This window comes from Cupressus sempervirens, chromosome 1 (genome assembly GCF_028749045.1).
Source record: "Cupressus sempervirens isolate cs-2001-9-10 chromosome 1, ASM2874904v1, whole genome shotgun sequence".
Taxonomy (NCBI): Eukaryota; Viridiplantae; Streptophyta; class Pinopsida; order Cupressales; family Cupressaceae; genus Cupressus; species Cupressus sempervirens.
In genome coordinates, this window is record NC_143118.1 from 264,367,133 (window position 1) to 264,439,221 (window position 72,089).

At 36.7% G+C, this 72,089-nt stretch overlaps 1 protein-coding gene across 11 annotated transcripts; it reads left to right on the forward strand.

Annotated features, from left to right (window-relative positions):
* Positions 1 to 9,357: 9,357 nt before the first annotated feature.
* On the forward strand, positions 9,358 to 39,234 carry LOC149577133 (uncharacterized). 11 transcript variants are annotated; one of them, XM_089822339.1, is made up of 4 exons: positions 9,358 to 9,892; positions 9,993 to 10,534; positions 10,630 to 11,549; positions 38,765 to 39,234. In XM_089822339.1, the coding sequence occupies exons 3-4, from the start codon at positions 10,713 to 10,715 to the stop codon at positions 38,867 to 38,869; spliced, it is 942 nt and encodes a 313-aa protein (XP_089678465.1). In that variant the 5' UTR covers positions 9,358 to 9,892; positions 9,993 to 10,534; positions 10,630 to 10,712; the 3' UTR covers positions 38,870 to 39,234. The 11 variants fall into 11 exon arrangements, with proteins under 11 accessions (XP_089678465.1, XP_089678408.1, XP_089678425.1 ...); XM_089822282.1 differs by having other exon boundaries at positions 10,704 to 11,549; XM_089822299.1 differs by having other exon boundaries at positions 9,358 to 9,826; positions 9,951 to 10,534; positions 10,704 to 11,549.
* Positions 39,235 to 72,089: the final 32,855 nt, after the last annotated feature.

The following is a 72,089-nucleotide window of genomic DNA, read 5'->3' on the forward strand; positions in this document are numbered from 1 at the left end:
GGGCCATCTTTAATGATAATTTCAAGATGGTAGGTGTTTTTAATATGTATGCTTCGAATGATTATAGGGAAAGAGTTGTGCTTTGGGATTGGTTGGTGGTGAATCTACTTGAGGCAAACTAAATCTTTGTTGGAGACTTCAATATGATTGATAATAAGAAGGATAAAGTTGGCGGGGTCAAACATGAATGAAAAAGGAATGAACTCTACTTTTGGTCCAAATTCAAAAGAAGATTTTAGATTAAAGGCCCTATGTAGAACAATAAACAAGATTTTGAAGGTATTTGGTATACTTGGTGCAATAATTAAGCATACAATAAGAGGATTTATTGTAGACTTGATAGAATCTACTTTAATCATTTCATCTTTGAAATCAACACTTTTCTTGGAAGAACTCTTGTTGAGGTCTTCCCTACTAGTATGTTGGATCACTCTCCTATTCATGTGTGCATTAGCCTATTCTCTGCCTCCAATATGGACCCACCTATTAGGAAGAAATACTTCAATCTAATACTTCTTTGCTTTAAGATGATGACATTGTGAATACTTTGAAAATGATAGCATGTCTCACCAAGATGTGTAGTAATAATTCTTATGCTAAAGTAAATTGGGGGAATATGGTGGAGAATTGGAGAAAGATATTCCAAATTTGGTTGCAAAGAATGTTAAGATAAACCATAGACATAAATGCAAATATAACCAATAATAGGAAATAATAAATCACAAAGAAGAGAACACAAAACACAAAGATTTAACGTGGTTCACCCAATCCTTGGGCTACATCCACCAACAACAAGTCCAATATTATTATTATCTAGTGATTACAATCTGCAATCCCTTACAGCTCAATATTGCCACAAGAAGCTATAACCTCATCATACATAATGAAATCCATAACCCTAAGCCATTTTTATACAAGTTTTTTATTGCTTACAAAATTAGGGCTAGAATAAGTTGTTCAATAGAAAAATAGAAGTCGACACCTTTTACAATAATAGAGTTATTTTTGGCTTGGGGCATTGCCCTAGGACCTTGCAAGGGGTGCATCCCCCAAACCTCCATAGTAATAATCTGGGGGGGGGTCAAACCATGTCAAACTCTGAGTCTAATAAGGCTCCACATCACAACAATATCTAATTTGGAGACTGATCATATTACTGCTAAACTTGCAGGTCCCACTGGAATATATAACCACCCTAGACTCTACTATTCTTTTATCCTTTTCAGTCTAGAATACCAACAGAAGCTGAAGAGGATTTCACCTTCTCCCTTGTCACTTCCCTGATAAACATATCTTCTAGATTATCATCTATATGTATCTTCTCCATCTTTAATTGTCCATCATCCACAACCGGCCAAATGAAATAGTACCGCAATTGTATGTGTTTTGTCTTTGACTGTAGAGCATAATTATTCACAAGATGAATGACACTCTGACTATCTGTGAACAAATAATTATCCCTCTGTGTGTGTCCCAATTCTTCCATGAAGAACTAGAGCCATATTATCTCCTTGGTTGCCTTTGTAGTAGCAACATACTCTACCTCTATAGTGGATAATGCATTGTCCTTTTGCAACCGAGAAATCCAACTCATTGCTATCCCACTAATAGTAAATACATAACCTATAGTACTATGTCTAGTATCAATATCCCCTGCCAAATTTGAGTCAACATAGCCCTGTAAATCACTAGTAGACCCCCAAAACATAAACACTTCCTATATGTTCCTCTCAAATATTTAGAATTCATTTGACTGCATGCCAATGCTTGATCCATAGATGACTCATATACCTGCTAACAACTCCCACTGCATGTGCAATATTTGGCCTAGTACATACCACAACATACATTAAACTTCTTATAGTTAAAGCATAAGGTACTGTGGAGATTTTAGCTTCCTCTTCTTGTATTTTTAGACACATCTCCTTAGTCAATTTTAAATGACCATGTAAAGGTGTGATGATAGTTTTAACATTCTCCATAGAGAAACATTGCAAGACCTCCTCAATATAATCAACCTACGAAAATTTCAATTTTTTGTTCTTTCTATCTCTGCAAATTTTCATACCAAGGATTTTCTTTGTTGTCCCCAAATCCTTCATAGCAAATGAATGTTCTGAGTGTTCTTTTAACCCCTTAATGTGATCCATGTTAGACCCAACTACATGCATATCATCAACATATAAACATAAAATAATGTAGCTTTGATCATCTAACCTCTTCAAATAAACACAATGGTCAAAATGACACTGAGGATAACCATGCTCATTCATAAAACAGTCAAATTAAAGATACCATTGCTGAGTTGCTTACATCAAGCCATATAAACTTTTCTTCAATCTACACACTAGATTCTCCTTACCTTTGACCTCAAATTCCTATGGTTGGACCATATATATTTCTTCATCGAAATCACCATGAAGAAAAGTTTTTTTAACATCAAGCTGCTCTAAATGCAAATCTTTAGTAGCCAAAATACTTAAAACAATACAAATAGTAGTCATTTTAAAAATAGGAGAACTCTTCAAAATCAATGCTCTTTTTCCACGCAAATCCTTTTACAACTAACTTGGATTTAAATCTCTTCTTACCCCCATCCTCTTCTTTCAATCTGTAAACCCATTTATTCTGTAAAGCCCTTTTACTTGCATAAATCTCATATCTGCTTTTTCAACAAGGAGGCAATTTCTTCTTTCATTGTAAATTCCCACTGAATCTTTGTATCCACTTGCATAACTTCATCATAACATTCAAGTTCACTAGCATATGTTAATAAAATAGAATAAAAAGATGGAGAAAATCTATCTGGAGGTTTACTAAGCCTTGTTGACCATCTAACATTCACTGGGGTGTGTGGTATTTGTTGTTGGAGTTGTTGGAAAACATGAGGGACTACTAGAACATCATCTTTTGGAGTATCATCAAACACTAGATAATCATTTTGTTTCTTCTCATGCTACTGCAACAAATATTTGTACAATAATTTCACATTGAATATGGCATCCCTACTTCTTATAATTTTACAATTTTCACAATCCCAAAGCCTATAACCAAATTCATCAGTACCATATCCAACAAATACATATTTCTTTGACTTAGCTTCCAACTTGGCTTAATTTTCAGAGTCTATATGTGAAAATGTTTCACAACCAAAGGTTTTGAGAAAAAAATAAATCACCTTCTTGTCAGTCCATGCTTCCTCTAGAATACCACAACCCAAAGGAGTAAAGGGACCTTTATTGATCAAATATACAACAATATTGACAACCTCAACCCACATGTTTAAGGGCAACCCAACATGAAACCTCATGCTCCTTGCACGTTCCATTATTGTCATGTTCATGTGTTCAACCACTCCATTTTCCCATGGAGTCCTTGGAATAATTGTCTATCTACAAATACCATTAGAGGAACAATAATCTTCAAATTCATTGCTACAATACTCACCAACATTATTAGATTTGAGATATTTTAATCTTTTACAAGTCTCATTTTCAACCAAGCATTTTTATTTCTGAAAAGTTATAAATACATGAAATTTTTGTCTAAGGAAATAAACCCATACTTTTCTAGTTGCATCATTCAATGAATGCAATATAATAATGACAGCCACCAAGGGAAGATACCTGAGTTGGTCCCCATACATCTATATGCACAAGCTCTAATTTCTCATTTTTCTTTTCCTTCCCACTCTTCACAAAGCTAACTCTCTTTTATTTTCCATACACACAACTTTTATAGAGATCCATATTAATACATTTTAGACTTGGTAAAACTTTCTTTGAATTAAGTACTTTCATACATTTTTCACTCATGTGCCCAAGTCTATTGTGCCATAACGTTGTATTAGAATTTACAACAACTATTCATTCTCCCTGCTCAACTACAACAACTATTACTTAACATTCATTTTTCTCTGAAAAAATTAAAGTAGAAAGAATAATATGACTTGTACAAAGATATAAGATGCCTACTTTCACACCTTTTCCTACTACAAGGGAACCTTTTGAAACCTTCCAATTTTTATCATTAAAAGTAACTATGCAACCCTCATCACCCAGGTACCCTGCTAAAATTAAATTCCTACTTAGCCTTGGAACATGTCTTACCTCTTGTAGTAGCTAACAATTTCCATTCTACAACTTAATATTAATTTTCCCCTTTCCAACAATTTGACAGGGTTTATTATCCTTGAAATAAATTAGCCCAAAATCTCCTTGGACATAATCAATAAAATAACCTCTATGAGGAGTAGCATGAAATAAAGCCCCTGCATCTAAAACCCATGAATATTTATGAATTTCACAAATCAAATTAATATAGGTAGGAATCAATGTTTTAACACTCATTCACAAGGAAAACAAAGAGAGATATGTTTAACAAATGCAAATATAAAATTTGATATAATTCACTTTATGTAACATTAAGACACATAATGAGAGATCAAATTGTATCCTATAAAGTTAGTACCCATAATATGATATTCTATTAGGCCCCTTTTTTGGTGATTTCATGATCTAATGTTTGTTATGCTCGATCCTAGAAAGTTGATTCCTTTTTCCTAAGACTTTTGTACCATCCTGGCACCCAATTCAAAATTGGGTTAAATATCTTAGGTATTGAATGTTTAAATGTTTTGTGCTTAGGAAAAGAATGTTTTAAACATTTTGTTCCCCACTTTTTGGCCCAACATCATATATTGGGTATTAGTGGGAAATTAGATCTTGTGGTTAGATCGACTTAATTTAAACCCCAAAATCATGGATGAAGTATATAAATACCCCACCTCTCTTGATTTTGATACACATTACCATATTCAAGCATTTATGATCAAGAAGCATTTAAGTTTTTAAGAGAAATTGATAATTCAAGCAATTAGATTAAAGATTTGAAGGTAAACATTCAAGATCTAATTTCTCCATTCATTCAAGTCAATCACAACTAAATCTTCTCCATTAAAGCATGTTTGTATCTCACAATATCATAGTAGAGAAACTCCAAAACAAGCAAGAATATCCTTCCTTCTATCTGCATTCATTTCTCCTTCATTGTAAGTGATTATCAAGCATATCCACATTAAAGATATACGAGTGGCATTCATAGATTCGTGCATTTGCAAGAGAATCCTTGATTTCTATTTTACACGTCAAGGTAAAATCCTTGATTCCAAGCAAATTTAAACACTTTCATGAGTGTGAAGATTCCTACATCCATCCATGATGGTTTATGCAAGGTGAATAATTTTTTTTCCTTTTTACATACTTTCTTTTATGTATTTTCCTTTCATTTTCAAGGTTGATCCCTAAACAAGGACTTGACCAAGACAAACCCATTTTATCTAACCTTTTCCCCAATTTTTGTGTGCAAGCATATGTTACAAAGCTTCCAAAAGTTTTTTGGGAAGACAGGGAACAATCTGAGGGTCCCCAAAAGTTTCAGTCAAAATTGTTAGGTAGATAATTTTTGAAACATTCTATAACCAAGTATAGAATGTATTTTGTATCTTAAAAATTCAACCCAAATTGAAACCACATGCCAATACAATAATTTGGACCCTGATTCAACTCATTTCTAATTTTTGGCTTCTAATTATCAATATGTTGTTTCCAAGTTTGTCTCTATTTATCTATTTCATCATCTACATTAATAATTTGTCTTTTTCATTTTCAAATTATATATTTAGCAAAGTATCACTACCCCATTCAGTGCTTGGATCCTCACTTAAACCTACTATGAGCATCTTCCTTCCAACTGTGAAAATTTGAAAAGGAGGATTAGTCAACCCCTTTACCTTTCCTCCCCATTTCACTACATGCATCTTTGGTGAACCTGACTTACGAAATTTCCTCTTCTAATTTTGGTGGTTAGATATCCTTTGTGTACATGTCGTGCCTCTAAGTTTACTATTTACTATACTATACACATTAGATCTCCATTTTTTTTTTATGGTTAGATATGCTTTTCATTAAATGTGCGATTGTGCTTAGTTGATTTGTACATCTATTTTAAAGTTCATATTTACATTAGATCTATCTATCTTTAATTTTTTTATGCATGAGTTTTATTATATTGAGTCCCAACTATAACTTTTCAATTAGGAGAAGTCGTAGACTTATGTGTTCCTTTGATCTTAAGTCCTTTATGATTCCTATGGATCTTGATGAGACCAACATTCTTACTAAATACATTCCTCCTATTGTTGAGAATAACTCATACCACCCTTCTCATAATGAAGATGACACTGTAAGAGTTCCTCCTACATAAGTCCTAAAGATTTCCCATGACTTTGAAATAAATGAACAATGATCAAGATAAAAAAAAGCTCCAATCTTGAGATCATCTCTTTATTAGAGGGCTTGAGAAAGAAATAAGAAATGAGTAAAATATGGTAAATGGATAACTCATGTGCATGAAATTAATAAATAAAATATATTTTTACTTATTTTAGAAGAGGCTAATTTTTGAAAAAGTGAATAATTAAATAAATTAAAAAACTCATGTAATTATATAAGATAATTAATTTTTCTAATGAACTAAGCTTAACCACTAATAAAAAATGATTATTACATAATTCAAAAAATAAGTGTTTAGAGGATATAAGACCACTACCCAAGAAAGTCAAACAAGTTGTGCTCGGATCCTAGAAAATAATATAAACATGGACAAAGTCTAGAAGCGAAAATACATTGAGCAATTAATGTAGTATCAACTAATGGAGGTAGATTCAATCATCTATCTATCCTCATACATTAACTGAGTTGGGATTGGATTCTAGAATATGCCAACCATCAACTACCTCCTGTTCCTCATTTATATCCTTCCTGAATGGAGAACTCTATAAGAAAATCCAAGGAAACCAATTTTAAGAGGAAGGTCAACCATAATTATTGCTGATATCAACCCAACTTGTACTAGCTAGAGAAGAAGGAACACTGCCATTAGAGGCCCATATAAAGGTAGGACCACCAAGAGGTAGTAAAGCTGACAACCAATGAAAGAAATCTCAATATTCATTAGAACACTTCCAAGGAGCTTACAAATGTGGTGGGTGGAAAACCTAATAGAGGAATTGTGACCATGACAATGACCACAATATGGTGAAAAATTGCCCAAAACAAAATTGTCCAATAAGACTTTGACAACTGTACAAGGGGCATTACCCCAACGTTGCAAAAGCTCTTGCAATTGAGCCAAATCGAGAGACTTTTTATCTTCTTGTATTTGAATATGTAACATCACATTTTTGTAAATACATGCTTAAGGAAAAGTATAAATAACCATAAAAAAAGGAAAAAGAAAAAAAGAAATAAAAGTATCAATACACGAGTGAGCAAATATAACCACATTCTTGTCCTTCTAAAGATCAAATAATTTTTTTTTTCCCTAGAAGTATGCTAGATGTAAAGGAATTAAAAGGTAAATCTAGAAGATTCACTCAATAAAACCATTTGCAAAGTAAATAATTTTGGTTAAAAGGGACTAAACTAATCATGAATCTAAACCTAGTATTGTTGTGCCCTTCTACAAAATCAGAAAATATGAAGGAAAGCTTTAGTTTGATCACAAAAAAGACAATGAGGATATGGTATACCCAAATGGTGAAGACAAGGACCCAAATGCAAGCCTTGGAAAATAACACAAGGCAAAATGAGCAATTTGGGCTTTGTAACAACAAACCGATTAGTAAAAAACATCCTTTTCCAAGCAACATGAGAGGACAAACTTAATTAATTAATTCCTTAAAGAGGAGGAAATCGACTAATTTGATAATTAGGCTAATTAATTAACATTAAGAAAAAATGAAATAAGTAAAAAGATATTTAACTATGAGATAAGATAGAAATGTTGAATTTTGAATTTGAATTAGAAGAATGACACTAAATTAATTAAATACTTAAAATTATTCAATCAATTAAGAAGAAAGAAAAATAATTACTTGCATTCTTTGAAAAAATTACGTTAACTAGTGTCACCGTAGCATGTGTTTGTATAATTGAGAATTAATCTTCTCTGTAATTTTTCTCTTAACAAGAGTCTCCACGCAAATCTGGGGTTTCATTATGCATGTTAGTACTTGGTTTTCACATGTTCATTTCATGTTACAATTACTATTTAATTAAGGATTAAGATACATTTTTGTGGATATGATTTCTGAGAAAACTTATAGGTTTTATGGATAGCTGATTCACCCCCCTAGTTGCCTTGTGCATTTAATAATACCTTTCTTCTTCATCCTCTCTCCCTATTGTAAACATAACATGAATTTGTTGGTAATGAAATCTACTTACCTTCTTGATTTAGAGGTTTTTATTTATTCATGTTTGGATCATTGTAAGGGGATACATAGTTTATTTGAATCTATTACTTCTTGGATACATAGTTTATTTGAATCTATTACTTCTTGGATACATAGTTTATTTGAATCTATCATTTCTTGGATACATAGTTTATTTGAATCTATCGCTTCTCCATTGCATCCTTTATTGTATAAGCATTATTTACTAAATGACCTACCAATTCATTTTACATGCTCAACAAATACGTAGTTTATTTGAATCTATTACATCTTGGATACAAAGTTTATTTGAATCTATCATTTCTTGGATACATAGTTTATTTGAAACTATTGCTTTTCCATTGCATTCTTTATTGTATAAGCATTATTTACTGAATGACCTACATGTTCAACAAATACATTTTTAAAATAAAAAATTTGTCCAAACAAATGTTTCTTTTAGAAATCCATTTGAAATTAAAGTGTAATTGCTAATTTTAGAAAAACAACGCCTGACACTTTATTCATGTGTTCGAAAAATTGTGGTAATATTTGTTTGATAGACTATGACTTGAAGTGTAAAATCTCCCTATTCATTTTTGTAATTGCTAATTTTAGAAAAACAACACCTGACACTTTATTCATGTGTTCGAAAAATTGTGGCAATATTTGTTTGATAGACTATGACTTGAAGTGTAAAATCTCCCTATTCGTTTTTCCAACAAGAAGTTCGTATCGTCTCTCGTTTTGAAAGAAATTATTCAATGTTTGAGTTATTAATATGGAGTGGAATCAGATCATGTTTGCTATAAAAATGGAAACCCAAAACACCTCTCCATCGATGGAGTTGCATCAAGAGTAGCTTTCTCATTCTTGAAAGGGCATTCCATCCTTTCGGAGAAATAGACCGCAAATACTCTCTCCCTACCCCACGAAGACAGCCCATACTAACTATAAATCTTATCTACGAAAGAAAGTTTGCCACGGTTGTCCCCACACAACTGGCGCTGTAGAATGTCTCCTTCACTCCAACCTAATTTTACATTTTAATAAGAAACCAAGTCAATAAGCAAGATTTCCTCATCCCATTTTCCTTACCTATTTGGTTGACAGAGGAGAAGAAACGTTGCAGGGGATTCCACTGGTTTTGCTGATACGGTATTGCGAAACCAGGTGGGTCTTCGGAAATCATTATTTTCATTTGTCTTTTGCGTTTACTATTTATGTGGTAGACAATATTCATTATAGACTGGTTGGATGGACTATTGAATCTACCTTTGTAGTCTTTGCAAAGCGGCTGTAAATCTGCTTGACTGTAATTGAATTCATTCATTACAAGGGACCAAGATCTCAAAGTTTGAATGAAAACATGATTTTTTGATAAAATTAATGCCAATGCTTTATTGCATTGCCTTACATTGGTTAGTTTTGGGGAAACTGGGGCCTATGCGTAATTGGGGTTTTATATTTTGCTTCTGAGAGGTCACTAGTTCGATCCCCATTAAGTTATATCAATAAGATGAGATACGACGATTTGTAACGGCCAAAACGGTCTGTACATGATATCAGTTTGTGTTTTTAATTGCCTGGAGACTGTTTATATAAGTGCTAGATTCTGTAAGCGCTGCTTGATTATCTTGAATTAACAATTTTTTGTTCTTGGGTATCATGGCAGATTTCTATGTAATTCTCTCTTGTATGATTATATGATGGGCAGGTTAAGAGGAATGTGTTAGGCTAATTGAGCAAAACCTCTTTATCAGTTAGCCCAAGTGGTTCTTCATCTGGACCATGAACGTGCTGATGTTTTTGCCTTGCTCTGTTCTGAAGCATAGCTGTACTGATGGTTGTCTTCAGATGGGATTCCACTACAAGATTTGTTGTTGTGAACGTAGGTTGTTGTAGAACTTGCAGTTTAATATTGATTCTCAGATGGTGACCTGAAAATTGGGTTATTGGAAGGGCACAAGTATTGAAGAGAATGAAGAACCTTTATGGCAATAGACTGGAAACAGGGTATAGACTTTCAACCGAGTATTCTGTGAGAGAGTGTCAATCAGCGGTTATGTTGTGTCCTCTTTGGGGAATCTGGGAATGTGTGGTTCGAAAGACAAGGTATTTTTACAAGCCCGAGTGGTTGTAGGTAGGTCCGTATTACAAACTATGTTCTGCTGAAGTTAGATTTAGGAGAAACTTCTCGGTTTATTTGTTGGTCTTCAGAGCTGTGGCCTCAGGAAGGTGCTAAAAGGATATATGAAGGTTAGTACCACAGATTTATTTTGTATGCCTATTTCGTATGCTGGTATTTGAATCCAAGCGAAATCAAATTTACTGATTAGAGATGGGATTTGCAGAGAAAAGGACTAACGAAAACAAAGCAATTTCTTGAAAGACAAGAGCAAGATTAAAGGAACTTTTTTTGTGTCAGGGAAGAAAAATGGATCACCATGGAGCTGTTCATACTTCTTTACCATCAATTTCAGGACCTAGGAAGGAGAAGAAAAAACAGGTAAAAGATGAACTGGATCGGCACCGCCAAGCAGAGAAGAAAAGGCGGCGTCTTGAAAAGGCTCTAGCAACATCTGCTGCTATCTGCTCTGAAATACGAAAGAAGAAGCAAAAAGAGAAAGAGGAGCAGCAACGGCTTGATGAAGAGGTAGCTGCAATTGCAGAGGCTGTAGCACTTCATGTTCTTGCGGATGAAGATTCTGAGGAGGCATCAGAAGTTGTTTTACATACAAATGAAAAGACTGGCCTTTTGCAGAATCCGTATGTAGGGTATTTTCCAGAGACTGTGATGGCAGCTGATGGTAATATTCAGTTTTATATGGGAAGGCAGAATAATGACTTACTTTACCAGAATACTCTAAAATGTTGTGGAGACAAAAGTTGTAGAGGTTTTGAGAGGAGGGAGGAAATTTTGGGTTCAAAGGCAACACAGTGGCAGCTTACTGATTGGAACATGCCTCATCATAGACCAGTTGATAGAGGAAATAAGAGTACGGAATGGAATAAAAGAGAATTTGTGGCTGCACATAGATGGAGTCAATTAGAAAATATTTGCTTGGTCAATCAGACAAGAATAGAATGTGATGAGAAAGAAAGAACTGCAGAAGTGTCAACAGATTTGGCTGCCCCTCAAGCGGTTGCGACCCTTCCTATTGCCAAGGAGGCACATGCTGAAGCTAAGGTTGTGAGAATGGCAGCAGAAGCAGCTATTTCCAGTATTCTGGATAGAAATTGCTTAGCGCAAAAATCTGATATACCTGACAAGGTTTGTTACCTTTGCTTCAATAATTTCCCTTCTGTTAATTTACAAAAGTCATATGAAATTCATCGTTTATTATGTGTGATAAATATTTTGTGATATCCCTGGTTATTTTCCCTACTAATCTTCCTGCTGTATTTGAGAAATGTGTTTTAGCTGGATCTGCTTGATAGTTTATGTTTGTGTGTTGGTAGGCAGAACTACAGGCTTACACAAACTGAAATGTGTTATTAGCAGATTTCAAACAATTCTCATTTTTACTGCCCTGCACAGATATGTATTTTTGAACCAAACTCTTGGTCAGCGCTCCAGGGAAAATAGACAGCAATCACCACCTTCAGCAATGATGATCTGAAATGTGTTGATAGCAGATTTCAGATAATTCTCATATTTAAATGTCCATATTCAGGTTTGAACAGCATATAGGTCCAAAATGACATTCAATCTCAGACTGGTAACACATCAATCATAAATTTTTAGGTAAGTTGCACACAGAAATTGACTATCTGGGCAGTATATCTGCTGTCTCAGATCATACATTTATAAGAGTTGTCCACAACTACAAGCGAATTTATACTGTCTCGTGATCTCTCGTTTGTGAAACAAATTAAATCTTAATTGAACATTACAACTCAGATTACTGCCCGCCACAGATATATATTCTTGAACCAAAATCTCAGTTAGCGTTCCAGGCCAAATAGACGGCAATCACCACCTTCAGCAATGTGGCAATCACTTTTGATGTTGCCTTGACTTGACCAACTGGGGTGAATATCATTTAAGTCTCTGCTGGTTCTAATGCAGTAGATCCTGTTGATTATGCGATGATTCCCTTAAGGTTGTTAGGTCCAACATCTTTCTTCTCCCAGCTCACAGACAAGTATGGATTTGCTCTACACATTACAATGGAAGATGAGAAATATTGCTCTTGGTCAAGTAATCAAACAGCCTAGCCCCCTCTTGAATAAATGGTTTTCAATAATTTCTTGCAAATCTTGGGCAATGAAACCTGAATTTCAATCAATATTATCGTTTAGTGCATCTGCAACCCTTGTGTACTATTTGCCAAATTGAGGTGAGGGTTTTCGTCTTAGCCTCAGATATTACAGTTAAGGGGTTTCATTCTCAATTGCATGAACGCTAGATTCAAATCAATAGGTGAATATAATCAAAAGGATCAACTGCAGTTGCAATCATAGCTTCCTTGGTTAGGACTCATGGGCCCAATTTTCGGTGCCTAAGTTTGAAATTGCTTCTAGTATTATTTTAATATTTATTTATTTGTTATGTATGTATAGGTGTATAATGTATTTATATATTTGATCAGTATTTATTTGTTATATTCTAGTGAGTGTTAAGAAAGACTTTTCAATATTAATTGCTGTTGGAAAAAGGGGAAATGACATACATTTAAATTTTATCACTTAGGGGGCAACATTGGGACTGGTTATTGTATGCTTTACTAGTCTAGTCTAGAAATATATTTGACATCCTTAATTTAGACTTCAAATGTTGAAAAATGTCTTGTTAGAATATGTCTAAGTTACTGGTTCGTTGACAAGGGGCCCCAGGTACAAGTCTCGTGTGAACTTGGTTTGGATTCACACTCGGTTTGGTCGTGGGGTCAGTTAGGGCACACAAAACACCAGTGGGTTCATCCAGAATGAACTTGGATGAACACAATGAATCTCGATTGGTTATCTTTGATATTGCCATGGACTCGGGGATTTTTTTACTTTCTTCATTACATTTTGTTGGGAAATGGACATAGCTTGTGATTTGAGTGATTGCAAAATCGCCAATACTCCAAATTAGAGATTGAGACCTTACCTTCCCACTGCTCAACAACTCTGTTCTAACAATGGGTAGGGCATTTATTATTGATGAAATTTATTACAATATATATTAGTAAATTTAACTTCAATTTTTTTTTAGTTTAAAACTTTAATATGGTCATGATGTTAATATGGTGAATTAGTTATGTGTTTAAAACAACTCTTAATAACTTTATCAAATCTGAAACATGTAATCAGAATATGCAACAACCATAGAAAGATAACCTTGCACAATAACACCAGATATGCTAACTAGAGAAATCCTTCATCAAAGGGAAAATTCCGGTGGGAATGATGCCCACAAGATGATGTACTATTGTAGAAAGTTCCTTGTGAAAGGTGTTAGGAGTCAAATAAAACACAATCAGTACATATGAGTCCCTGTTGGGAGACTTTGAATCCCTTGTAGGAGATTCCAACCCTATTAGGAGTTGTGCCAACCCTTGAAAGGAGGACAACTAAACCCACTGTTCAAATAGCCTCAGACTGTCTTCACTAAACAATCTTTAGGATAACATATCCAAGTTCTTGAACTGACTAAACAACAACTCCTTTGCCAATATAGTTCCTTTGAAGTTCACAATACATCAACAACATCAATCTCTGCTCTGATCATACATAATTCAGATCCAAAGCTCGCATAAGATAATAACCATTCACACTGGATCACATGGACATTTTACCACAAGGAAACAAACTTTCCTTTATACCAAGTCTTAATAATTAATTGAGTCAGCCTTGAGGCTTTCTAAATTTACAATGAATAACATAGGACCACATTAAGATATTACATTTACTCATTATGTTACAAATAACAATTCCCATAACGATATTAGCAAATGTCGGCTTCTTGGGAACAATATGCTGAATAAACTTCACAACTCATTACAGAATGAACATTTGATTCCGCCATGTTAACCAAAGCATCCTAAACATGTGTTTTACCATATTCCAAGCCCGCTGAACGATCTTCAACCTCAGTGAAAAGATACAACACAAATACTAGAAACTCGTTCTAAGAGCAGTCTCCACAAAATCTTTTGTAACTCTCGCAAATCTTCATATCTCTTTCTGCGAACATAGACATAGCATTAGAACACATTCCTGAATACTCTTCTAAGTGTGCATAACATAAATCTCTGACCAGAACCTTGCTAAATGAACCTTCCTCAACAACATTGGTTGAACTGTCCAAAAAATTGATACGTTGACATCAATGACAAACACTCTCATGAATGCAACTTATAAGTACTCAATCATCTCTCTAACATACTGACAAACTCCCCCATATAGCAACATCAAGCATTCATGCTTAACAAAATGCCGATGGTTGGAAGCCAGATAGTAAATAGCTTCTGCAAAACTAAAAGTAAATACATCATAACAATTACATCTTCCTCTTCCCACTCTATTGAGAAAGAAGGGAGAGGTAGAACTAGAGGGTCTGGTCCTAGAAGCTTATGTTGGGTGTGGCTGTGCCTCCTTGCTCGATATCTTTGATGATACACGTAGCTCGTCCTCCGTCCTAGATGTACGTCCTCTTGGTACTAGCAATGACTCCTTATCCTCCACAATGGCATCTAATGTGAAACCAAATCTAGCCCCCTCCTCCTCCATAGCTTGTATCTCCAAATCAGTGATGTCATCCTCTGTATACAATCAAGGATGGACCTGTGACGTCCAATCACAGTAAGGATCTATATTGTCCAAATTAATTGGATCAATTGCTGCTTGTTATGTGTTTCTTATGTGCAATTGAAGATTATATCGCACAAATACAAGGTCATTTAAGCATTTCTGGGCTAATTGTTTTCTCTTCTTTGTGTGGATAGCCTCAAATAAGCTCCAATTGTACTCATAATGGGATGAACTTACAAGGCTGGCATAATATTTTGAGGTCAAATTTATTTCGATGCGGCTTATTTTCACCCCAACTTTGCCACCAAGCATCTACAAAATAAAATATTGAAAAGTAAGAAAGCAAAGAGAAGAGAAAACATTATTTATCAATTACTTTAGCCCTCAAAATGCAAATGGCAAATGTCTTACGTGGGGTTTAAGTACCTCTTCCTCTCTTTTCTAGCTTTGAAGAGAATAATTTACCCTTTGCTTCCACATAGTTTTGGAGTTCAACCACAACAAGGTCTTTCTCCTCAACCTCAGGTATCGTTCTCTGTATGCATATAGTGAGGCCCTCCATGACCTCTCCATTTCGATTTAGATAAGAATCATTAAACCTAAAATAGGGGTTGAGGAAGTACCCTATTGAATAAATGGGTTGGTGGAGTTGATTGATCCACCTATCAATAATTCTTCAAATGAGATCAAATTTAAGTCTATCTCTTGTGTAGTAATTTTTTATAGCTCCTTGGCCCTATCCATGGCCTCATAAAGATACCCCATTGGGTTTGATCTCCATCTACCAAGCATAGAAATTTAACCAGGGGCTTAGATACCTACAATTGAAAAATACAAATTACAAAAAGATTAATTAATGAAGTTTGTAAGTTACAAATTAATAATGAGAGACTCGAATCAAGAATAATTAGAAATTCATGTTTTGGAGTTACCTTCACAATCTCTGCAACCCTTTATGCAAAATGGTTGTCGAAGACTATGGTCATGACAACTTCTCCTTTAACTTTTTTTGAACAAGGTGAGTCTAGCCATGGTTGACTCACAAATTTTTGTTTTAAAGAAGCCAATGCTCCAATAATGCTTTGCATTATCAAGAAAATCATTGAAAACTTTGTGACATCAAATCTCTCCGAATCTTTGTCATGAGTGTGCTCTCTCATCAAATTTAGAACCCAAGGGTGAGTGTAGATATATATTTGTTATTTGCCTTGCATCTTCAACAAATGGAGTCACCCACCAAGATTTCCTATGTTTTCCAAAAGAAGGTCAAGGACATGTGCTGCACAAGGTGTCCAAAAACGTGGGATGCCTTTCTTGGAGGATTCTACTTGCTGGTACATATCATGTTCCATTATCTGTGATGATTTGCACCGCATTCTCTCTCACTTCCATGATAAGGTTTTCCAACATTAATACCAATGTTTTTGCATTTAACACCTTATTGGAGGCATCAACCAATTTCAAAAACACCACATTGTCCTTGCAAGCAACCATACTTAAATAATGATGTGGTCTTTTTCCATCTGTCCACCCATTAGAATGAATGGTGCAGCCAAATTGTCTCCATTCTTTTTTTGGGTCCTCCACCACGTCTTTTGCTTTGGTCCTTCATAGGCATACCTCCATGTCTCATCTCTAACACCTTTAGGACATGTGCCTATAAATCTAGATGGGCATGTTTCTAGTGGCCAATCTTTCACTGAATCTGCCATGCTGAATGAATAGTTAATTGCTGACCTACACATAGTAAGTGAAAAGATCAAATAAGTATTTAGTTAAACATTAGGCAAACTAATTTAGATTAGTTTCAATATTTTTGGACATCATACAAAGTTTAAAAAATAAAAAAGTACTAATAGGTTTTGATTTAAAAGAAAAAACAGAGATTCTTAAAAAAATAGTGAAAGATTGAATAGAACTTGTCAAAAATTGTGTTAAAAGTCGTTCCAATGATTCAAAATCATTTATGACTATTTCAGAATGATTTTGTATTCATTTAGATACAACAAAAAATAAATAGAATGTTTTAAAAAACCATAGAAAAAAATAGAAAAACCTACACGGGAATGTGATTTTTCTTCAAAAACCTATTGAGCTAATTGATTACAATTAGGTATCAAGGGCTTGGAAGCCTATGTTCTCCCCTCATAGCCAAGTAGCCAAACTAAGAACAAAAAAGTAAAATTGAGATTGCCTTTTTTTTACTTTATCAGTTTATGCTTAGCCACGACCGAGTCTTTCATATAGACTTGTTGAGTTTTCCAGGAAAACTTGACAATTACTCGGCGAGTTAAAGTTTGAAAAATTGGCAGAGCAAAAATACATAGTTTTTAAAACTCGGGTACTTTGTGAGTCTGCCAACTAGGGTTTCTAACCAAATAAGTTACAATTGTGGAACTTACTTTCTTGGTTCCCAATTAGTTGCTTGTGTTAGAAATAGGGAATATTGAGAGTGGGGGGATGAATCAATATTCTACAAACTTTAGCCCAAAACTGGATATTATTAATTGCCTAATTACTTGCATATGAAAGCAAACTAATTATACTGAATAGTAAACATAACCATGCAATAAGAGAACTCATAACACCATATTTTGTTAACTAGGGAAACCTTGGCCAAGGGAAAACTCCAGTGGGGATGGTACCCACAAAATGATCTACTAATCAAAAGTATCTGGTTAAAGATATTGATCCTGTTAGGAGTCTATTACATGCATATAGTGTCTCGGTCCTTGTTAGAAGCCTCAACCCTATTAGGAGTTGGTACATATACATATACAAAATGATGTACAAGTTGAGCCCACTGCCTAAACATGTAACTTAAAATGCAGTTCCTTGATACAAAAAAATAGATACAATAACCTCTTGCTTGCTGCTGATATCTTCAATATCTGATATGTCATTTTCTGTTCTTCACAAGACTTGCTATCCTCTGATCAAACATCATAATTCGCATCACATAAAGTTTGCATAGTCTTCGTTAGAAACGCACTTTATTTCGCATATTGTAATCTGCCTTTATACCTTTGTAATTCACAAAACATTGTCCAGTCGGTCTTCAAGCTTTCACATGCTTGGCTAAATACAAAATTAACTCTTGCTCTTTTAGGGTTAACATCTAGGATGTCGTCCCTAATTAATCAAGTAATTATTTTGTAAACAAAATAATTCCTCAACTCATAATTATTCATTTTTTGTTATGCTCTGTTACTGTCTGTATACTGCAATTGGTAAAACTGTCATATCTTCTTCTGTACTGACTGTACTGACTCGCGCACTTACACACGTCATCTTAATCCTCTGTATAGTTTGTACCTAACTGCGCACCTGCCAATAATGCTTTTGTCATCCATACATATCAAATCTGTATCTGCTCTGCTAGATAACTTAACTGACACTTCGACAATTTTCAAGTTTAATTGTAGAATCTTCATCTTCAAGATCTTCCTTCTTAATACTAGATATATGTTGCCATAAATGACAACTCCAACTTATCTACTTAGACAAATTGCCAACAACTTGGTCAAGCAAGAAGCAGGATTCTACAACTTTCTCAATTGCTGAATCAGAATCTATTGTAGCATCCGCATGTTGTACTTTGGTATTATGAATGAAACAAACCTTGACAGATATAGGTGCTGCTTTTGATGAGCCAATTTTGATCATGTGTGATAATACCAACACTATAAGCATGTCCAAGAATTCAGTACGACATTGCAAAACAAACATTTTTTATTGAATGCCATTTTATTAGAAGAAAAGGTAATTGACGGTGAAGTGAAGCTTGAATATGTGACTATAAAGGAGAAGATGGTAGACATATTCACAAAACCTTTGTGCAAGGATAATTTTGAGTATTCTAGGGGGAAGCTGGCTACTCTGCCCCTTCTTAGTGTTTACTAAATGTACTAGTTGTGTGCATTGGTCTGGTTATTTGTGCGCTTATTTCTCTCTAGATTAGTGCTTGACAACTTCCTCTCAAGCGGAGCAGAGTGAGTTAGTAGGGGAGTATTTGGTCCTTTTTCATTGTTGTCGAAGGGGGAGAAAGTTGAAAACAACAAACTTTGATGATCATATCCTTTGTAGCTGTTTTATTTGTTATTGATTAATGTGTTGGCAATTTGGCTAAGGTAATATATTAGGGTTGTCATTTATGGCAACATATTGTCTGCTTCAAGATGGCATAATTTTTGGTGAAGTCTAGAGGCATAATATTAAGAAAATTCTAAGTACATATTAGTGTAACAAGCTTCAGAAGACTTATTTTGTTTAAGCGAGCTTTGTTGGAGGCACATGATTTTTTGCGCACTTGAAGGCAGATAGTATGGACATAAAATAATATGTCTCAGACCACTAAAGGAAATATGAAGATTTGTATGAGTTATCAAGGATTTATCAGTACCAACCTAACAGGTTAATAGGGCAGAACCGAGTAACAGGCAGTATAATGGCTTTTTGGTTAAGGAATTGTTTTAGTCTACCAAAATAATTACTTAACAATGTTGGGATGACATCCTAAATGTTAACCCACATGTGGCAAAAAATTATTTAAAAGATTTAGCAAAGTATCAAGTAGCAAGGCTGACAAGACTAAGATATTGGGTATAAAGGCATAACATTTTGCTTAGCAAAGTGTGGCATTGTATTATAATGATATAATGTTTGAATGCGCACTTTATGTGATTGGTTTATATGCAAAATTGATGATAGTACAGAGAAGAACAATTGTATGAACAATTTTGAAGGAGCTACAAAGTTAGATCAAATATTGAAGATATCAACACTATATAAGGTTTTTGTATCTATCTGTATTGATAGCATTGTATAGTTGTATACACATGTTTGAGCAATGGACTCATCTTGCACTCTTTTGTATTGTAATAACAACTCCTAACAAGGTTGAGGCTTCTAACAAGGCCTAGTCCTCTAACTAGGATAGATACACTATATTGATGTAAGAGACTCTTAGTAGGGTCAATATCTTTCACAAGATACTTTTGATTACTGGATCATTTTGTGGGTATTATCCCCACCGGGGTTTTCCCTTGGTCAAGGTTTCCCTAGTTTACAAATAATGGTATTATGAGTTGTATTGTGTTATGCTTATGTTTACTTTTCAGTTTGATCATTTATGCAAGCCATAGTTGGGCAAAAGTTTGTGGAACATTGATTCCCTGCCCCCCTCTTAGTATTCCCTATTTCTAACAGAATGTTGCCATCAATGATAAAGGGGGAGATTGTTAGAAGGTGAACTTGATGCTATTCATGTTGCTGTCATTAATGGTTGTCATTGGTGTGTATTGGTTGATGTGTACTGACAATTTGTGTGTATTAGTATAAGTTCTCATCGAAATATGTGCTTTAGATGGTTATTCTTATCCTTTTTAGTGGTGGTTCTATTTTGTGTGCAATATAGGTTGGATCGTCTATTTGGGGTCAATCCCATTTGTAGCATGTTCATTTGTGTTTCAATCCTAGTAACTATTGTGTAACATGTTTATCTTATCCATTGGAACTGAAAGCTTTGGACAAGGTGTTGCGTGTTGGAATGCGAGGAGTGTTTTATTGATCAAGGTGGTCCACATCTCATTCCTTACCATTGTGGAAATGTCTTGATGTGACCTATTTCAAATCTCTTATGGCCAACATGGTTGATGATATCAAGCAACATAAGAAGAGCGAGGATTTTAGTTGTTTGTGTGGCTTGTATGTGAAGTGATTATGAATTTGTTTACAAGAGATCTGTGTATTGTTGATCATGTGTGTGGATGCATCGGTAGAAAATTGATATATATATTTTTGAATTGTAGTGTATTGGTGACAGTTGTCTTAGTGGTGATTTCAATCTCTTCTCACGTTTTTTGGTAGTGAGCCTATATTTGTATTGGAAGTGACCCTGTTTGTCTTGGTAGTTAACCATATTCATATAAAAGGATAGGTAACTCATCAAGCATTGAGCTGACCAACAATGAGCCAATTTGCAGTGAGTCGTTGTAAAAATTAATTTTAAATTACCTTAACTGGTGTCACCCTAACAAGTGCTCATTTCCTGACAATTAGCTTCTCTGTGGTTTTTTCTAGTTTGGGTTTCCATGTAAATCTTGGTGTTACTGTGTTGGTGTTTTTGTACTTTTATGTTTAAATCTATTGTGAATGTTTAATGTGCTTAACTGATGGATCAGAAATCGTTACTGTCGTTACTTAAGTGTTTATTGATAGAGCAAAAGTTTTATAAAGTGTGTGGAAATAACTGATTTACCTCCTCTATCAGTTATTCAGCCTGTTCAACAGTTGTATGGTTCTAGACAACAAGGTTGCTGCTTGTGTTGAAACATATTGATATGATGGGCATGGTGTACATAGACTTGAAACCTAAGAACATGCTGGTTCGAGATGATAGTCGGCCACATCATGTTCTTAAAAGATGGGCTTCTTATACCATTATGATGGAAGTGTTGTATTGGGTGAGGATCTAGGCAATGGAGGCAAACTTATGTAGGTAATCATTGACATGGCAGGGTAACTAGCATGTAACACATCAATGTTGGGTGTAAACTGTGAATGCACTTGTTTATATCTTTGATCTAAGTCCATGTAACGCATTATAGATAATTATTTCAAGGAAGCATGGTCAAAGAGGCCATGGGTAAGTTCCTTGTGTATTTTTAGTTATGTTTCTTTTACACCAATTGTTGATAAAAAAGAGAAGTAAGTTAGATGCAAAGAACAAAACATATGCGTTTGCTGGCTTTGGTGAACACTCAAAAGCATATGGGTACTAAATGTCTCTACAAAACAACTTGTGGTTGAATGCAATGATTCTGATCTGTGGCTGATTTGGCCAGCCCAAAATTAAATAAATAGTAAATCACAATTAATAATATTCAACCTTTATTAATTATTTTAATTTATTATTTCTTAATTTTGGGCTTCTGAAATTTCCTCAGCTTAACTCAACAAGTTTATTTGCAGAAAATAGAAAACACCTGACACAGTATATTCAGATTTGAACTTACTCAGACAACTAAAAACAAACTATGCTTATAACCAGATATCACTTACATTTTACTCAGGATTTCACATCTTCAATAATTGGTGATTGAATCATACAACAGAGACATGAAATCAGAGAGGATAATAGACTCCCAATGCTATTTGTCAAGACCTTACAGATGTGAGGTTTGCAGTCCCTTCAATCTGACAGTTCCCAATGGTAAACTCTATTTACTGCTTACTAGAAAGGAAATGTAGATTAAACAGCTCGCCTTATGTAGGGCTTCTTAAACTTGAAATGAAGTCAATGCAATATCTCTGCCCAGAGAACTCTACCCAAACCTTCAGTCCTGTGCACACCCTTGCTTTGCTGGTGTCGATTGACACACAGTGAAGGAAGATCAGATGATCACTTCTAGGTCAGCCTTTATTACTCACATAAATTTGCCTCACTATAGTCTCTGCCTTGAAATATCTTTCTAGGGGTTCTGTCCTAGACAGCTCCATGTGCTTCTACAGCAATTGCCATAAACAGCCTTAGCAACACTAATAGCAGGGATTTCGTGCTACCCTAGGACTCATTTCAGGTTTTTATCCGGAAAGGAAAATGTGAATTATGCAGGGATTAATCAAAACTTGCATGCCTCATTCAACCGTCACCAATATGTGCGAGCTGGCCATTGAGAATAAACAAGCCCAAGGATAGAGGCTGACATATGAGATTGGTTGGTCTTTAAGGCATTTTATATAAAAAATAATGCAACAAGTTGGTACAAGGCTGATTTTTATTAAAATGAATAATATTTCATTTAATAATAATTTTGATTTATTATTTATTTAATTTTGGTCTGGCCAACCTGGGCACAAATCAGGATCATTACATCGAGCGAAACTGTGGTTATTAGAGGTGGTCGTAGATGAGATGATTTTATTCTTTGCTAAGGCTATAGATAGACACCTTTTGGTTTTTATTGAAGGAGTTCTACAGTTGAAGTTAAAGATAAATTATTGTTGGGAATGTTAGAGGACTCAAGTTACATGGGGCGATGATGATGACGATGTGATTATTATTCTTCACAACAAAAATAGGAGATCCAACAATGAACCCCCAAGTTGTATCATACCATGATGAAAAATGTTAGGAAGATGAATTGTTGAAGGTAATGAACTTGTAAAATATATTATTGGGAAAACAAATGGTGGAAGATGCTGGAAAGGTACATTTTTCTCCTATTTTTGTTGTTTGGTAGGTGTTTATGTTGAGAAAGGAAAGAAAGGACTGAAATTTCTAGCAAATGTGGCTGATGTATTGAGAGTAGCTAAGTTTTGATTTGGGTTTGGGGACAGATTCGGGTTCGTGGGTTCGGGATTCTTTTTTCCCATTTGGGTTCGTGGGTGGGTTCACGAGTATATATATACAAAAAAAAAAAATATAAACTTGCATAGTTGCAAAACTAAGTCATTTCATAGTATGAATATATGTTGCTTGATCATTGACCAGTGCCAAATGTCAAAGATTAACATGAAATACTCACTTATTGATCTATGTTCATGATTGTAAAAAAAAATCATAGATTGAATTACTAAATTGCATTAAAAAAAATTTTAAAAACATTCTTTTAAGTTGTTTTCTTTTACATTTTGGACCCTACTTGTGGGTCCTCCTAGGTCTGCCGTGGGCATGCTCGGGTTCGCCTAGGTTTGTGGCGGGTCCAGGTAGGGTCCGGAGTTTGGGCTGTGGGTTTGCGGACCTAGGTGAACCCATAGTCTAAAATCCAGACCCCGCTTGGACCCACAATGGATCCGAATGCGAATCCAAACCCGTGCGAACCCGAACCCGAATCCAGGTGGCAAGGTTCGAACTCGGTAACATAGGAGAGTAGCCTTTGTGGTTTCATTTCATTAGTATGAGCGTGGGCTTGGACCTAGGGGGTTGTAATGTTCCCCAATGGCACTTTAATCTTCCCTAGAATCCCCAAATAAGGCATGGATGATGTTGGAAATGTAGTTTTCAACTTAACTCCCTGATTTAGATCCTGCAACTTGGTTAGTTTAAAAGATAACTAAGCATTCAACAATGTTACAAATGGAATTCTACTTTACTAGTATAATACTTAGAGTGTAAACGAGATTAATTTATAGTTCTACCCAAACAACCCATTGTCATTTTGGAGCACTAGTTGGGAGAGCATAGAAGGCACCTTGAGCCGTTCCACCCAGCCCAAGAGCATAGAAAAAGATAATCGTTATCTGTACTCCCAACCCCACTTTGGGCGTCTCTATTGGAATGACTTCCTAGCTACTTGTATCCCTTCTTTGTAACTTATCTCCCCTCCATAATGGGATGACATATTGGTTGAAGGTTTTAAAGGAATCGTCTTCATCTTCATACATGCTTACTTCACTAGTAATTATGCATAAATTAGAATTAACAAAATATCTGCATATCCAATGAAGACAATTGACAAGATATGCAATGAATATCATATATATATATATATATGTATACTAAATACACACCCACCCACACATACACACTCCTGGGTAATATACCACACACACACACATATTTTGCTGATTACTGTTGTCATTTACTGCATTTGCAGCTTTGCAGATTGTTTTAGGTGCTGACACACCTTTTCTTGCCTTCATTTTCTTTTCTGTGTATTTGTTTGCCTATTCTTCCGTGCCCTTTGATCCAGAGGATATTTTCATTGAAATTTGAAGTATCTCCAAAACTCCAATAATCAATACCATGTTAAAGTTCTCGAAATTCTGAATCCAACGCAACTTGAACGGATGAAAAAGGAGTCCGTATGCTCAAGTTATGGCCAGTCAAAGGTTGGTCAAACGTTGGGTTAGAGGTCATCAGAAAGGTGAAATTTTGAACTCTCTAAAATTGGTCAAAGTTGGCACCAAATTGAAGGTCTCATCGAGAGCTTTTCGACGATGTTCGTTTCGTCGAAATCAGAGACCGGATGCAAAAGTTATGCTCAGTCAAAGTTAGTTGACCAAAAAGGTGGACCAATGACATGGCAATGTCTGGAAGGTACCATGTGGCACTTACGCGGCATCTGGTGGTAGTTCCACGTCAGGCGGGAAAGTTGTTTGAAAGTCTAACAAGAAAGTGGTTAGAAGGTGGCTGGTAGGGGTCGAACCCTTGACCGCTGGCCACCAAAAATAACTAGTAGCTGTTATGCTTAACAACCATGCACGACATTTGCTATTTAAGTTTTAACCGCCGGTAAACGTGGAAAAGGGGTCCGTCAGCGGGGTTGGAACCCTCGACTGGAGGACTGTTTAAAATGTTTTATTGCCATTGCGCCACTTGTGTGGCTTAAAACGTTTATAGCTTAATTTGTATTTAAGGATAACAAAACTGCCTGCCAACCTTTATTTTAAGGTTTTTAGTTATTTTGTTATTATTTTTAAGCCCAAAATTGATGTAAAGCCAAATTGCAAAAATGGCTAAAGGGTAATTCGAGAATGTAATCTGTTAAAAAGCCTATTATTGTATTTTTTTGTTTTAGCCTGTTCTAGGCTAATTTTATGTATAAATAAGGGGGTTAGGAGGCCTTTCAAAGCCATTCGGATCATTCAATTCATTGGAATTTTGAACGACCAAGTGCTAAGAAGGAGAGAAATTTCTGGAGGACATTTTTCAGTCACGTACATTGGAGCAGAGTAATGCTGTTGTACTTGAAGGGGTTGATATTGTAACACTTTGTACTTGATTTTGGAGTTAATTGAATTGGCCACCAGTTGGAGCAGGACTCGGAGACGTAATCCTAACAGGGTGAACTCCAATATCAAATTGTGTTGTGCCTCTAATCTCTCATATGTCAGTTTTATTATGTGTTGTTCTTTTCTGTATTTCAATTATGTTAATTGCTTCAGTAAAAGCATAAAATTAACTTTATTTAATTGGTTAGAATTCCTCAGTATCAATCCTAGATTCTTCTTCTTTGTAATTTCAATGGTTTTAAATACATAGCCATGCGTTTACTACTTGGATTGGGAAAATATATCTGATTGTTGGGATTAAGTCATAAAACTTGTAGATCCTAAATCAGATCAAGTTTGGTATCAGAGCCTGTTTTGTAGAGAAATTGCCGGTGGTGAATTTTAACTAGGTTGAAATTGAAGCAAGGAGAAGGTTCTCTTGAAGAGTTCAACCTAGAGATTGGGAAAAGAAGAAATTTTCCACAAGTCATGGCATCTGAACAAAATCTTTCCGAGTTTGATGCAGAAGCCTTCCGAAGAGCTTTTGTGGAGTTAAAAGCTTTGGTGGACATTCTTCTTCAAGAGAGGAATGAATGACAATTGAAAAAGGCGAACAAGGCTAGGAAGAAGGAAGAAGCTCAATCTTCGTTAAAAGATGACAAAGGCAAAGGACTAGGAGGTGGTAGTGACCCTCCCGAACCTCCATCCCCATCTTCTTCATCTTCTTCATCCTCTTCTTCTTCTTCTTCTAAGTTGTTTACTTATTCTAAAAAGAAGCATGTGAAGACACCCTTGTTAAATCTTGATGTGAAGTTTGATTTGCTTCTATATAATGGTGAATTGGATGCTGAAAAATTGGATAATTGGCTTAAGCAGATTGAAGTGTACTGCAGGGTACAAAATATTTTGGATGATTCTTCCAAAATCCAGCTAGCTACTCTCAGAATGGGAGGTACTGCATTAGTCTGGTGGGAGAGTAAGATCCAGGATGATCTTGCTACACACGGTAAAATCATTTCAGCTTGGTATGAATTTACTTATGCTTTGAAGAAACAATTTTATCCTTTGGGTCATATGCAACAAGTCATTATGGATTGGCAAAATTTAAAGCAAGGTAAAGGACAGTCTGTACAAGAGTATACACAGGTGTTTAGGAAGAAGGCATAAACTCTTGAAATTCCTCTTTACATGCAGATACTTTATTAAAGTATATAGGTGGAATGCATTCATATTTAAAGCATACAATATTGATGTTTAGTCCTAACTTTGATGATGTGTTCAAGCAACCCATATTGAAGTAGGTGGAGGAAACACAAGTTTTAGTTCAAAGAAGGAATTTGTTCCTCCTGAAGGACACAAGAAGGGCAAGAAAGCAGCTACTGTGAGGAAAGAGGAAGGTGAAAAGCCTACTTGTTCACATTGTCAAAAGAAAGGACATGTAGAAGAAAAGTGTTGGAAATTGCATCCAGAATTGAAACCAAAGTGGTTTAAGAAGGATCAAAAAGGAAAGCAAAAGTTTACAACTGTTGTTCAGGATCTTGGATCAGATTTTGGTGATGAGACAACAATATCGGTTGTGGGTTTGAAAGGTAAAGCTTTTGTTGATTCTACCACTGACGTTTCATATGCTTCCACTTCCAAAAGTTATGTTGTTCCTGAAGATAGTAAAAGGTGTGAACTTTTTCATATAAGGGTGATTTCAAAGAACACTAAAATTGACACATTGATAGATAGTGGGTCCCAAGTTAATTTGATTTCAGAAGAAGTTGTTAAATAGTTGGGATTGGAAACTAAGCCACATAAGAGACCTTATCCATTAGGTTGGGTGTGCAATGATAACAAATTACGAGTCGCTAAGTAATGTAAGTTAAGATTTGCAATAACATTTATGTTTGTAGATGAGGTTGAATTTGATGTGGTTCCACTTGATATCTATGGGATTGTGTTGGGTAGCCCATACTTATATGATAGGAAAGCTATCTTCTACAGGGAACATAACAAGTATCATTTGTTTAAAAATGGAACTGAATACATCATAAGAGCTCATCGCATGAAGAATGAAGGATCAATTGTAAACATGGGACATTTAAAAATGATTGTAAATGCAAGCATTAAACTGACCCTCATGTCTGCAGCAGCTAGTGAGGATTAGGTGCAAGCAAAATCAAGTCTTCAGCTAGTGATGGTAAAAGAGGATTTGAAGGGTTCATTTTCTAATGGTGTTCCTATGCAGGAGATCCAAAATGTTGATACATTTTCCATTTCATTAGTTATTTCAATTTTGTTGCTTCTATTTCTACTAGTTGGTACTATGTGGGTGATGGATGTAACAATGAACATTGGTGGATATATGGTTGATTGTATTAGTAGTGCTATCTCATTCTTCATAATGTGCGTGATGGTTCAGATATTCAGAATTTCAGCAGTTTGTACAGGTGATACTGGACAAGTGAGGCAAACATGCCCTCATTTCCATTTTATGTAAAAATAAACTTTCGGAGGTCCGAAAGCTCGTTTTCAGTGGGGAGGCTTGATTTGGAGGATATTTTCATTGAAATTTGAAGTACCTTCAAAACTCCAATAATTAGTACCATGTTAAAGTTCTCGAAATTCTGAATCCAACGCAACTTGAATGGACGAAAAAGGAGTCTGTATGCTCAAGTTATGGCCAGTCAAATGTTGGTCAAACTCTGGGTCAGAGGCTATTAGAAAGGTGAAATTTTGAACTCTCTAAAATTGTTCAAAGTTGGCACCAAATTGAAGGTCTCCTTGAGAGCTTTCTAACGATGTTCGTTTCGTCGAAATCAGAGACCAGATGCAAAAGTTATGCTCAGTCAAAGTTGGTTGACCAAAAAGGTGGACCAATGACATGGCAATGTCTGGAAGGTACCATGTGGCACTTATGTGGCATCCAGTGGCAGTTCCACGTCAGGCGGGAAAGTTGTTTGGAAGTTTGACAAGAAAGCGGTTAGGTGGTGGCTGGTAGGGGTCAAACCCCTGATCGCCGGCCACCAAAAATAACCGATAGCCGTTACGCCACCAATGCTATTTAACAACCATGCACGACATTTGCTATTTAAGTTTTAACCATTGCTAAATGTGGAAAAGGGGGCCGCCAGCGGGGTTGGAACCCCCAACCGGCGGAATGTTTAAAATGTTTTATTGCCATTGCGCCACTTGTGTGGCTTAAAACGTTTATAGCTTAATTTGTATTTAAGGATAACAAAACTATCCGCCAACCTTTATTTTAAGGTTTTTAGTTATTTTGTTATTATTTTTAAGCCAAAAATTGATGTAAAGCCAAATTGCAAAAATGGCTAAAGGGTAATTTGAGAATGTAATTTTTTGATAAATGGCCTATTATTGTATTTTTTTGTTTTAGCCTATTTTAGGCTAATTTTATGTATAAATAAGGGGGATAGGAGGCCTTTCAAAGCCATTTGGATTATTCAATTCATTGGAATTTTGAACGACCAAGTGCTGAGAAGGAGAGAGAAATTTCTGGAGGACATTTTTCAGTCCCGTACATCGGAGCAAAGTAATGCTGTTGTACTTGAAGGGGTTGATATTATAACACTTTGTACTTGATTTTGGAGTTAATTGGATTGGTCCACCAGTTGGAGCAGGACTCGGACATGTAGTCTTGACGGGGCAAACTCCGATATCAAATTGTGTTGTGCCTCTTATCTCTCATATTTCTTTCTGTCAGTTTTATTATGTGTTGTTCTTTTTTGTATTTCAATTACGTTAATTGCTTCACTAAAAACATAAAATTAACTTTATGTAATTGGTTAGAATTCCTCTGTATCAGTCCTAGATTCTTCTTCTTTGTAATTTCAATGGTTTTAAATACATAGCCACACATTTACTACTTGGATCAGGAAAGTATATCTGATTGTTGGGATTAAGTCATAAAACTTGTAGATCCTAAACCAGATCACCCTTGGAGCCAATTCTTTAGATGTAGTTGTATCCTCTTCCTTGGTTTGGATGAGACATGTCCTTCCAATGGCATCCCTTCCCATTGTATCTCTTCAACATTCAATTCTCTTTGTAGGTGGGCTTTTAATTATGCTCCTCCAATAAGTTTAATAACTGATGTAATGATAAAGGGTTTTAATTAGTGTATTTTCTGTTTTAGTGAAGGGAGTCACCGCCCTTAATGAAATGGCTGCTATTTGCATCTCTTCCTTATTATATTGCACCATTGTGAGTCGACCGCATTGGCTATAACACACCCCGTCAATTAACTGCTGCTATTATAAATGGTTTCAGTTTGTGCAATTGCTGTTTGTGAGGGTCCGTAAATTGTGAAGTCTTATAAACAAGACAATGTTCTTTTCTTTTTGGATCAACTTCTAAGGGGATTGAGTTTGAGATCTATCCTTACAAGTATGGTGGGGACATGACAGAGGAAAGAGTAAATGGACTTTGAGCTTTTCCTTGTTCTCTATTTATTACTAATACAAATCTATACTCTTTTATGTAGAGAAATAAGTAAAGCCTTGTTGGTGCCAATATCTTGAGGGGCTCGTGTTTTTTCTTTAGGACCAAACATTTGGCACTAAGTGTAGAAGATGATGACATAGAAGTGCTAAATATACATCCAATCTGGTGAATAGTGTTAGTCTGTAGTTGGACTTTGATGTGCTATGGTGGATCATTATAGGGCATATATATTGTTGGTATGCAATAAATATCTTGATATGCTTCACAAACTTGAAAAGTTGGGATAGGTGGTAGGGACACGCAATTTTGACGTGCATTGAAATGTCTTGAGACACGTCCAGATTGGAGTATGTTAGGCAATAGACATTCAAGAGATTGACATAATTTATTTGTATAGGGTATATTATTGTAGTATTTATCATTGTTTAGTCATGAATTAGACTAAATTAATTATACTTAGATTAGCTACCTCAATATGATGATAATGGTGGTTGAGATTAGCTACCTCAAAAACAAATGAAGAAACCAATATTCAAGACAAATCAACATATACACTTGAAAATCGTGACTAAGTGGATTTAGTATTCAACACCCTTTCCTAATTGGGTGGTCATAGTGGCTAGTTACCCATGTACTTTATTGAGATGGAACAAGAGGAAGCATTTTCAGGTTCCCAAGCCTTCCTTAGATTTCGTTGTTACTACAAAATGTTTATTTGGATTATATAGTGAAGCCATTGGTTTTTATTCTGAATGCTCTACTTGGGCCTCCTGCTATCATTTTGTTGGGGCATCAAATTTAATGCTCAGAAGCCCATCACATTTTGGACAGATTTGCTCCACTTCAGTTTTTGCATTGAGAAAATTCTCTTAGTATTTTCTTGTAGAGTATGCTTATGATGAAACCAAGGTGTATATACTTATGCAAAAGACTAAATAGGGTTTTGAGATGTAGTCTTCCGCAACTACATCTTCTCTGTCTCCCTCAACTTGCAGGGCTACATAACACCGTCGAAAGATTCTTTCCTTTGAGAGGGGATAGGAGCTTTTTCCTCCTTTTGTTCTATTTACGCCTATCATCTTGAATTGCCAACGCATGGTGAATTTTTTTTGAGCCCTTCATCAAACTTCATACTTTGGAGCTCTAAAGACAAACCCTATCTTGAGTCTCCATTTGTTTTTGTAGTAATCACTTGAGAAGTAGGATGAATTTGTTTGTGAGCTGACTTGTTCAAACCTTGTGAGTTGTCTATAAGCTGTTTGTGGTTGAGTTTTATGACCTTATTATACTATTGGTCCATTGCAAATGAGAACCTCCTTTCTTTGCATAAGCAGTAGAGTAGATGTCCTAGTAGTCTTAGTTTAGTGGTAGTTTCAAGTTTCCTCAAGCTCGTAGACTAAGTTTGAGCAAGCTATAGGTGCAAGTCTTTTCCCTATTTGGGAGTCAAGGCCATGGGTTAGAACATCATTGAGAGTGAAGTTTGGTTTTAACCAAATTTGACAAGAGAAATCAGGAAAATCAAGGAAGGTAAGTTTGAGCTGCAAATTAAAAGGTCAAGCTGAAAGAAAAAGTTGAAACACTTAGTAAACCTTGATTCTTGATTGAGCCCAAGAGGTCAGAATCCCACCTCTCTTGGGGATCAAGGAGCCCAAGAGCAAATTGCATTCCGACTCTTTGTGGAGCTCCATATTGTCGCGACCTTTTCACATATTGCCCCATTGCAAATGGGGAACCTCTATTTTTTTTGTTTGCTTGGCTGTTTTGGTTTTGGTTCTTGGTAGTTCTAAGCGTTAGTCTCTTGAAACTCATCGTATTCCAAGTGAGAATAGTTGATAATGACTAAGCCTACAAAATTCAAGATTACCAAAGTGCAGGTTGGAAGTAGGAAAAGTTTGAAAGTCGAAAAACCCAACATAATGCTTCCTTTGCATCCAAAAGTGTAAATTTTACTAAGGTGAGGAATTCCAAAGAAGTGATAAAATCCTTCTCAAAGTTTGATTTGCACCCAAGTTTGGGAGGAAGCTATGTTACCTCGAGTTTCCAAGATGGGGGGACGAGGAAAGAGGGTTTTGGGATGGATTCATTCTTTTTGGATTTGGGGAACGACCATGGGGACAACTATATAAAAATAGGAAAAAGTTAAAATATATAGGGAAATTTTGAATATTTTTATAAAAACACGAATAAAATATGCTTAAATACATAGTAACATAGGGATGTGCCCCCCCTCAAAAAATTCCCAACATCTCCGAGACAAGGGTGCATTGGGATGGGGGGACGTCGTTATGGCATCTCCAATGACGCCACAGTTCGGTGCTGTTCTGTTAGCTATATTGGGACATCCTGGAATACCAGGACCTTCCAGGGGATAGTTAGGCATCCGCCATCCAACAAAAAAATAAAGTTTGTTTAAGACATTTTTTTCAATATTCTATTGGTCATATTGAATATCACATCGAGTATCATATTATGCTACTCAATGTAATCATCTTTATGATGAGATACTTTTGATATCTATGACTATTATTATTTAATATTTATATAAGGAACTCTTCCATTTACTGATTTGAGTATTTAAAATTTTAATGTTTATTGTTCAATGTTCCACTTTCATTTTCAATGTTCAATGCAATGTTCAAGTATTTAAATTTTAGTAAATTAGTATTTTATATCCTTATGTCTTATATTGTTATACATCTTTTCATAACTAGCATTTTAAGTCATAGTAACAAGAATTGCCATGAAATCGCCTGAATCGCTAGTTTGGCGATTTGATTCATGGTTCCCAATTTTTTTGGAACCGGTGAATCAGTTCAGTGACTTCATGGCATGAATCGCTGATTCATGTGATTCATGCAAAAAATCGCATGAATCACCTCTGTGAATTGCGAAAAGTTGATCGCGCAGGTAGGGAAAAAGTCAAGTCAAATTTTAATAAAAACACATCTTTTTAAATGTTTGTTTTGCCTTTCCTCTTTGTTTTAACCCTAAAGGGCCTTTAATTGTTTAACATGAGTAGAAGAGAGGAAAAGTGAGAGAAGAAGAGAAAAGAAAAACCACAGGTTTGCAACCAGCAAGAAGGAAGAGCACCAAAAATGGATACGTTTACAAATACTAATAGACATACATTTACAGATATTGATAGACACGTTTCATGGATTTTGATTCTTCATCTTACATACATTTATGATTTGATGTCTTATGGATCTTCATCTTACATACATTCTATGATTTGACTCATTATGACTATGATTTCTATTTACTTCAGCTACAATTTGCATTTTACGCGTAATGTAGTTATGTATGTGATGAATTTATTATTTATGTTCCATGTTTTATGTATGCTAGCTTCTATTTGATGATGTTATAGTTTGTTTAAGTTATATTCAATAAAGGGTGCATGAAATAATTTTTAAATTGTTAAAATCTCTAAATTTCAAGGGTTTTTTAAATTTGTCGATTCTTGGTTGATTCGATTCTGATTCGTGGCCGAATCCCAATTCAATTTGGCCTTTTCGATTCCAATTCTTGTTACTTTGTTTTAAGTACCACATGTACAGTATATAGTATATATACCCCCCTCTTGTCCCTCATCGCCGTCCAATCATTGTCACCAATTTGAGGCCCCTTTGTCCCCCCTACTTGGAAACCTATCCCCTTGTCCCGATGTGCCCCCATCCCCTAGAGAAATCTAACTATGCTTATATGCCGTATTGAATCTTAACATATAACATTTATGTTAAATAATTCAAAATTGAGAGTTCACATGAGAGTGAAGTTAAACAAATTATCAAAATTCAAACTTGATTTTACGGGATAGCCAGCAGATGGGTTTCCAAAAGGTTTTGAGTTTCTAGGACATCCCAATTTCTAGGATGGGTCAAGTAATGCCAAGATTGCACCCTTGAGCAACATTGGGAGGAAACGATTTGAAAAGATGACTAATTCTGATTAGAAGAGGCAAGAAAAATTGCGAAAAACGACTAAGGTACGATTCATGTTAAAGACAAAATTTTGTCACTCAAACCAATTTACCCCCATAATCTCTATTTTCCACATGCTAAAGAAAGTGCCCAAGTTGAATCCTCCATGAGCCAAGTCTCTACTTTGTAGCATAAAATGCAAAGGAAAGGAAAAGTTAAAAAACATGAATATCTACCTTTATGAGCTAGTGCATTGATCAACACTAATTTCATAAGCAAGGCAAAATTTTCCAATGATTACAGTCTACACCACATGTTCAATTGAGCTCTGAACAGGAAGTTGGAAGGCATGGGAAAGGTTTGAAAATGTAAAGAAATATACCTCCAAGAACATCAGTACCTTAGAATTATGCTTTGCCACAACATGAGATTCTCAAAGGAGAAATAAACCTCTCTCTCTTCACTGGCGATCAAGGGTGTAAGTCAGAGGTGCACAAAAACACTCCAAAATTCCAAGTTCCCTTTCATACCAAATATTTGCCTAGGTGCACAATACATTAGCAACATGGAGGATGATCAAAGTTATATATTTATTTTAATAAATCTGCTATCAAACATAATAAGCACGTGTGCCACTTTTTCTTTTTGTATCAATGATTGTACCTAAGTATGGAGGAGCACTACTGTTTTTCCTTGGGTATGCCTGAACACAAAATCCACTGCAATACTTGATTTGCAATCCCAAGTGCTAAACTATGGAAGGCAGAAAATGCTGCTCGGAGGAGAAAGTCCATGGAAAGATCTGAAATGTGTTCATCAACACATTTCTCACATGGTTAGGGAACCTTTCCAAAGTCTTATCTCCTTCACACTTGCAAATATACTCTCATGGGGGCAAATACTCTAGAGTGAAGGAAATGTGAAAAAGAGGAAATTCCTTCGTTATGGCAGATTTGCGCTTAGTGGCACAATTAACAGCAAGTCAAGGAACATATGCAAAAGAATGAAGTCCACAATTAGCCTTCATATGTGCTCATTAGCGCAAACCATACATGGCCAAGGAATAGTTTTGAAATATTAAAATCCTTCACTATGGCTCATACATTCATGAGCCAAATTTTTTCACAACCGAGGAATATTTACAAAGTTTGAAATCCTTTACTGATGTTAATATGCGCTCATGGGAAAGGATTTGAGGATAATATGCGCTATGGAAATCCCCTTAACTTTTCTATAAAATAGTTTGTCTCTTTCTACAAATTTTTCACGTGAAAATCCTTTTTTTTTTTCAAAAAGTTTTCCACTTTCTGTTTGATAATTTATACTAGAATATTATAATGTTTCTTTAATGGTTATCTTACTTACTTAGTCTTTAGTTTATTAGGTAGTTTCTATTTCTATTTCATTTCACGATTGTTTCTTTTAGAAACATCGTCTTTGTAAATCTATATGAGCTTTCATCTCGTTTGTTTAATACAACTACAACAACATCGATCTACCATAACATGGTATCAAAGTAGGTCAATGTGATTTCATAAAATTTGACAGATTTTCAAAGAAAAAATTGAGCCCCTTTTGATCTAGAATTTCTTCCAAAAAACAGGTTTTTCAAAATTTTAAAATAAGAATCGTTAGAGGTATTTTATAAAATTTTGTGCTTCATCTTTGAAGATTTTTGCTGAAAATTGCAAGCTTGGTTGAGGGTTTTGATTGCGCTATTTCTTGGTTTGGGCAAAAGTCTCTGATTTTCAAAGGTAGTATTTGCATGTGAGTTGTATGTTATTTCATGTTGCTTGCATGTTTATTTTGTTACTTGCATGTATTGTTTTACCATGCGAAGGCTCGTGTTTTGCCACATGAAAGTTTCTCCGATGGGTTTTCATAATTTTTCCCCTTAAAAAATTTCTAATGGATTTTCACAAATTTTTCCATTAAAAAATTTGTGATGGGTTTTCACAAATTTTCCCTTAAAAAATTATTTGATGGGTTTTCACACATTTTTCCCTCAAAAAATTTGTGATTCTGTAATTCGCAAAGTTGCGGAGATTCCTTTGTGGGTTTATAATTTTCTCCTCAAAAATTATCCGTTGGGTTTATAATTTCTTCCTCAAAAATTATTTGTTGGTTTTTACTGTTTTCCTTGAAAAATGAAGCTTTGTATTCTCTGATTTGTGCCTTGAATTCTGCTATCTAGTTTTGATCAATTCTTCACCTCAAAAATTGTGTCTAGTTTTTCCAAATTTTCTTTTTAATAATTTGTTGCTTTTTGTAGTCCGTTTGGGGGCATCATGCCCATCTACAAAGTTCTGAGGGTTTGCTGATTTTTTCACAAAATTGTGCTAGCTTTTCTTAGTGTTTGTCTTTGTCTCCAAGGAAGAGAAGCTCCGTTATCCAACACCAGGTTGGATGTTTTGTGAGTATTTTTGGTTAGATGTTTTGCTGATTCTGGGAGGGTTAGTTGTAGACTCATCTTAGTGGCAGGCTATTGTCTTTGCAAAGCATTCTGAAGAAGGGGACACCCATCTTTGTTATTTTTTGGATGGATTTTGGCTACTCCTGGTTGTTGACATTCTGCACGTCCAGGAATGGTCTCATCAAAGCATTAAAATGTTTTGAAGAATTTGTGACCAAAAGACAACAATTAAGCATTGACCATTAAGGGTGGGCATTAGAATATTATAATGTTTCTCTAATGGTCATCTTACTCAATCTTTAGTTTATTAGGTAGTTTCTATTTTTGTCTTTAGTTCACGATTGTTTCTCTAACAAACACTGTCCTTGAAAATCTATATAAGGAGCTTTCATCTCTTTTGTTTAATACAACTACAACATCTATTTACCATAATAGTTTATTCCCCAAACAAATTTCTCTCTTATGTGGCAAAGACCATCCTTAATATGCGAGAAAAGCTGGTAAGAAATAAAGTTATAAAACTATTGAGGAACACTTTTTAAAATGGAAGGGTCTACCTATGGAAGATGCCATTTGGGAGAGAGATGAAATCTTCAACCTCCCAAACTTAAATTTCTGGAGGACAAATAATCTCAAGGAGGCGAAAGTCATGTTCCTGATATGAGAAATCCCTAAATCCATTTAGGAAACTCTCTTATTTATAAGACCTTACAATTTTCTGAAGGTGCTGATCCAGAAGATATAGTATGGAACAATATTTCTGCTTAAACTGATATCATATGCACAATGGTTGTCCTCCAAGTACGATTGAAAAATAGGGTGGCAAACTAATATGATGATCGACCTATTAGAAAAGTATATATTAATAATAATAAGCAATATGCTTAATAAGAGGTGTGAGTTGATGCTAACAAGGCATGGTATAGAGAAATGATGTGTGTCATGGGGTGCAGAAATTCATCAATATTTAACAGCCTCAAGGTTTTGTAGAGATAATTGAACCTCTTTTTGAAAATGATTACAGAACATTACAGGTTGGAGGAGGCTGGGAATCCTGCTATGTGCATTTTCTCAGCACATGTTTCAAACAATGGCTGTATGATCCTGATTTGTGTGCGTAAATGGATGATACTAGTTTGATACATTTTTGGATAGAAGGTTAGGAAAATTTCCTTTTTTTTTTGTCATTTTTTGTCACAAAAAAGTACTCAATTGCAGTACCAAAAAAGGTTCTGGAAATGGGTCTGATTGGTAAGTAGCACAGAGTGTAATTGAATGGAATTATCAGTGTACAGGCAGTTGGAAACTTTATTTATTTGACCACAACTAGGCCAGTCCTAGTTTTGTTGTGTAATTTTCATGGCATATGATTTCAACAAGAGCTAACTATGGGAAACCAGCAAAAAAGATAATAAGATGTGTGGAGAAATTGAGTTTAGTTTGCTTTTTGTAAGAGTTGACACATATTCGGTTTGATTTCAGCCTCTGATAGGGGATAGTGCATTTTATATGTAAGAACTAAGGGGCAATTATTGTTACTTTTTCCAACATAAACTGTAGACAAGTCATTGCAAAATACAAGGCATTTCAGACTCACAGGGTTCTTGAAGAATCATCATCACAGATGGTCAGTAAATTTTAGTTATCGAATCATAGCTCTCTACTAGTGTCCTTGCCAACATATTATCACTTTGTGGCATCTTATGCCAATTCCTAACTTCATCTTAGTTGAACCAGGGGTTTCCCCAGCATATCATCCAATATTTCTCACTACTATAGGTTCCCCTATCATAGCATCACTTTATTCTTCTCCACTGGTGGTATGGATCCTGGATGCATTGATTTGGCACTAATCAAACAGTTGGTTATTCTACTGTGCTACAACTGGAGTGGTTATCATCATTATCCTTTCTCTTGTTTTTGAAATAACTCGACCATTTTGAAGCTGATGAGCTTTTTGACTTGCTAATGAAGGACCTTTTGTTTCAGTCAGACTCTCTACCCTTCACATTAAAGCTTATGCAAGGGGCACCATTGTGCTTGAACACTGTATCATTGCTACAGGATAGCCTTAATTAATCACTGTATCATATTCTTGCATGCCTTCTATTTTGTGGTGTGGATTGTCTTAATGAAAATTTAGAAATTTTATTTAATTGGCATGTTTTTTTGATGGGAGGGAAAATCTATACTGTATATTCATTTGTACAAAATTTTGTTCTTTTTTAACATCATATGTGTTAACAGAGCAAGTTGCAAAACAGAAGTGGCAACAAGATGGATCCGTCTACCACTCAACTCCATGAAATAGAGCTGAAAGCAGGAAGAAAACACTGCAGGAATGAGATCTAGAAAGGACCTCAATAAGGTTAACCATCAGTTTATTTCAAGGTAACATTGGAAGTTCCCAGCAGTCAAAAGCTGGCTATCACCCTCAGAGTACCTTTCAGAATGTAAAAATAAAAAATAAGCACACTAGGTGGATTGTTTCAGAGGAAATATTGAATGGTGTGCATCGTACTGCTGCTGATTGTATTTGTTGAACTGCCAAAAAAAGGCCTAGTTTCACATTCTGTAATATGACACCTGATAATAAAAGCTAACTAAACACATAAGGATGGGTAGCTTCATATATGAGAAAGCTCAAGTTGTTGGCATATTTTTCAGTATTAAGTACTGGCTTTCCTGAATCTAAACAGTCATTTCATTACACTAAATATCATTTCTCAATGCTTTAGGTATACACAAACATATCTAATTGATTCTAATCCTGCATCGTTTCTTTTGTATGTTTTTAATTTGAATACAAGGAGTGTCCTTTCTGAAAAGCTTTATAGGATAAGGTTTACTATTGCACAGAAATGAGATGGTAGGAGAGAATACACAAATGATACTCTGTTCAATGGACAGAAATATGGACTCAAAACTTTGTCTTACATGAGCTGTTATAAATAGTCCCTTTCTTCAAATATATCCCCTACTATCTATCATTTTTCTAAAACGAGAAAGTTTGACATCCAATTACACCATGGTTTTCTCTTGAGTGTTATTGTGATACTCCTATTTTTGGACCCCCCTACATTTTATCCTTAAGTTACTTGTCCAGCGAATACATGTAATATGAAGGACAATAGAATCTGACAAGATTTTATCATTTTATTTACAATGTGATGTGCAACTCATCTTATAGATGTAGAATTAAAATTCTGGAATAGCTTTATATGCAAACCAAGGAAGGCAAATTTAGTGAGCAGAATGGTTTGAGCTCGAGAATGATTGTTATTTTAAGTGCTGTGGATCTAAAGTATTGTTTGCTTGTGCATATGGACATGATAAAATCATTTATTGGTGCTCTCAATGTTGCAATGTTCTGCTATGGTGTGAATGAAGCTAACGAATTAAAAAGGACATGACAGATGTCTCATTTCTAGTCTTGGAGGCATCTAGTGCACGGGAGGACTCTGCCATGGATGTGAGATTAGGAGTACATTGAAGCTTTATGGAAGTCCTAGAGAATTGTAATATGCTATTGTCGAGCACAAGCACACTTCCATTTTATATTGATTTGCAAGTCATACAAAAGCTTGAAGTGCTATTTGGTACTCACAAGGTTGGTTTTTCTGCTTCATGAGGAGTTGCCTAGGTAAAAATTAAGTATTTTATACTTGTGTGTTGCATTAATTTCCTGTTTATGTGAACACAGTTTAGCTTTTGAAGTGTAAATAAGTTTTTGAATGAGATCAACAAGTTTTAACGCTTTGTAATCTGCAAGGCATAATTTGTAGATGATTATGAATCATTTTGGCATATGAGAAAGATAAGCTTCTGGGGAATATATGTAGAAAGTGGATTTGTATGTTGGTGATAAGTTCAAATGAAAATGAGTTGGTGCTAGCAAATCTGGAAATTGGAATATGTTGTTGAAACAGAGAAATAAGTGGCTGACATTTATGAGGTTCAACAGTGAATCACTCAACAATGACTGCACGTGGCCAAACAAGAAGTTTAACTGACCCAGGAACTATCATTTACCAATAGTAAGTGTGAGCTTTTAGTTAAGAAATTTAGCATTAGAGAATGGGAGAAACCCAAAGTGAAATCTGAAACTACTCCATTCAAGCTTGAAACCAAAGTTTACGTCAAATAGTACAGTGGACAAGTTAATGTAGAGATATTAGACTACTGGATCAAGTAGATGGAGGTGTATTTCAGTGTCTATGATGCAGGTGAAGCTCAAAAGTTTTTTGGGCTTGTTTAAAAATGAATGGACTCACTTTTGTATGATGGCATAATTATCATTCTTCACGTGAAAGGAAGAAATTAACCATTCACAGTTGGTATGGCTTCAAAGTTCCGCGAAGGAAGAATTTATATCTAATTGATCAAGAGACTGAGCAAAGGGTAAAGTGGTTCTACCAAAGGCAGGGAAGTGGTCAAAAGTGTTAGAGATTACACAACCTAAAGGAAAATGATGCTACTCAGCAAGGACATGGAAGAACATACCCTTACCAAATGCCTTGATGGGTTGCATTCAAATCTTAGAAAGAAAACATCACTGCCAACCCAAAAGGTTTGAATAAGGCTTGTTTATTGGCACATTATATTGATTAAAAAAAGAAACTAGGTGAGTTAAAATGTTTGAAAAAGAAATAATGAGTGTACAGTAACTCAAAAAAGAAAGAAAATTTCCCAAGAACTGGAAAGGCAAGATGTCTAATGTTGTACTCCAATGTAAAAATCTCGAAGATCTTTATTTGTATTCAAATATTGATGGTCATATTGAAAATGAGTGTTGAAAACTTGGAGGTTGTGCCGTTAAATGCATCAAAAAAATAAACCCACGGAAGACTCCAAGAAGTCAATGCTGTTATCAAAGAGAATGAAAAGTAAGAATATAGCTACACAAATTCTTATGATTGAAGAACTAAAGGAAGCGAAGCAACTATTCACTCTAAAATTCAAAGTAAAGAAAACAAGGGTAAGAGCTTTTGTAAGTCTCAATTTTTACTACAATCTCGAAGATCTTTATTTGTATTCAAATATTGATGGTCATATGGAAAACTTGGAGGTTGTGCCCTTAAATGCATCAAAAAATAAGCCTACGGAAGACTCCAAGAAGTCAATGCTGTTATCAAAGAGAATGAAAAGTAAGAGTCTAGCTACACGAATTCTTATGATTGAAGAACTAAAGGAAGTGAAGCAACTATTCACTCTGAAATTCGAAGTAAAGAAAACAAGGGTAAGAGGACTTGTAAGTCTCAATTTTTACTACAATTTGGCTTCTTTAAGATAGAAAGCTTTATTATAACACTTGTACTTTTCTCAAGCTTAACCTTTAAGTTGGGACAAAAAAGATGTGCAATTTAGCCTATTACTAAAGCTGAATACGTGGATGTAGTAGAGGTGGATGCAATTGTAGTTAATACATTTGATTTGTATTTATGAAATATATAATCCACGAGGATAACAAGTACCATGGGCTAAATATAGTAAAGTACATTGTAAAGAAAACACAAATTGCCATCATAGTTGCAATTACACACTCAAGCTAATAGTCCTTTTCTATTGATAAATAATATACTAGTGACAATTCACAAAAAAGGGTTAAGGGATACAAGATCACCTTGCGAGAGTTCACACGGCCGGAGTCAGAGTCAACAACTATTCATAAAAAAAAAAACTATAAGCAACCCCTTAGGCTGCCATAGCAGTGCCAGTTGAGGGGGGTGGATCATCGCGATCATGGAAACCCTAGTCATCCCTGGGATTGGTAGGCGGGCTGGGAACAACCCAACCATCAACAACATCTTCAGGGGTATGGTCTTTATCTTTATCATTTGCTCACGGGGGTGACTCTAGGTGAAAAGGCCATTTGCTAGAAGCAACAAGAGGAGCACCAGGAGGGGGAGCCATCGGACTTGGGGACCAACCTGAGCCATGACAAGGCGAAGAAGCCGAGCGGCCTTGCCAACCACCACTGCCACCACTAGGAGAGCGATGGTAGGGAGCCTACGAGTGTGGCATGTGAGAGTGGCGAGCAGAAGAGTTGCACCGCCGGTGACAGTGCTTGGGTAGAGTATGATCAATTGAGGCATCAAGAGGCACTCTGGCAACTGTACATGGTGCGTTACCCCAATGATCGAGTAGCTCCTGAAGGTGGGCCACCTCCAGAGCCACCTTATTGGCTTGGACTTGAATCTGCATCATTAAATCGTTACAAATGCATGCTTTAGTGTATATAGCAACATTTATGTCAAGAAGACTGTGAGTGAAAAGAACAACATTCCTATCTTTCCACAAAGTAAACAAAATCTCCATCCTAAAGGTATGCCAGATTTGGGTAAACTACCTAGGGAACCTAGGAGAATCACCCAACAGGATGATATGCTAGGAAAAAGGTTCTGGCGAAAAAGGCTTTAAGAAATCATGAATCCAATGCCAATAATTTTGGGCACGTCTACATAACCAAAAAATATGCAAAAAAGACTCTGGCTATCCACAAAATGGACACCAAGGATCTGGAACCTCAATATGCTTGAGCTGAGGCCCAAGGGGAAGACCTTGAAACAACATGCATAAAACAAAATGGGCAATCTTAGGCTTAGTAATGACACTTCAAATAATGTCAAAATGCTTTCTCCATTGAGAAAGGGAAGACCGCAAATGTCAGCGTTGGTTGAGGGTATCCACCATCAATAAATGGGGAGAAAGCCATCGATACCCCATACTTGGTTTGTAGCTGGTCAAAGGTGTGGCAGGATACTATTCCAGTTTGTCCACCAAGGTCGAACAGATTGGATAACCACCTTGTGAATTAAGTGGTTTGGAATTGCAGAAAGCAACAAATCAAAAGTCTGCCAATCTAAATGAGCAAGGTGGAACTAGACTTGCATGTCTTCCCAAGATTTGAGAGTCATAGAGTCTCTAGAAAAGAGGTCCTTAGCTGTCTTGATGCCACGTTTGAAAAAATGCAGAGCACTAGCACCTTGAGTCTTGGCCAGAGGAACACCTTGGATGGCAAACAACAAAGACCACCAAAGGTTCTGTTGATTCAAAGAGAGCCCATCACGAAACCCATCACTAGACCAACGAAGCCAAGGTTTGACAGCTTCCCAAGCTTTCCATATGCTCTTGATAACAAAAGAGTCTTGAATGTGCATAGGTTCCCGCATGATGAGAAGGGTTTGAAAGCTAATCCCCTTCCATGTAGGCCTATTAACAAGAAATCCGGAAGCAATGCAGTGCCGAACCAAAACTTTCCAAGCTTCATCTCTAGTAATGGCACGTATAATCCACTTGGCACAAAGTGCTAGGCCTTGCTTTTGTGTGGAAAGAAGGCCAAGGTCTCCAAACTCTTTGGGGAGACAACAAAAATCCCAGGCCACTTTGTGAAAGCCATGATTGTCAGAACTAGAAGCCCAAAGAAAGTCACGGAGCAATTGTTCCAATTTCAGATAGGAAGCTTTAGAAGGAGCCCAATAGGTAGAATAATAAACATGTGTAGCCGCTAGGACATTTTAACAAATCAAGAATTTCCCTGCAAGAGAAAGGAGTTAAGTAAGCCAGTAGTCAAGCTTCTTTTCAATTTTCACAAGCACAACATTCCACAAATCCACTAGCGAACCTTGAAAGGCAAAGGGAATGCTTAGAAAGTGAAAAATATCCCCGTGTGTGATCCATTTCCATTCGAACTGGGCAAGCCATGATGGAGCTGGAAGAAAAGATTGCCTATAACAGAGCGTTTTGTGCCATTGAATAGCAGAACTAGAGGCTTGACAAAAGGTGTATAGGCATTGCAAGACATTAGTGATGTTCTCCTTATCCTCCAAAAGAGTGAGAAAGGAGTCATCAGCAAAATGCCCATTGACTAACTGAGATGAGGAATTTGGTCAGGAGATGCCACAAACCAAACCAGAGGAAACGAAGTGGGCTAGCAACCAAACCCTTCAGCAACAAGAACATGTAAAGTCGGAGCTAGAGGGTAACCCTGTTGGATAGAGTGAAAGAGCCCAAAGGCCTCAGATTGAGAGCTATTGATAGTAATACAAGCATTAGCATCTCTAAAAGGCATCTCCATAGACTGAAGAAAATTGGCTTCGAAACCTAAAGCTTGAAGCATAGCCAAAATGAAGGGCCATTCAATTTGATCATAAGCTTTAGCAAAACCAATTTTCAAAAACATAGATTGTTGATTGGATTTGTGAGCCCATTCCATGCCTTCCCAAACAACAATGATGTTTGTCAAGAATATACCTGGCCTTAATAAAGCCAATTTTCTCCAATTTTCTTTGGCCACACAATTAAAGGTGGGAGATGCCGAATTTTAAGAGATATTGCCTTAGCAATAATCTTATATGACACATTAAGCAAAGTGATGGGCCACCAGTTATAGATATCCTCAGGGTCGCTAGCTTTAGGTATGAATTTGATGTTTCCTTTGTTGATAATGGCTCCTAGACTCTTAGAATAATAGGCTTCAAGATAAACTTTGTGCAGGTCTGGACCAATAGACTCCCAGAGGTGCTTGTAAAATTCACAAAGAAATCCATCACACCCAGGGGATTTGTCATTAGCCATGGAAAAGGCAGCTTTCTTGAGGTCTTGGATGGTGAGAAGCTGCTCACAGAAAACATGTTGCTTGATCGCTAGGCAGTTTGGAGTAACAAAAATACACTTTTTGAGGGCTTCCTCCCAAGCAACCAAATTTCCTTGCAAAGCAAAAACATTTTCATAGTGGTGAACAAAAGCTTGCAGGATGTCAGGCACATTGGAGAGAACAAAATTGCCCTGTTTAATCTTTTTAATCCCAAAATTGGTATGGAAGGCTCTAAGAGCCTTGAAGAACTCTTTAGAAGTCTTATCACCAACCTCCAACTAATGGAGGCGTGCTTTGATTTGGGCCCCTCGAGCAACATAATTATTTGCAATCTGCTTGTCATGACCAAGCTTGGCAAGATGGGTTTGTAAATCAACATTAAACAGGTTAAGGGTGAGAGCTTTAGAAGCCTTCTTGAGGGCCTTGGTAGTGGAGTCATAAGATCGTCGTCTGAAAACTGCTAACTACCGCCCATAGATGCACATAAATCTAGCAGTTCTGGTAACAACATCGTTCCACCATTGAATTCAACCTGTTTGAGAATGCGAATGTGGCTCCAAATTCTAGACATGTAGGCTATGAGCAATAATGGAAGCATGCGTTAACATCAATGTATTGAAGAAAAACTGTCCTGACAGCTCATTGGACAACTGTATGCTAATAAATGGGATAGTGGTTTGATAACATCACATTTGGCAAAGGAATGATTGGTAATTCTTGATCCTCAGAAAAGGAGAAAAAAGATTGTGCAGTAATCATGGCATGATTGAGACGAAAATTAGAACAAGTGTGCCAGACCCCACTATGTTGGTGGTAGTTAGTATTGGGATCATAAAGGCCCAATTTATTACGCATGTAGTACCGAGCTTCCCTTTCCCCACTTGTCCAATGAAAAGACAAAATGTCGTCTTCGTTAGAGGCAAGCTCAACCATATTAAAATCACTACACAACCTAAGTAGCTGGAGGCAAGTTGTCAACCATCCATCACCACAATTGAGATCTTTCCATAGCATCATTGGAAGCATAAACATTAACTACTCCAAAGGAATGCTTGTTGATAGAAAGCAAAATCCAAATTATTCTGTGCATGGGGTCAGGACCATGCAAAATAATAACAAAATGAAGACGAGGTGATAGAAGAGTAATTACACCACCTCTACCAGTTTCATGCTAAGAGGAAAACATAATGCCATCCGACCAAATGACGCGACATGCAAAAGAAAGCATGAAACCAAAGATTTTAACCTCCTGCATGCAAAGGAAATTTAAATTACCAAGTCTATGATGAGTGTCCCTGACGTAGTACTTTCTAGAGAGGTTTGTAAGACCTCACACATTCCATGATAAAAAATTCATGAAAACTCTTCCATATCTTCTTCATCCTCGAGAGAGTAGTAGCTATTTTGCAAGAACGTAGAAACTTGGTTGAAGCCAAAAGGAAACTCTTTTGGACTGATAGCCTGCCATTTCTCCTCTAGTTTCTCAACACGTCTGGGAGGACTGTGAGAATGTTGCACATTCAAAGTCACGGTGGATGATGCAACAATTAGAGTGCGAACCACTACAGGAGTGGTAGCCCTCGTGGCCGCCTTGATCTCGTATGAACTACCAGGATTTGAAACCTGTGAAACAACAGGATTTGACTCTGGAAAAACTGTCGTCGACCCTACAATGGCTGAGGTTTGCGCTCTTGTTTGGATAGGATGAATTGAAATGGTAGCTAATACGACTATTTAGGAGCTGGGGAAGCCTTGCCCTTACGCTCAATAGTAGTTCATTCCTCCTTTTGTTTTCCTTCTGCTAGTTTGGTAGGGGCCTCTTTGGGCAAGGATTTAACCCTAGGCACTACCAAAGGGCAATCCCTAATCTTGTGTTCTGCTGACTGGCACCTATAACATGTGTTGGGCAGGTTCAAATAGAGAACCTTCTGAGAGAAGGTGTGGGAACCAATCTGTATCTCCACAAAATCCTTGAGATCCTCGGAGAGATCAACCTCAATGCAAACATGTTTATGAGGGCGAGCATTAAAAAACTTGTCATGCTCCTTAGCAACAACTTTGCCAAGAATATTGGCAATGGACTTAATAAAAAGCCAACACACAAGGGTAAACTCAGAAACTCAACCCACACACGAACCCTAAGTTTTTTGTCATCAGAGATGGTGAAGTTTCGCAACCATCTTTGAAGTCTTTTACATTTTAAAGATAAACTAGATGATACTTTCTCTATCTTATAAAAAGAAGACCAATGGGTTAGAGTAATTTTTGGTATCAAATTATTGCATTTATAAAAAAATATATTGAAATCAAATAATGGAATAAAAACATTCTTGCTAACAAAAAGTTGTTTCTTCTTTGGGCACTTTCTATGATCCACAACCTTATGACCAAAATGATTACAATTATAACAATAAGCATAAATAGAAAATAAAAGCTAGTGTTGGCCTCATTGTCTTCTAAACCTCCAATTTTGTCTTTCCACTTGAATTAAACAATCAACAATTGCTTTTGCTTTCTTTAATTGTCATAAACTGTTAAGATCACAAACTTTAGAGACCATTGTCTTTGAGATTCTCACCATTTGACCTCATAAATTATTTAGGTGCCTTTGTTTTCTATAAATATATTGTCGATGTTGATGTGTGGAAACCTCTAATTGTTAATTACCTGATCCAATTCTCATTGTTATTCACAAATATCAACTTCAAATGATTGTTATCTAGATCTCTTCTCAATGCCACAACCTTTGCTTCAAGTTTCATGTATGTTGTCATCAATCGTCTTTCTATTAAAAATTCTTAAATCCTATTTGTTGCTTCTATCTAGATCTTCAAGTCCATGGAAATCTTTTCTATCTTCTCAAGACTTAAGTCACTTTGTCTTTTTCCTTCACTTCTTTATCAATTGTCTTTGTTAGTCTCTTCATTTCTTTGCCAACACACAACAACCCTTCAACTAGATCAACTCATCACCGTCATTTCTAACTCCATTCTAGTATCTCCAAGTTTCTACTGCCATGAATAAAGTTTTTTTGCCTTAATTTTTGGAAGTGCTTGAATCTTCTTTTTCAATAGATGAACAACTATCCCTATTCAAAAAGAAACTCGTCTAATGTTTTCAATATTCCTCAGTAGAAATGGTTGCTTTCCATTCTTTTGACCTTAATCTTATAGTCCTTATATGAATATTTAGCCATAAAATATCCTACCTCAGCACAAGTAGAACTCTTTAAAGTTAACTTACCCTTATTAGAACCTCTTTGTAATCTCTTGACAAGATTCACCTCTTCTAAATTTCAATCATCATCATAGTTTGAATTCTCTTCTTTTAAGATGCCTTGAAAGAAACCTCCCTTCTTGAGGTTTTTATCATTGTCAAAACTCATCCCATAAACAACCAAGGATCCATGTAACCCATCCATAATTAATTTGTTCGAAACTTTAGCTTATTCAATTGCAACCACCTAGGACCAAATCTTAAGGGTAGGGACTTGAGATTTTTTTTTTCACAATTACCATTTCTTTTAGTTCTTCATGAAACACTCTAATGAAACTAATTATATCAACACCTTGTAGTAGAAAAACAATAATATTCTCATCTCTTTTAATTTTAGACTCTTAAATAGAGCTTTGCATGTCTAAAGCTTTACTTCCTTAACTTTCTCATCTCCTTCATAGATAGTGTAATTTGAACCATATCTCCTTTGTTGTATCTAAAGAGCTTTCATGTACTTAGAGTGGCTGATTGACATATAATAGCATTTCGTACTCTTGCATTATTTTCACAAGCCTTCATCCCAACCTGATCTCTTGGACCATAGTTTGGAATTTCATATCCATCCAAATTAGACTGCCAAATGTCAAATCCTAGAGCCACCAAATAGATCTCTATCCTTCAAACTCTAAAATGCATAATTGGATCCATAAAAAAGTGGATCATATTTGAAGGAAAACCTTTTGGGTAACTAATGCCATAATTTATCTACCTTAAGTTGTTAAACTTTCTCTCCAAGCAACTTAGCTATGATACCAATTAAAGGGCTCACAATATACTAAGAGGGGGGCGCGGTAGAAGTATATTCCAATTTTCAACTTATTAAACATTAATTACGATAACTTCTCAAAGCATGACCTTTATAACCTTAATCCAACTCTAGAAAACTTCTCAAGATGCAATAGTTAAATAACACATAAAAACACATAGTTGCATATTTGAACACCACTTATATGTGGAAACCCAAGATGGGGGATAAGTATAGTAAGAATAGTTGCTTGGATCTACTATTACAATTTAGCCGTACAAAGCAAACAAATCACTTACAACAAATGAAGTGGACACCAACCTATTAGAGCACCAATCCCATATTGCATTTGTAGGCACTAACCAATTGGAGACACCAATCTCCTTTGCCGAGATCTGAGAATCAACATTGTAACTAAACTTAAATCTCAACAACAATAAAGATATGAATGGAGGACCTTCAAAAATAACACTCAACTACACTTGATCTAATATGCCTTTAGAGTACTATCAAACACAATAAATGATCTTATAAAGTCCTAAAATGATTTGAATGCAACTCACTTTTCTTGAATTTGATTGCTCTTTAACATGTTGAATAGTTACTTTGATGCAATTTACACAACTCTCTAACATTGTAGGACAAGTTGCATGAATATCGGTCAACCGAAATGGCATCTTGTAAGCAATGATAACCCATTTGGTGGTAAAGGTTTTTTTTGAGTGTGTTTTGATTTATGGATAAGGATTTGGTTTCAACCTAAATAACCATCTAATAAGGAAAATCATTCAACCTCAACCACTATTTTTTTACTTTCCATGGATGGTAGTGGGGTAAAAGCATAAAATTGTCACCATTTCAACCAACAAAATATTTTTTGTAAATGGATTTGACCAATTTTATTTGTGATTAAAGATAATATAAGATAAGATAATATTATTAATGTCCAACAAAAGACCACAAAGAGGGTCTATGGGACTGAAATCTTACATCAAGAAAATAGTAGACAAATGGAGCACCAAATGGTGACCACAGAAGAAAAAGAACAATAAATGAAGAAGAAGAAGAAGAAAGCAGGAGACATCATGGGAAAGATTAGGTATCCGTCCTCGCAGAGAAAAAGTCTAACATCGACTTATCAGTGCGGCTACCAGAGGCCCTGTGAGAGGAGTGTCGCTGGCAAAGAGGTCCCCTACGGGGTCTCATAGATCTAGAATGGCCCGTATTAGGGAGACTGTATGGATGCTTCACACCTCGAAACAGAGTCAAGGGCAAGAAGAAGGTCGTAATAAGCTGTGTCTGGACCTGACTCCTAGGAAATGAAAGCTACAAAGTATGATCACGAAGCTGGAAGGACTCATAGAGAGAGAGCATAATGCAACGCTGATTGGTGTACTTGAAAAAATTCAAGAGGGATCTGCAATCTCTAAACAGACAATAAAATCTCCCTCTACTCTTGTAGTATATGGGGCATCTGAAAAGAAAATGAGTCTCAAATTTTGCCTCATCTAAGGTACAAAGTGTGCACACCCAATCCTCTCTAGTAAGATGGTGATCAACCTAGATCTGGAGTCTGTGTGAGCCCACCTTGAAGGATCCAAGGGAGATACATAGGGTGTGTCTCCAGTATCTATGTAAGTACTCAGGGCGAACAATAATCCCATCTTGAATATCTAAGAAGTGCTCGGCATAGAAAGCCATCCTTGGACGTAGTCCCCCTGGAGGATCCACCGAGGTCCATATGATATATTGCCTATAGATGTCAAGTCTGACATGCTCATTCAACTCCTGCCAAGAGGGGAGTAGATGACCAAGAGCGTCTAATGAGAATTGGTATGGAGGGAGATGGTCGATGTCGATCCCAACTGAACTCAGCAAGATAGTAGCCTGAGCATACCAACAACGGGCTCTAGTAGCTGGATCGGAGTGTGCAATAGCAACTAAGGAGCAATAGGCTAAGTAAGGGTATCTGTGTTGGCCTTCAACCAAGTCTGCAAAACTACAAAGATGGTGGAGAAACTAGATTAGGTCAAAAATGGTTGCAAGCTTGAATGGCCGAGCTCCAAGCTCAGCCAAAATAATAGTGTGGGGGGTAGATTTGTGACATCTGATAATCCGACGGAGGAGCAGAGTCTGGGTGCACTTGATCATGGCCTAATCTGAGTCTAAAAGGGAAGGACCCCAAACCATCGCACCATAGAGCACTATGGATCTTACTAAGGAATCCAGGAGGGATAGCTTAGATGATGTGTCCTGAAAGTGATGTTTGAAGCACTGTCTCTCGAGCATGGCAAGGGAACCCAACCCTTTATTGATCCAAGGCTGAATGGTTGGTCTCAAGATGAAATGAGATCTAGAAAAATTAAGCCCAAGGTATGTGTAAGATGATGTAATCTCAACTTCCCGACCCTGTAAGTGAAAATGGAGATGTGAGGTCTTCAAACCTTTGAATACCATAAAACGAGTCTTCTCAAGGTTCATGATCAAGTGTCTCATGTCACAAAAAGATACAAGTCTATCCAAAATCCTCTGAAGCCCTTCAAGAGAAGAGGCAAGAAGAACCACATTATCAATAAAGAGAAGGATGGAGATCAATACCTAGTGTAGATGACAACCATCACCTGGAAGCGAGGATTCACTGAGAAAAGCCTCGAGCTCATCAATGTAGATCCCAAACAAGGTGGGTGAGAGAGGGCAGCCCTACTTCACCCCAATGATGCTCTGGATAGGGTCATAGAAGCTCTCTATGGTCTTGAGTCTACCAATCACAGTGTCATATAACCTCATGATAGCCGTCAGTAAGATCTCAGAAATATCAATATCTCTCAATCTCTGAAAAAGGGCTGCTCTGGGGATGGAATCAAAAGCCTTACAAAAATTCACAAAACAATAGTAGACTTTCTTCGAGTGGTGCCGAGCCTCCTCAATAATAGCTCGTAGTGTAAAGATATGATCCATGATTTGGTAGTCTACCCTAAATCCTGCTTGACTCTTAGCCCTACAATTCCTCCTGTCGAGATCACTGGATAAAATAGTATTGAATGTTGTAGTATAAAGTTTGGAAAATGTATGCCCAATCATGATGGTCCTATAGTTTTCGGGATTAGAGGTCAGCTCAAACTTATGGATCGGGTGAATAATGTGTCTCAACCAAGATTCCGAAAAACCAAAACAAACCACGCTATTAAAGAGTGTAGAGAGATAAGGGCCTAGGATTGTGGTGCCGAGCTTGAAGAGCTCAGCCTGAAAAAACCTCCTCATCAGTCGCCCTGCTACATCTCATAAGTCTGATGAGCTCATAAATGCTGGAGTTGGAGAATAAGTGACAATGGGGGAGTGACTTGGGAAGGGGAGCGAGCTGACCTAGGATATCATACACTGTGGAGACATGAGAGGCAAGAAGGCAAAGATCGGGGGTGGACTTGGGTTGGCTATGGTCAGGGAACATGATGCGCTAGAACAACTTGGGATATTGAATAAGCATGTCACAAAGAGATCTGCCCTGTGAAGCAATAAATAATCACTTTTTATAGTGAAGAAAGCATTTGTAGGAGAGTTGTAAATTGGTTAAAGTGGGGGAATGAGTATCAAAAGTCAAGCATAAAGAGTGGTGGAAGGTTTTACACACCTCATCAAACCACTGGTTCATGGGACAAGTATTCCATCGAATGGATCTAGGAGTGCTGGGAATGGAGCGATGAGGGATAGAGAGGAGAGCCAACTCCCAAATTGCAGTAGCTAGTGAATGAAACATGGTAGACACCTGACTGTGATCTATGAAGCTACTAGGGTGGAGGAATCTTCTCAAATGGAAAATGAAGAGGTCTTGATCACTATCCTCAAAATAGAAATGGGTAAGGGGGTGGTTCTGGGCAGGATGACTAGAGATGGGTGGTATAGGGTGGGAAGAAATGCAAAAAGAAAGACTAAGGAGGGCACAATCTAGTAGGGGAAGATGGGAGATAGTAAAGTTTTGGATGGAGGGGAGGAAAGAAGCAACAATGAGGATATAATCAACCACACTCGCATCCCCACTATGAGGCCAACATGTAAAAATCTTTAAACCGGGGAAGCAAGAGAGGCCATTTAGAATCACCAGATCAGAGGACTCACATAGCTAGAGAAGGTGGTGACCATAGCAAGTTAGAGACCCACTATGATCCTCAGACAAACACTGAAGCCCCATACTAGTAGGATCCCTCTTAGTAGTACAAATCAAGTCAGACCCACTGTCATACTAGGGGTCTGGAGATCTTTAGTCCGTGCATTAAAGTCTCTAAGATGATGATGTCACCTAGAACCCCAAACTTGGAGATGCTCTTGAATAGGTCTGTAAAAGGGTTCCTATCCTCAACACTGTGAATGGCATAAGGTGAGGAAGTCGGAGGAAAGTAACAAACGACAATGAAGATATCTCTTTGACAACGATTGGTGCCACCAACTTAATTCCACATAAATCTAGCCCGAGAGTTAGAAAAAACCAATGTGATAGTATTGAACGGATCATCTCTAATCAAACAAGCAACCCCACTGGAACCATGCACCCCACCTGAAGCACAAACCTCTTCTCTGCAAACTGAATGCCATTGATATCCTGTGTAACCTAGAAGGGCCCGAATAGGGCTCTCATGATTCTTAGTAACAAGCAACAAATCAACATACCCAAGTGAATCATGAAGTAAGCTTGGTAAGGACCACAAGGAGCCATTTCCATTCCAACAATTGATAAGTAGAGAGCTTATACTTCCCCAACTATTGGTGCTCAAACCGTCATTTGGCTTGGGTATGTCTCGCATCCCAATCCTTGGGAGGTGAGTCACGAATAACTGCTTTTAGATTCCTTATTACTGCCCTTTTCCCATTACTCCTTGCTTCTACCACAAGGCTCCTAGAGTGCTTTAGTTTAGCTACCTGTGATTTTGTGAGGTCCTCATCAAGAAATATCTTTGTGGGAAGAAGGAAGAGCTTCTTCTTTGCCCTAAGAGCTTGTAGTCGATCAGCCAGTGAGAGAAACCTAATAAAAATGGTGCCATCATGTCCAAACCATGCTTTGTCTAATGTAATATCAAAAATACCTAGTTGCTTGCTAAGAAATGAGTAGCCTGTGGGGAGAGGATCAATGGAGGATGAAGGAAGACCTCTAACCCAAAGGTTGAGTTCCTTGAAGCACCTAACTTGATCCTCTGCCAACTTCTCTTGGACAATTTTTTCGACCTCAGGCAAAGGCGTAGTGCTGAAATTTTTGCAAGTGGAGGCCCAAGTTTTTGTTGCTCTATTTAAATCAAAAGAGATGTTTGTTTATTAACAAGCTCCATCTGCTTGTTCTTTAGGTTTTCCATATCCCCGAAGTCTTCAATAATGGAGCTGATATCTTTTGTAATGCCTGTTATTTGTGTGGTAGAAGTTTCAAAGTGGTCTTGGATGCATGAAGAATTAGTCACAATTTGCTAGTTCAAATGATTCAATGATTGAGATAGGGAGTGAGTAGTGTCCTAGAGAGTTTGATTCACTAATTCATACTTTTGCAACTGCACTAAGAGACCTTGGGAAACTGCTGAGAGAGAAAGAGTTATGACTTTCAGAGTTGCATTATCCTTCTCCAATAATGTCAAGTGATCAACTATTTGTTGTAGTGTTGCAGGATTGGGCGGGGGTTCCATGATTCAAAACAATATTACATAGTAAATGAATAAACAAAACTAATATGTATATTAATAAACCAGAGTAGATAGAATACTCGACATTCTGTTAAACAGTTCACATACAATCTTGTCTTGTGGTGGGTAATCTACTTGCAAAGGTATTTTGGTAAACACTTGGGCTTTAATCAGAGAAAGCACAAGAATATCGAAGGAGACGACTATTGTGGTAACACAATGCACGCCCCATTTCAATAAAAAATGGGGACCCCCTACTTTATTTAAAATTTTTTTTGAGACCTTAGTCTGGGGTTCGGGTCATTTTTAAGGTCCTCCCTAGTCCCCTAGTTCATGTCCAGGCCCTGTTAGAGAAGCCCAGAGGTCAAAAATTCAAGAAATTTAAGAAGAATAGGTTATTATTGGGAACGTTGGTGCACCAAGCGCACCTAAATAGATGCACTAGTGCTTTTTCACATTAAAAAGGCATAGCTACACAGTTGCGCACCTGCGCACCTGCACAAAAATCTTCATCACAAAAAAGATATTTGAAGGGGAGGGGGTGTCCTTTCCCCCTCATTATGTCTTCTTTTTTTTGCTTTGGCCTTCCTCCTTCGCATCTTCGAATCTTTGACTCTGCATCATTGTAGCTACTAACTTCGTGAGGTCCACTTCCTTCGCACCATCAACTCTATCTCCTCACTTTCCTCCCTGTGCCGCAGCTCCGCAGTGATCTAGGAGCAACACATCTTCTTCGCTCCTCCTTCCTCCCTGCGCCAAAACACAAAATACACACTAAGTTATGGATATTGGTGCACTTGTGCACACCAATACCCATCATATAATGCTTAAAAAACACAATCCAAATGTTAAAAGAAACACAACTAGGTGTACATTAGCACACTTGTCTAGGTGCACTAATACACACCTAATATTCAAAGTAAAAAACAAAATGAACTTGAAAATAAAAACCTTAAGTTAAAATCCTTTTTAGTGCACAGGAGCGCACCTCCAGAGGTGCGCTGCTACGCACTTAAAGGCATGAATAAATAATAAGGGTTTTGCACATTAGGTGTACCAATCTTATTTAAAAAGGTTTTTTTAAAGGTTTATACAATTTTTTTTTTGGGTTTTCAAACAATCGGGTGTTTATTTTTTGTCTGACTCTGTTCTAGGGTTTAATTTGATCATTTTCATTCCTAATTCTAGACTAATAAACATTTTTTGTGCAGATATAATGGCATCTCCGTCATCTTCCTTGGGCGAGAAAATGGTACTGAAACTCATCATCTTCACGTTCCAAGGCGCTCCAACAGAGTCAAGGTTTCAAAATGATAACTCAGAGATTAAAGATATAGATCTAGGGCATATTGATTTGGGGGAATTCCTAAAAATATGTAACAAACCCACTAAGAGGTTGCATATGGTCTCTGCACTCATCAGATAAGGGCTTGTTAACGTAGCTTCACACTCGATGTCAGTACAATCTCCGAAACTTGTCATGACACTTGCAGAACACTTTGTCCTTGAGGAGAGGGTGGTGAAGAGTGTAACAAGAGAAATTGTCCTTGATCTATGCCCAAAGAATATTGAGAAAGTATTCCACCTCCCATGGGCATATTAGTTTATTAGACTTACTTATGAATAGGCAGAAAGGTGGTATCAAGAACACATTGAGGAAGCTTCTAAGATCATTCAGTCCTCGTACCTTATAGAGAAGACTCCTTTGGGAAAGAAGAATGGCAAGGTTTACATGAAAAAAGGGTATATGATTGAAGACATCGAATACTCCATCATAGCTTTGAGTAGAGTTATGGGTCTACCGGCAACTGGGCACCTAAACATCTTTATGGTGCATTTTATTGAGACAATTAAGAAAGTATAGATGCCACTAGATTGGGCTTCCACTTTGAGTGAGAATTTGTGTGAACAATTGGTGGTGTTCAAGAACAAAGGGAAATTTTATATGAAGTCATATTTTGTGTACTTGTTAGTTGCAAGGGCGACCGACTATCAAGGGCTATACAAGAGAGGTAGCATGCAAGATCCTAATGCATGACCATACATCATTTATTCCTAGCTGGTAAAGAAGAGACTCTTAGACCAGATCAAGGAATACAAAATTGTTAATGATCCCTTCATATTTTTCATAATCAAATTCATAGAAGGAGATTATGCAAAGATATTATCAGATGATGCTGTGGCAAAAATAACATTACTCAGAGCATACTGTATCCAATTCTAGACTTTTACATATATGAGGGTAGTTGGTACCACCATTAACCCGAAGAAGCTCCAAAGGTATCCTTGTGATAGACTTGTTCTCTTGGAGATTTCTCAACAAATATTGTCTGCCTATGAAAGGGTTAGAAGGCAACATAAAAAATGTTGGACCTGGCTGTTTGTTATAGGACCTTTTCGGGTAGATTGGAGGCAAGCTATTTCCTCTTTTGAGTGTGAATGGGATGAGTATCCCTTGGAAGAGTACAATTCTCCACGCCCATGTTTTGATAACATCAGGAGAGTACAATATTTGGCGGGCAAAACATTCTAGCATGAAGAGGCTATTGAAGATCATTGGATGAATGCTAGGAATGACTATGATGTCCAAATAAGGGATTATTGTAGGATGACTTTGTACTTGGCAGAGAAGGCATTGAAAGTAAAGATTCACTTGAAGATATTACAACAGGATTCTGAGGAGTTTCTTGATCCTCTATTCAATAGGGATAAGATAGGCGATAGGCTTATTATGAATGTTGAGGTTGATAGGGAGGAAAATTTTGATATCAACAATAGGGCGAGGCACGTCATTAAAATGACATAGAATTGGATCAAGAAACCATTCAAACTTGATCAAATACTTGAAGTAGTAATCTTTCATGCACAAGCCCGTCCAACCAAAGCTAGAGGGAAGAAAGTCACCACCCCTACATTCATGACTCAATCACTAGTGAGGCCTGAGATAGTGCAACAACTTGATAGGCCAGTTGGTTATTATCGAGCTTAGAAGGGTGGAGGCTGAGGTAAGAGGAAAAGAAGTTCCCCTCAAAGAGTTGAGCTAGAAGAGCGTGAAATCCCAGCACCTCTGCAACAAGGACAAGAAAATGTACAAGGGCCGAAAGATACTGGAGCTTCACAAGCCCAAGTTGATCCTCAAGTGCCACCAGTTGTACCTAGCCAAATGGAAATAGAGGTTGAAATTCAAGAAGTTTTCCCACCTCGACAAACAAAACAAGCATCCCCTGCTATGCCTAAAAAGGGAAGAAAGATCAAGACTTTGGTCAAAAGAGACAAAGGGTGATCAGGAAAGTAGTTCCTATCCCATCAATCCCTGAACCTATTCCTAAAGAAGATGAAGAAGAGGATAATGAGGATGATGTTCCTTTGAACAAGAGGACTCAGCTAGCTAGAGCCACAAAATAGGAAAGAAGAAGTTCTATAGCTACACCACCACCAATCTCAAACGAACATCTGCAAACTACTAGATCAAAGGATGAGATGCAACAATGGATTGATGAATAGAATGGTAAGGGGATTGATGTCTTTAAGATGTCAGATTTTGATTTCATGCCCATAGGAACCGAATTAGTTGGGGATAATATCTGCGATACACCAACCAATGAACCTCAACAAGAAGATTGGACTCAGATGCCCCCATAGTCTCAAGGACTTGAGATAGTCCCTGCATTGACATTCTAGTTACAAGTCACATTTTGTGTTGACAAGGGATTAGTTATTCCTCCTCCTCTAGGGATAGAAATTGAACAAGTCTAGGTAGAAATTGAAAAAGAGCCACAACAAGTGTCTACCGATGAAGTGTCCGAAGAAGGAAAAATATGTGAGCAACCTCAACAAGCTTCCCAGGACACAGAGGTGAGAACTGTGGGCTCGATCGAAACAAAGACTACAGAAGGAGAGCCATCACAGAAGGAAAAGACTCTAAAGAGGAGTGATAAGGGAAAAGGCATAGCTGAAATAACTCCTTCGTCCTCGAAAGGCAAAAATTTGGTGGAACAAATCCCAAGATGGTTGCAGAAAGAAATGATAAGAAATAAGAAGCAACAATTCAATGCAGATGAGGAGGATATGATAGAATTCATTGAGGTTCTTCAGAAACTTGGGTCTCCGTCAAAGGATGCAAGAGCATTAGCTTTTATTAATAGTGACTAGAACAAAGATTTGTTCGCACAAGTGGCTATCCCTCCTCCTGATCCATAAATAGAAGATTTGGATCCACAAGACTATCAAATCAGAGAAGTTATGCTTGGAAAGCCTACATTGGACACAACTAAGCTGATGGTCACAATGGGAATAAAACAAGTATTTAGAAGTTTAGAACAGTCCTGAAGGGGCAGAAGTAATAAAACTTCAAGGACAAAATGAAATCCTAAAGGGATATTTAACCGAAGTTGTTGGTCCCTTAGATCCTAAACACCCTGAAGAGACCTTAAATGCAGCAATCGAAAGGAGAGATAGGGGGGTGGTGAGATTGGATCCATTTTTGAATGCTTGTTAGCAATGGTAGGAAAGTTTTGAAGAGAAGGGCGTACTCATCATTCAAGGAAATCCGAAGCTGCTACACATCATGCAGGAGAATGTGGATAAAATGCTAGCAAATTTGAATCAAGATTTCAGTCTTATGGATGAGGTACGTACCTGGCAAAAGGACTTACAGGTGTTACAAGAAATAAAAAGCCAGAGATATAGAATGCTTATGGATGTATATTCTATAGAAGAGTTACAATTAATTGATGTTTTGATAGAAAAAATAGCGAATAGCAATAAAGTAATGGAATCATTACATGCGGAGATCCATTGACTCATGGACCAAGCCTGAGCGCAAATTTTGGAAGTAGAGAAACATTATAGTGATGCATGCCTAGATATTTTTGAAGATGATGCTCGGGAGGAACTAATACCAGTAGAGGTGGTCGTGCAGAGATTTAGGAAGATTTTTGAAGATGTTTCTATTGATGAAGACATTTGGCAGGCATTCAGGACAGAAGAAGCTTTGCTAGAGCTTGATACTAAACTTGAGGATTTTGCCGAAACCTGTATAGAGGTAGATAATTACAAGAAAAAAGTCAAAGATTAATATAATACCTTGGATTTAATGGATATGAAAAAGGTCACTGAAATAATAGAGAAATTCAAGGGCAAACATCTAGACATAGGTCTAGTATGAAGGGGAACAAAACCCAGAAGTTGGAATTTCATTTTTGACACTCAGTGAAATTTTGCATTTTTGGACCCTTGAGGTGTGATGGTGTGCTGGTATGCTAGTGCGCTACTGCTCTAGGTGCACTGGTGTTCTTTTTGCAACAAAGTGTTGGAAGAATTTTGGAGAAGTCAGAGGTGTGCTTCTTTTGAGGTTTTCTTTTCTAGAGATGCGCTGACAGTTAACTGCTAGTTCCAAAAATAGAGCTTTCCATGCACCGAAAATGCATTTTGACAGCAATTTAACTCTAACAAACATCTAGTGAAGGTTGAACTTCTATTTTTGACACTTCCAGACACTTCTACATCAACTCATGGCTCTCTTCTTCTTATTTTCTCATTATTTCTTTGTTTAATGACATGTAAAGGCCCATGCATCCAATTAATGATATAAAAATGGATGGAGTCCTACTAAGCACCAGTTAGATAGTTAGTTTGTATATAATTAGTTTTTTTTTAAATTAAAGTAGAAGCATATGATTGCATGAAGATATCTCTCACTCTCAACACAAATTGAGGAGATGATTTCTTATAAATATGGGATTGTAATATGTAATCAAGGCCGCCATTATTTTACAATAATATATGCTTTTGGTGCTCGCATTTGGAGTGTAGTGATTCTTGCTTGAATGTGTCATATTTTTGTAAATGTATGTTCATGGAATTGTGATTGAGCCAAAATTTTTATTGAGTTGTTTCTAGTTGTGCAATCTTTTAATTCTAGTGTTTGCTATGGTTTTATGAATTCCGCTGGCGTATCTAGTTCAAGAAGAAATCACCAAATTGTTCCTACATAACTTTTCATCTCGCATGAGTGCACTTTCTGTGGCCTTGCAATTTGATGAAAAATGAAACATCTTATAGTTATTGAATTTCCATTGATGATTGCATCAATGGAATTAAGGAAGTGCTGCTCCTACTTTCATTGGTTACCCACCGATTTCTTCAAAGGCTTAACTTGCAGACGTGTTGTTTTATGTAGCTTATGTCTGTTAGGTTTTCAATTCGTGTTATTTGCTTAAACTTCTTGTTACCCTATCTTTGTCATTTGCTTTATTAACCCCTTGTTAAATTAGGAATTCATATTAGTTGCATTGTTAAATTGCATACATAAAAAAATAGAAAATTCAAAAACATAATTCTTTTGCGTGTTTTATTTTGAAGCAGCGAACATATTCTACATTTCGTCTAAAATCATCCAACCTAGTAAAGGTTTCCTCATGAACAAATACATTTATCTTTAAGTAAGCAGATTTTAGTAGGTCGCAAGATCACCCAGAACCTTGGAGTTGATCCACAAAGATTGACTTTTCAAGAGAGGAGTTCACAAAGATTCCTACCGTTGAGCATCATGCAAAATGACAACTCAACAAAAGTGGCACTAGAAGGCGGGCCTCTTCATTTTAAGAATAGGAGGAAAATCTACCAAAATTTCAAAATTCTACACCTTTTGCAAGTTCAATTTTTTTTTTTGAGTTTTCGAGAAATTCAAATGCGTTGTTGCACCAAATTTCAAGGTGCGGCTTATTTGTGTGAATGTGTGCTTCTACAGAGGTGTTCTTTTTCCAAAATTGATGCAAACTGGAGGATCTTGATCCAAAATCCCCATTTTAGCAAGGTTTGAGATCTTCCCCAAGTACACATGAGTTTCGCAAGCTTAGTCATTTCCAAAAGCCTCGTCGTGACAAAGGAATACCTCGAATTCAACCACTTCCATTCAATATTTCAGCTTGTTCCTCAACTCTGCCTCCACAACAACCACCTGGTGGACCAAAGAATATTCCAATAGTTCCATTTCCACAACAACCACCCCTAGGTCCACCAAATCCTCCAATGGCCTTTTTTGCAAATGTTGTAGATTCACTCATCAACTTGACAGGTGTACTCAATGATCTTCCAAAGAATCTGGAAAAGTTTTGCTCAAGGTTCATCTACGGAGAGACACAAATCACCGAAGATCACATTAAGGTGTTCAAGGAGATTTACAACCAAAAATAGATTGCTAATGAGGACGTGGTTCTTCACCTATTCCCCTACTCTTTGGAGAAAGTTGCCTTTAATTGGTATGTCAATTTGCCACTTGGATGTATTATAGATTGGGCTACCTTTTAAAAATTGTTCTTGGAACAATTTAAAACTTTCATCAACCCAACTATGCTACATCAACATTTCATATCAATCAAGAAGGATCTAGTTGAGATAGTTTCACGCTTCAACCATCGTTTTCACATGACGTACCGCAAGTTGGAAGCACCATATACTATACCCATTGAAGTTGCTATTCAAATTTATCTAAATGCTATTGACCATCTTACTGCCATTTTTGTTAAGAAGACTTCCACCAACAGATATCGACACATTGGATAAAGTCTTCGCAGAAGCAATCACCTTCACTAAGCAAGCCAATCCCAAAGGTGGATGATTGATGCTTCCAGCTTAGGTTATTACAACAGTACCAACATACCTTGTCTGAGTACCTATGATTCCTAGTTAATTCATACATATGAAACCAATTCCATTACAATAGGAACCCGCTCCACAAAACCCCGCTGTAACATATCCATGGTATGAACCCCCAAAAAATGCTTTCTTTGAGCAAAAGGTAGCATTTTCCACAGAAGCAGTCAATAGCTTTATTTTTGAATTTGGTCAAATGAAAAAGACTATGTCACAGATGAATAATGAGCTGACTCATCTGAGGTTGTCACAAGGAAAAAATAGCAATTTAAAAAAAAACAATGCTGGCCCTTAGAACAATAATTATGGCCAAAATTATAACATGAACTTCAATGGCAATAATAATGGAGGGAATAACTTCAATCCTCCTGACCGTAATAATGGCTTCCAAAGACAAAATTGACAATGGAACACTCATCTGAATAATGGAAGCATTCCTACAGACAATAACAACAACAATGTTCAATATACAAATATCAATCAATATGACCATGGTCAAAATGCATCTAACAACGATGGTTCATGTTATGATGGAAACCAAGAAATGGCTCAAAATTCACAAGTGAATGATAATGCTCCTCCTGTGCAATTTAATGCCATGCTATTAGAATCTTATGATTTTGCATAGAATGCATAGGTAGAACAACCAGTCAACAAAGAATTCTCATTGCCATTTAGCCAGGAACCTGACCTTGAGCATGAAGAGATGTTTGTTTTTCGTAACGACAATCGAAATACATACAATCTGAGAAGTAGAAAAGAACCAACGACAGATGGAATTCCCCTAGCACTACAACCAAATCCTCCCAATCTGAGAGCGAGTAACAATTTGGTACTAGTTAGACAACCGTATGGAGGACAACAAAATCAATTCCAAGGAAATGTACCTACAATATTGAAAAATCTTGCTTGGCCTACTAAAAAGTATAGTGCCATAGAAGATTTGAAGCAAACAAAGGCCAACATGTCCATGTTTGGCATGTTACAAAACTGTCCACAACAACGAAAGTTCTCATGAAGACTCTGGATCATACAAAGGTATCCCACAATACGAATACTACCCCTCAAAAGATAGTATCTCAACAAGTTAATGCTACAGAGGCAACACCCACTATGTTTAAAGACAAGGTTGAGGTGCCCCCATTTTTGCTTAGCATCAGGATATATGGGAAGCATCTTCACAATTGCCTAATTGATTCAGGAGCTCCATGTAACATCATGCCATTGTCCATAGCGTAAAGGTTATAAGTCAGCCCTCAACCTTCCAACCAAATAGTGATATAGTTGGACAAAATAAAGGTGAAAGTCATTGGTGTGTTAAAAGACATCTGTATACAGTTGATAGTTGTCCCTCGAATTCAAGATGTCATCGATATACATGTGGTTAATATTCCTGAAACCTATGGATTGCTTCTAAGCAAAGAATGGACCAAATGTCTAAGGGGATGGTTTTCCACAGATTTTACTTAGCTTTGGTTACCATAGAAAGGTTTGAAAAATCAAATCAAAATAAATGTAGAGCCAAAGTTAAAAAAGATGATTATAGAATACAATGCCATGAATGAGGTAGCCTTCTTACAAATAGATTTGGGCTCTTACAAAGTGATGGCTTTTGATACAACTTTGATCAAAATATCAGATGATCAAGATATGAAATCCATGATTTCAACCTCGAAAGATGAGGTTGTAACACAATTCATAGACCACATGATGGCTGATTTACAGTATCGAGGAGGAGAAGCTAACCCCAATATCCTCCTCCTTCTAGGATTTTGCCAATTGCATAAAGTTAGACATTTAGAGTTTGAATGTTCATCATGTCAAGAAGCAGTTGCTAAGGTATTAACACAAATGATGAGAGTAAAGAAAGTCAATGATCCAAAAGATGAACCCACAAAGAACCAGAGTTCTTTAAACATGTCTGACTCTATTGAAAACATTGAAGAGGAAATTGAAGATCTAAATGCATCGTATAGTGATACTTCTTCAGATGGTAGAGGTTTGTCTTCTCTTCCACTTGGAATGATCAAAGTTCAAAGAAGAAGATGGTACATAAAAGGACAAGGATGGACTTCAGTATTCATCCATCCTAAACCTGAAGTGGATGAAATCAAAGAGTTGATAGGATAAATTTAGGACAAACAAGAAAAACATACACTCCTAGTTTCGAGGAATGACAATGGAAAATCAGTAAGCCCACCCCATGAAAGACTACAATGGGTACCCAAGAGACAATCCTTCCAAGCTCAGGTAAAGAAAAGCTAAGGACAAATAAGCATATGGTTAGAAAACCCAATTTGGACACTTCGCTTTGATGGTTCCAAATGCAAATCCTGAGCTAGCGCAGGTATTGAGCTGATCAATCCAAAAGGTAAGTCTTTCTACGTAGCATATTGATTGCAGTTTAGATGTACTAATAATGTTGCAGAATATGAAGTGTTGATCTGAGGACTTCTTTTCGCACTTGAGAAAGGAGTTACAACTCTCATAGTATAAGGAGATTCTCAATTGGTTATTCGACAAGTGAAATCATTATACTCTTGCAATGATAAGAGGTTGCTTGCTTATAGGAAAAGAGTATGGGATTTATTGGATGATTTTGAGGGTTTAAACATAAAGTTCATTCCAAGAAGGAAAAATAAATTGAAATGATTCTTAGTAGAATTGGTTACTACTCCATCTATTCTAGATAATATCACAAACTTTCAGGTCTTTTAGGATGATCAACATATGCTTGAATTCATTATGTGTAGTGGCCACTTTAAGGGGCAAGAAATTGATGACACTCTAGATGACAAGCCTGAGGACAATGAGCTTGAAGATGAAGATGGAATCCTAAATTTGAAAACTAAAACTATTCCTAAGGGGATGATCAAGTTGGAGTGCATTTTTTATCATGACGAGTCGACGTTTAATGAAAGGACCGCTGAAGAGAAAGGGATCGAGGACTACGATTCATACAATTTAGGTATAGATGATGATCCTAGAATAGTAAGGATTGGGAAAGTATGCAATCCACAAGAAAGGGAAGACATGCTCAAATTTCTTACAGAATATAAGGATGTCATTTCTTGGAGCTATGAAGAACTGAAGACATATGATCCTCAGATTATTACGCATGATATTCCACTCAAATCCAATGCCAAACATTTTCGACAAAGGTAGAGACCTGCTAATCCTATCCTCAAACCACTGATAATGAAGGAAGTAAAGAAATTGCTGGATGCCAAGATTATTTTCCCCGTATGCCACTCTACATGGGTGGCTAATTTGGTTCCTATATGAAAGAAGATCAGGGAGATTTGACTTTGCGTTGATTTTTGTAACCTAGACCTAGCATCTCAAAAGGACAATTACCCATTACCCTCACTAGATGAGGTCTTGTAAATTGTGAATGGTTCAAAGATGATGTCTTTCTTAGATGGATATTCAGGATATAATTAGGTAATGGTAGAAGAAGAAGATATGCTAAAGATGACCTTTACGACCAAATGGGGAACCTTCACTTACAAGAGAATGCCTTTTGGACTGATTAATGCAGGGGCTACATCTCAATGAGCCATGGATGTAGCTTTTAAGGGACTGATAAATAAGTGTATAGTTATCTACATGGATGACTTAACTATCTTTTCAAAGGATTGAAATACTCACATAGCTGATTTAAGACATGAATTCAATAGATGCCGTAAATACGGTATATCTCTCAATCCCAAGAAATGTTCATTTGGGGTCACTAAAGGAAAGCTCCCAGGTCATATTATTTCTGAAGCTGGCATCTTTATTGATCCTGATAGAGTTGAAGCCATTCTAAAGTTATCACCTCCTCACAATCAAAAAGAGTTTAAGTCTTTCTTTGGTAAGATAAATTTTGTGCAAAAATTTATAAGTGGATTCACAGAAATAGTCTGTCCCCTTAATGATTTACTCAAAAAGGGGGCTAAAATTGAATGGGTTCTGGAGGTAAAGAAATCATTTGAGGATATCAAAGTAGCCATTTCCACAGCTCCTGTACTGGTATGTCCTGACTATGAGCTTCCCTTCAAGATATATTCCTTCACTTCAGAACATTCATGCGCTGGGATCCTAACCTAGAAGAAGGAAAAGAAAGATGAAAGACCTATTGCTTTTATGAGCTGCCCTCTGAGAAAGGCCAAGTTGAATTATGCCAACCTTGATAAACAATCTTTTGCTTTGATTAAAGCAGTAAAGAAGTTCTGCCATTACATACTAAGAAGCAAGGTGTATGCTATTGTACCTGATCTAGTAGTGAACACATTACTGATGCAAAATGAACTTGGTGAAAGATGAGGGAAATGGATGGCGATACTTCAAGAATTTGATTTAGAGATCCAACCCATGAGGTTAGTCAGAGTTCAAGGATTATCAAGAATGATAGCTGATAGCTATGTTGGGGACGAAAAGAAATTCAGATGTGATGGTGAAATAGATATGGAAGATCAAAAGAAGATGGTTGTATCTCAAGTTGATATTGGTCAAGGTGTAGTAACAGATGTATGGTACCAAGATATTGTTTACTATATTCTACAAAATCAGTGCCCCAGCTGGATGAATAGTTCACAATGCAGAGGACTTAAAATGAAGTGCAAATCCTAAATGTTGCATGATAGAAAGTTGTACAAAAGGAACTATGAAGGAATCTACCTAAAGTGCTTAGGACGTGAGGAAGCAAAGGAAGTTCTGGAATAGTTTCACAATAAGTATGGTACAAGGCATGGTTTAGCAGAAGCAACTGCTCATATGATTTTAAGATTGGGTTATTTTTGGCCCATGATATACAAAGATACTTTTGAGCACGTACGTTCCTGTCATATTTTTCAAACTAGTGCTAATAGAGAAAGACACCCAACAATGCCATTACAACCAGTATACGAGGTACACCCCTTTGCAAAGTGGGGGCTAGATTTCATTGGTCCAGTCAATCCACCATTTTCAAGTGTACACACTTTTATTCTCATAGCCATGGATTATTGTACGCGATGGACACAAGCAAAAACTTTCAGAAATTGCACTGCTAAGGTGGTAATGGACTTCTTGGAGGAACACATTGTTACTAGATTTAGGATTCCATTTGCCTTAGTATGCAATAACGGATCAGCTTTCACATCAGTATTCTTAACTTAATGGGCATTTGAAAATCAAGTTATTATCAAGTTCTCTTCATATTATTACCCACAAGGAAATGGGGTAGCTAAATGGACAAACAAGAACTTGATCAAAATAATAAGATGATTATTAAAAGAGCATCCTAAAGATCGGCATACACAACTCAAATATGCTCTATGGATAGATCGAGTGAGGGTCAAGAACACTTTGGGGATGTATCCATATTTTCTTGTTTATAGACAAGAGCCAGTACTCTTGCTTAACCTCAGGATTCTTGTTTTGAAATTCATGGGTGGGTATGCTGAAGATGCTGACAGAGTACAAATTAGATTGATGAACCTTTTAGAGATGGACGAGAAACAAACATTTACATTAGAGCACATGGCTAAACATCAAGCTGTCATGAAGAGGTGGTTCGACAAGAAGACCACAATAAAATCCTTTAGAATTTTTGACCTTGTTCTACTTTGGGATAAGGCAAAAGAAAAGTTAGGTAGTCACACCAAGTTTCAATGCTTGTGGATCGATCCTTATTAGATTGCAAAGATTATCAGAGAAAATACTTTTAGGCTTAGTTCTTTATAGGGGGAATTAGTTCTGTTGCCAGTCAATGGGCAATTTTTGAAGCATTATTTTGAAGCCTAGAAGACCCAAAAAAAGAAAAATAGAAAAAAGAAGATAGATTTCATTTCTGCAAGTGTGTTTATTTTCTACATGTGTGTTTGTTTTTTAGTTGTGTGTTTGCTTTTGGTCACGTGTTTGTTTTCAAATTTGTGTTAGTCCTAGGGGTAGGTGCACCCAAGATTTTTATCTTGACATGTCTTACTAACTACTTTTTTGGTTCCAATTTTAGGAAGAGGTATTTCTTTGTCAAAACATTTTGATGATCATGTGTCTTAGACCAACTGAGGTACGGATGTTACTTGCAGTAATAGGGGGACTTTTAGTATTGAATTTAGGATTGTAGATCAACAAATTCTTGACACCTTACAAATTCAAAGATCGATTGTCTCAAGTGTTGTCAAATTAAGGTTGAAGACAACAAGGGATGATCCAAACTCCATTTGGTTCAAATAGAAGGGTCTCCTTGAAGGAGTTTCTAAGATCATTGTTTGGCGTAAGAGTTTCTAATAAGTTTTAAAAAGAGGAATGCAAGGGATGTTCACAAGAGATTGAATCCAAGAAATGACACCGATGTCCTGGCTACATAGTCTAAGCATAGTCAGGGTACAAAAGAAAATAAAAGAAAGAACGTTGTTAAGACTGAAGGATTCTAAGAGATCTAAAAGCGCAAATAGATACACATTTAAAATGAGCTATCTAGTACCAAAACATTGCTTCATCCAAGAATCAAATGACGATATTATGAACTACATGGAGAAAATATTCAAAATATTCACCGAAAAATTTAAAGAAAAGTGACAACCTACCAAGAGCCCTTGAATTGATTCTCTCATCTAGTCAGACAATGGATTGACAAACAACTTTCGTGAGGATTCCAGATGCATGAGCTAGATGGGGTGGAAGATTGTTTCCGAGCTGTCAAAAACCTTTGACAGATTGCATTCTAGGAAATTGAAGAAAATGAATACACAAAGCACACACTAAGCTTGGAGGTTTTGGATCCTAAATTTTTGATAGTGAAGTCATTTGAAATACACTTTGAATGTTTAGAATTCAGTTGGTGTTTGACACATGTCAAAGGAATGTGTGCTGATAAAGAAATGCCTTTGTCATTTCTTCCTTTTGTCGGGGCTATTTGTTGTGGTTACACAACACATGCCCCATTTCAATCAGAAATAGGGACCCCCTACTTTATTTTTTAGTTTTTTTGAGACCCTAGTCTAGGGTCTGGGTCATTTTTGAGGTCTTCCCTAGTCAACTAATTCATGTCCAAGCCCTGTCAAAGAAGCCCAAAGGTCAAAAATCTGAGAAATTTAAGAAGAATAGGTTATTATTGGGAATGTTGGAACACCAAGTGCACCTAAATAGATGCACTAGTTCTTTTGCACATTAAAAATGTGTAGCTGCACAGTTGTGCACCGATGAAAAAAATCTTCATCACAAAAAAGCTATTTAAAGGGGAGGGGGGGTCCTTTCCCCCTCATTATGTCTTTTTTTTTTTGCTTTGGCCTTCCTCCTCTACATCTTCGAATCTTTGAATCCGCATCACCATAGCTACTAACTTCACGAGGTCCACTTCCCCTACACCATCAACTCTATCTCCTCACTCTCCTCCTCACACTATAGTTTCGTAGTGATCTAGGTGTGACACATCTTCTTCACTCCTCCCTCCTTGCACCAAAACACAAAATACACACTAAGTTATGGATATTGGTGGGGACTAGTGCACCTAACTTGGTGTACTTGTGCACACCAATACCCATCATATAAAACTTAAAAAACACAATCCAAATGTTAAAAACAACACTCTAGGTGTGCTAATATGCACCTATCTAGGTGTGCTAAAATGCACCTAATATTCAGAGAAAAAAACAAAATGAACTCAAAAATAAAAACCTTAATTTAAAATCCTTTTCGGTGCATAGTAGCACACCTCCAGAGGTGTGCTGGTGCACACTTAAAGGCATGAATAAATAATAAGGGTTTTGCGCATCAGGTGCACCCATTAGGTATGCCTGGTGTGCCAATCTTATTTATAAAGATATTTTTAAAGGTTTATATAGTTTTTATTTTTATTTTTGAACAATCGGGTGTCTATTTTTCTTCTGATTCAGTTCTACGATTTAATTTGATCATTTTCATTCCTAATTCTAGAGTAATAAAAATTTTTTTGTGTAGATATAATGACATCTTCATCATCTTCCTTGGGTGAGAAAATGGCAGTGAAACCCATCATCTTCAAGTTCTAAGGCGTTCCAACAAAGTCAAGGTTTCAAGACGATAACTCAAAGATTAAAGATACATATCTAGAGCATAATGATTTGAGGGAATTCTTGAAAATTTGTAACAAACCCACTGAGAGGTCACAAGTGGTCTTTGCACTCATCAGATCAGAGCTTGTTAACGTATCTTTGCACCCGATGTTAGTACAATCTTCGAAACTTGTCATGACACTTGTAGCACTTTGTCCTTGAGGAGAGGGTGGTGAAGAATGTAATAGGCAAAATTGTCCTTGATCTATGCACAAAGAATATTGAGAAAGTATTCCACCTCCCATGGGCAGATCAGTTTATCAGACTTACCTATGAACAAGGGAAAATGTGGTACCAAGAACACATTGAGGAAGCTTCTGAGATCATTCAGTCCTCGTACCTTATAGAGAAGACTCCTTTGGGAAAGAAGACTGACAAGGTTGATATGACCAGAGGGTATATGATTGAAGACATCGAATACTCCATCATAGTTCTGAGTAGAGTTATGGGTCTATCGGCAGTTGGGTACCTGAACATCTTTATGGTGCATTTTATTGAGACAATTAAGAAAGTAGAGATGCCACTAGATTGGGCTTCCACTCTGAGTGAGAATTTGTGTGAACAGTTAGTGGCGGTCAAGAACAAAAGGAAACTTTATATGACATCATATTTAGTATACTTGTTAGCTACAAGAGTGACAGACTATCCAAGGCTATACAAGAGAGGTAGCATGCAAGATCCTAATGCATGGCCATACATTGTCTATCCCTAGTTGGTAAAGAAGAGGCTCTCGAAGGAGAGTAAGGAATACAAAATTGTTAATGATGCCTTCATATTCACCATAATCATATTCATAGAAGGAGATTATGCGAAGAGATTATCAGATGATGTTGTGGCACAAGTAACACCACTCGGAGCATACTATATCCAATTTTGGACTTTTACATATTCGAGGGTAGCTAGTACCACTGTTAACCCAAATAAGCTCCCAAGGTATTCTTGTGACAGACTTCTTCTCTTGGAGATTTCTCAACAAATCTTGTTTGCCTATGACAGGGTTAGAAGGCAACATAAAAAATGTTGGACTTGGCCGTTGGTTATAGGACCTTTTCAGGTAGATCAAAGGCAAGATATTTCCTCTTTTGAGTGTGAATGGGATCAATATCCCTTGGAAGAGTACAATTCTCCATGGCCATATTTTGATAACATCGGGAGAGTACAATATTTGGTGGGCAAAACATTCCAGCACGAAGAGGCTATTGAAGATCATTGGATGAATGCTACGAATGACTACAATGTCTGAATAAGGGATTATTGTAGGATGACTTTGTACATGGCAGAGAAGGCCCTGAAAGTAAATTCCCTTGAAGACATTACAGCAGGATTCCAAGGAGTTGCTTGATCCTCTATTCAACAGGGATAAGATAGGTGATAGGCCTATTATGAATGTTGAGGTTGATAGGGAGGAAAGTTCTGATATCAACCATAGGGCAAGGTACATCATTAAAATGATGTAGGATTGAATCAAGAAACCATTCAAATTTGTTCCAATACCTAAAACAATAATCTTTCATGCACAAGCTCATCCAACCAAAGGTAGAGGGAAGAAAGTCACCATCCCTACATTCACGGCTCAGTCACT

Excerpts from the sequence above, each read along its gene's own strand:
- LOC149577133 (XM_089822282.1), top strand. Across the intron at positions 11,550-38,764 it reads AATCTGATATACCTGACAAG|AGCAAGTTGCAAAACAGAAG; the intron begins GTTTGTTACCTT and ends ATGTGTTAACAG.